This window comes from Neolamprologus brichardi, chromosome 3, assembly GCF_056152115.1.
Source record: "Neolamprologus brichardi isolate AB-2024 chromosome 3, ASM5615211v1, whole genome shotgun sequence".
Lineage (NCBI taxonomy): Eukaryota > Metazoa > Chordata > Actinopteri > Cichliformes > Cichlidae > Neolamprologus > Neolamprologus brichardi.
This window is the reverse complement of record NC_142106.1, coordinates 42,331,933-42,403,675: the sequence shown is the minus strand read 5'-3', so window position 1 is coordinate 42,403,675 and position 71,743 is coordinate 42,331,933. Positions and strand designations below refer to the sequence as shown.

At 39.3% G+C, this 71,743-nt stretch overlaps 4 protein-coding genes across 9 annotated transcripts; 3 read left to right on the top strand and 1 right to left on the bottom strand.

Moving 5' to 3' along the window:
- Nucleotides 1-14,155: 14,155 nt before the first annotated feature.
- On the bottom strand, nucleotides 14,156-21,928 carry syt4 (synaptotagmin IV). The gene is made up of 5 exons (XM_006802431.3): nucleotides 21,602-21,928; nucleotides 19,044-19,660; nucleotides 18,623-18,946; nucleotides 15,863-15,983; nucleotides 14,156-15,443 (listed from the first exon to the last, which is right to left on the bottom strand). Exons 1-5 carry the CDS (start codon nucleotides 21,633-21,635, stop codon nucleotides 15,124-15,126), a joined length of 1,416 nt encoding a protein of 471 aa, XP_006802494.2. The 5' UTR covers nucleotides 21,636-21,928; the 3' UTR covers nucleotides 14,156-15,123.
- A 17,159-nt stretch (nucleotides 21,929-39,087) lies between these two features.
- On the top strand, nucleotides 39,088-40,660 carry LOC148104331 (uncharacterized). The gene is made up of 6 exons (XM_087839369.1): nucleotides 39,088-39,147; nucleotides 39,441-39,571; nucleotides 39,707-39,748; nucleotides 39,847-39,924; nucleotides 40,030-40,083; nucleotides 40,304-40,660. Exons 1-6 carry the CDS (start codon nucleotides 39,114-39,116, stop codon nucleotides 40,496-40,498), a joined length of 534 nt encoding a protein of 177 aa, XP_087695495.1. The 5' UTR covers nucleotides 39,088-39,113; the 3' UTR covers nucleotides 40,499-40,660.
- Nucleotides 40,661-41,642: 982 nt separating this feature from the next.
- Nucleotides 41,643-42,626, top strand: LOC148104330 (uncharacterized). Of its 2 annotated transcripts, XM_087839371.1 has the most exons (4): nucleotides 41,643-41,677; nucleotides 41,780-41,915; nucleotides 42,068-42,121; nucleotides 42,304-42,626. In XM_087839371.1, the coding sequence occupies exons 1-4, from the start codon at nucleotides 41,643-41,645 to the stop codon at nucleotides 42,586-42,588; spliced, it is 510 nt and encodes a 169-aa protein (XP_087695497.1). In that variant the 3' UTR covers nucleotides 42,589-42,626. The 2 variants fall into 2 exon arrangements, with proteins under 2 accessions (XP_087695497.1, XP_087695496.1); XM_087839370.1 differs by lacking the exon at nucleotides 41,643-41,677 and having other exon boundaries at nucleotides 41,715-41,915.
- A 7,345-nt stretch (nucleotides 42,627-49,971) lies between these two features.
- On the top strand, nucleotides 49,972-53,889 carry LOC148104329 (uncharacterized). Of its 5 annotated transcripts, XM_087839372.1 has the most exons (6): nucleotides 49,972-50,067; nucleotides 50,169-50,208; nucleotides 50,456-50,509; nucleotides 53,125-53,255; nucleotides 53,406-53,465; nucleotides 53,611-53,889. In XM_087839372.1, the coding sequence occupies exons 4-6, from the start codon at nucleotides 53,127-53,129 to the stop codon at nucleotides 53,887-53,889; spliced, it is 468 nt and encodes a 155-aa protein (XP_087695498.1). In that variant the 5' UTR covers nucleotides 49,972-50,067; nucleotides 50,169-50,208; nucleotides 50,456-50,509; nucleotides 53,125-53,126. The 5 variants fall into 5 exon arrangements, with proteins under 5 accessions (XP_087695498.1, XP_087695501.1, XP_087695502.1 ...); XM_087839375.1 differs by lacking the exons at nucleotides 53,125-53,255; nucleotides 53,406-53,465; nucleotides 53,611-53,889 and adding an exon at nucleotides 50,707-51,016 and having other exon boundaries at nucleotides 49,980-50,067; nucleotides 50,169-50,304; XM_087839376.1 differs by lacking the exons at nucleotides 53,125-53,255; nucleotides 53,406-53,465; nucleotides 53,611-53,889 and adding an exon at nucleotides 50,707-51,016 and having other exon boundaries at nucleotides 50,000-50,067; nucleotides 50,174-50,304.
- The last annotated feature ends 17,854 nt before the right edge of the window (nucleotides 53,890-71,743 follow it).

Genomic DNA, 71,743 nt, shown 5'->3' with positions numbered 1-71,743 from the left:
AGTACCAAAGAAACACATTTTCTTTCTCCACAAGCACGATTCCACACAATTAAAAAGGCATTTAGATTAATGGAGGCCAGCTGTCACTAGACTTTTACTCAGCAGGCTTCTGTTTGAGTCAGTGGATTTGTATTTTATTTTTTGTATTGTTTGACTTTTTTGCTAGATTTAGGCACCAAATCTACTTGGTTTGTGTTATAGACAGTGTTATTGTTAATGTATGTTTGGGGGCGTTGCACCCCGGAACCTTCAAAGGTTTTTCAGGGTTCTCCCTGCCGGAATGTTATGTGTGGGACAGTTTCCTGTATGTGTGCGACTAGCTGTGGTTGTTTCTAAAAGTGGTCAGTAAACGTCCTAAAACTGGCACTTGAGTTTCCGAGCATTTTTATCCTGAGGTTATAACACCTTTTTGGCGACGAGGATAAAAGCAGAACGCGGACAGTTTTGAGTTTTTGCTACGGATTTTGCAGTCGGACTACCGCTTCGCATCTATGGCTACGATCGGATCGCTCACGGAGTTCGCCGAGGGAGACGGCGACTGGATTGAATATATCGAGAGGCTGGAACACTTTTTCTTGGCAAACGACATTTCGGACGAAGGAAAAAAAAGGTCAGTTCTTCTTAGTGCGTGTGGAGCAAGGACCTACAAGTTGATACGTAACCTGACGACGCCTCGGAAACCAGGGGACTTCAGTTTCAAAGAACTGGTGACGTTGGTGCAAAATCATCACTGCCCGAAACCCTCCGTGATTGTTCAGCGGTTCAAATTCCACACTCATTCACGCAAGCCGGGAGTTTCGGTGGCTGCGTATGTGACCGAGCTGAGACAGCTATCGGAGCACTGTGAGTTTGGAGGCGTGCTGGATGACATGCTCCGCGACAGGTTGGTGTGTGGTATAAATGATGATGGCATGCAGCGTCGGTTGTTAGGGGAGCCCACACTGGACTTTAAGAAAGCTTTGGAAATTGCTCAGGCAATAGAAATGGCAGCTAATAACACTAAAGACATTCGGAAAGCTAACAACAATATGCACTCAACCAAGGTGCATCATGTATCTCGGAGTGTGAGGGGCAAACCGAGGGAGCTTTTGGAGTGTTACCGGTGTGGGGGAGCACACTTTGCCAAGGACTGTGTGTTCAAAGACAGTACCTGCCATAACTGCAAGAAAAAGGGGCACTTAGCCAAGAAATGCAGGGGCACTAAGGAGAAATCAAAGAAGGAATGGAAGACAAAACACAAGCTAAACACGCATCACCTGCAGGGCATGAGGAGGATGAGTGTGTTTTCAACATGTTTAATCTGGTTGGCTTTAATAAGTGCTGTGCGGAGCCCATCTATGCCACTATCCAGGTAAATGGGAAGGAGCTACAAATGGAGGTGGATACAGGGGCATCAGCTTCGGTGATCAGCCAAGCCACCTACCACAGCTTGTGGCACTCGGGTGGGGCACCAGCTCTCCAAGCGACTGAGATAAGCCTTAGACAGTACACGGGTGAATGCATTCCCCTGCTTGGTGCTATAGAGGTGCATGCAGCATATCAGGGTCAAGAAGCTGCAGCAACACTACTGGTGGTGAAAGGGGAGGGGCCTAGTCTGCTGGGTCGTGACCTTCTGCAGAAAATCCGCCTGAACTGGAGGGAAATCAGGTATGTAACGGTAATTGCAGAGTTACTGGGAAAGTATGCAGATGTGTTCAAGAATGAATTGGGCACTCTCCGGGGCACCACTGTGAAGCTGTGTGTGGACCCTTTTGCCCGGCCACGCTTTTTCAAACCACGCACTGTACCATACGCCATGAAGGCCAAGGTGGAAGCAGAGTTGGAGAGACTACAACAGATAGGGGTCATTGAGCCAATAGAGTTCTCGGACTGGGCAGCCCCGATTGTACCAGTGTTGAAAGAGGACGGAGGGGTGCGTATATGCGGTGATTACAAACTGACAGTAAACCAAGCCTCTCAGCTCGACGCCTACCCTCTGCCTCGAGTGGATGACCTGTTTGCCACACTGGCAGGTGGTCGGACATTCACAAAGTTGGATATGAGTCATGCTTACCAGCAGTTGCTGCTGGATGAGGAATCAAAAGAATATGTGACAATAAACACACACAAGGGGCTGTTCAAGTACAACCGCCTTGTGTTTGGCGTTGCATCCAGTCCGGCTATCTTTCAGCGCACCATGGACAATCTTCTGAAAAACATTCCTGGTGTTGCTGTTTACTTGGATGACATTTTAGTTACAGGTAAAACAGAAGAGGAGCATCTGCGTAACCGTGAACAGGTGTTGAAGAAGCTCTCAGGAGCTGGGTTGTGTTTGAAGCGCAGTAAGTGTGTTTTCCAAGCCCCTAGCGTTACATACCTGGGTCATCGCATCTCTGCACAGGGCCTGTCCCCACTGGAAGAGAAAGTGAGGGCGGTAAAAGAAGCCCAGAGTCCAAAGAATGTAGCTGAACTAAGATCATTCTTGGGCTTAGTGAACTATTATGGGAAGTTTTTGCCTGACCTCTCCAGCATGCTTGCTCCCCTGTATGGGCTACTGCACAAAGACAGTCAGAGAAGGTGTTCCCAAGCACAGGAGAAGGCCTTCAGACAGGTAAAAGAACTGTTACAATCGGCACCGCTCCTGGTGCATTTTGATCCGGAGAAGGAGGTGGTCCTGTCCTGTGATGCCTCCCCGTATGGCATAGGAGCTGTTCTTTCCCATCGCATGGAAGAGGGGGACGAGAAACCGGTCGGATATGCGTCACGCACGCTCACAGCAGCAGAAAAGGGCTATTCACAGCTTGAGAAGGAAGGCTTAGCAATAGTTTTTGCTGTGAAACGATTTCATCAGTACCTGTATGGCCGCCCATTTACTGTTGTTACAGACCATAAGCCCCTCCTGAGTCTCTTTAGTGAAACAAAAGGCATCCCACCCATGGCTTCAGCCCGGGTTCAGCGCTGGGCATTAACACTGTCAGCATACCAGTATCGCATTGTTTATAAGGCGGGACCTGAAAATGCGAATGCAGATGCTTTCAGCCGCCTCCCCCTCCCGGAGGTCCCCGACCAGTCGAACTTGCCCCCAGAAACTGTGTTTTTGCTGGACATGTTGGTGAACTCTCCGGTCCGTGCTAAAAACATCAAAGCATGGACTGAACGGGATCCAGAGTTATCTCAGGTTAAACAGTGGCTGTTGCAGGGCTGGCCAGCAACAGTGGAGCAGGATCAGCTCAAACCGTATGCCAAGCGTCAGCAGGAGCTCAGTGTTCGAGATGGCTGCATCCTGTGGGGTTCCCGAGTCATTGTTCCGCCTCCAGGTCGGTCACAAATCATTGAAGTGTTGCATGAGGCTCATCCAGGGATTTCTCGAATGAAAAGTCTGGCAAGGTCATTCGTGTGGTGGCCGGGAATGGACAGTGCCTTGGAAGACAAGGTAAAAACCTGTTCTCAATGTCAGTCAAACCAAAAAATGCCACCACCTGCCCCACTCCACCCATGGGAGTGGCCTGGCCGTCCATGGTCCAGGCTTCATCTAGATTTTGCCGGCCCCTTTTTGGGCCACATGTTCCTGGTGTTGGTGGATGCGCATTCAAAATGGCTGGATGCCCACATAATGCCGACCATCAGAGCCCCAGTCGTCACAGACACACTCCGGAGAATCTTTGCAACACATGGATTACCTGAGGCAGTGGTCACGGACAATGGGCCCACGTTCCCAAGTGGGGTTTTCCAAGAATTTATGGAGAGAAATGGGATCCGACATATCTGCACAGCACCCTACCACCACCGTCATTCACCACAGTTCAGGACCAGTATCTTTTGTGGTGGAGTTGTTGGATGGCAGACAAGTTCGCAGGCACAAGGATCATGTGAGAGCCCGCACGGATGGAGCTGAGAAGAGGGCTCAGAGTGGTTCGCACGCACATGGTGAAGACAGGGCTGTGGACATTCTGGGGCCTCAGAGTGGTTCACCCGAAGGGGAAGTCATGTCAGCAGCCCCTGAGATCGGGATTGGTTCTTCAGTATCACCAGAAGGGCTGGTGGAGCAATCTAAGTCACCTGAGCCGAACCCGGCCACAGGAGCTCAGCAGGCTCCTAGCCTGGAGAACCCAGCAGCAGGACTGAGAAGGTCAAAGAGGCAGCACAAGCCCCCTGATAGACTGAATTGTTAAAATAATGTGGTTATGAATTCTCCCTCTCTTTTTGTACTTATGCATAATTGCTATGTTGTGGGTTTTTGTTTAAGGGGGGGGAAGTGTTATAGACAGTGTTATTGTTAATGTATGTTTGGGGGCGTTGCACCCCGGAACCTTCAAAGGTTTTTCAGGGTTCTCCCTGTTGTGTGTGGGACAGTTTCCTGTATGTGTGCGACTAGCTGTGGTTGTTTCTAAAAGTGGTCAGTAAACGTCCTAAAACTGGCACTTGAGTTTCCGAGCATTTTTATCCTGAGGTTATAACAGTTTGATTTAGCAAATGATTGTTTTACAACATTTGAAAATTCTCCTCTGCATCCTAGTTTATGAACGAGCTTCTTCAAATACATGAGTCACTGTCTCAAAGTAAATGATAGTAAGAACACCAGAAAATAAATTCCACAAATGCCGAACAGAAGTTACATATATTTGCGATATGACACATGCATAATGCATCTGCATCAATATGTATCTGAGAATACAGTTTATTAATAATAATAATAATAATAATAATACATTTTATTTGAGGGCGCCTTTCAGAAACCCAAGGTCACCTTACAAAAAAAAACAATTAATAAAAGGAGCAGTAGTCATAAAATACATAAAATAAGTTAAAATTACAAAACAGAGCGTGACAACAGATAACAATCAGCATTAAAGCGAATAAGCCAGTTTAAGCACTGGGTGGGGTGGCTGTAGCTCAGGTGGCAGAGTGGATCAGCCATTAACCAGAAGGTTGGTGGTTCAATCCCAGGCTGCTCCAGTCTGCATGCCAAATATCCTTGGGCAAGATACTAACCCCATGTTGCTCTCCGATGCATCGGAGTGTGAATGTGTATGAATGTTAGATACTTAGCACTTAAGCTTAGAAGTGCTTGTGTGAATGGGTGTGATTGGGTGAATGAATTAGCTGTATAAAGTGCTTTGAGTGCTCGGACAGAGTAGAAAAGCGCTATATAAGAACCAGTCCATTTAAGCAGATGTGTTTTGAGCTGTGTCTTAAATACGGAGAGGGAGTCAATATTTCTTAGTGCAGAAGGAAGAGAGTTCCAGAGCCGGGGAGCAGAGCGACTGAAAGCTCTGTTCCCCATAGTGATAAGGTGTGAGGACGGAACAGTAAGATGAATAGTAGATGATGATCTGAGAGGGCAGGAAACAGTAGTGATATGGAGCAGGTCACACAAATATGAAGGAGCAGATTTATGGATACACTTGTATGTAAGAAGTAAGATTTTAAAATTTATCCTGGCTTCTATGGGCAACCAGTGAAGCTGCTGAAGAACTGGAGTAATATGAGCACTTAATGGAGTACGGGTTATGATCCAAGCTGCAGAATTTTGAAGAGTTTAGCTGTTGATCCCTGTTAGGAGACATATTGGTGAAGTCCAGGTTAGCAACACATGAAATTCCCATCACTCCAGCACTCTCACTGTCTGGTTGCTCTTGTAATCTTCCTCTGCCCGCTTCTCTGCAGACCATTAGCCGCACCTTTCCTCTGTCTCTGTCAGCGGCTGTGGAAATACAAGGTGATAAAAATGATGGAGTGGCAGACTATAGATTTAATCCACAAAACAAATTTGGCTTTTCATTTTTGCTCAGAGATGAATGTCTACAGTAGCTTATTCTGAATAATTCAACAGCTACTACTGAGTGCATTCACACATTTCTTCACACATCATCAGGCATTGTATGGATTTTCTACAATCCATGCTAACTGAGCAGTGCTATGATCCTACATAGCAGGATTTACTGTTATAATGTTGAATGTATCATATGCAGTAGGTTAGAGTAGACAAATGATTATCCCCAAAATTAAATTTCATCTTTATTACTTGTCTCAAACTCCCTGATAGTACAGTAAAATCAGACCAGACTCGGGGAGTGCTGTGAGATCTAAGCATGAAGATCCTAACTCCCAAAATGAAACAAGAATGTAACCTGAGGCAAGAAGTCTAGAAAAAAACATCAGCTGTGCAGTGCAGTGTAGAAAGTACACTATTTGTTTTAAAGAAGCATTCACACTTGATGCACAGAATTGATCATTATTTCTGAAACAAATCTAGAGTTTGCTCATCCACAAGCTAAAATTCTGTGTTTTGCACCTTTTTAGACTACTTGTAGAATACTGTGGAGCTGCATAACTATAGAAAGTCATACATGTTAAACTGCCATGTGTTGCAGCTATTGCATCTTGCACTTATAGCATTCGGTCCATCAGAATTCCCTCGCCACAAAGACCTTCTTGCTACCCGAGCTTTTGTTTTGTGAACAGTAGAAGACGCGGTTGTGACTACTCATCTTCTCTTGCTTTCTCTCTGTCTCTGTCTCCTGGGTCTCTGCAGTCATAGATCAGCAGGGTCATAAATTGAACCCAGGGGAATGCTGGAATGTTGTTGTGTAATCCTTTCATTTGTATTTCTCATTATATTATATTTTCCTTCAATAAACCTCCCACATACTCTGCCTGCAGTTCCATTGGACATACATATTTGACTTTCTTTCACACCTCAACATATATTCTCCGTTCTTCTGTAAAAACAAGGAATAGACTTTATGAACTGTGAACCTTCACTGAAAGCAAAAGCTTATCAGTGCAGTCATGCCAGCCTTTTCTTTTCATGCCCATTATCTCACTCTGGCTCTTTTCCATTTCCTCTCCTTTCTCGCCAGGATGACTGAGCAAAGCTGTAATGTTTCAGCCTTTCCTTCCCACCTTTGTTTAACCCTTAGTACTGTTCATATATCACACCTTCACAGTGTGAGCTGCATCAATTTTGACCGATACTTCCGTCTTAGGTATCTGTTCCTTATTTTGAACTATTTTGAACTATTTTGGTGCCTAAATAGGTTCTCTGAAAAATGGATGATTAATATTTAATAAATGTTTCTGAGAGCAGGGGCAGTGTTTTATTTTGTAGGTTTTACAGTCATTTTCAGAGACAAATGTCTAATGTCCTGTTTTCCCTAAGACATAAAAACATAACAGCCATATTGATTTTAATTGCATTTTATTGAAACTTAAAATGGAAAGAACATTTTAGGATTTGGGACTTTATATATCCAACAACCATCAAACATTATCTTTTATGTCTTAAAAAGTCATCATAGCAAAGAAATTATCACAATAATTTTATTGTACATTTACTAATTATATAACACCTGAAACATAAAACATGAAAATGCAAATGAAACTTTTACTAATTCAGCGACTAGCTAGTGCCTGTCTTTGCATGAATATAGGCAAAGGTGGTCATGGCACTGTCAGTCTCCCTCTTGAACTCTATCACGACTGTCCTACAAAAATAAACACATGACATGTACCATTTCAAAGTTTCAAGATTATTTAAATCCCTAATTTTCCTTGACTTGACCCACACCAATTGATTTAAAATCAGTATTAAGAGATAAGGTTTAAAAGTGATCAGGATCAGTCTCACTGTACAAAAATCCATTACACCTCAACAACAATTACTTATAATATTTTAATAGTTGTGTATTTTGGGTCATTTGAAAAGAAAGTCTTCCAACTTCAGCAAAAAGGATGACATTTGGGGCTTTTTTTGTTTGTTTGTTTTTTCCACTGTTGTAAAATGTCAAAATGGGTCAAATTTGAATTGCAAGTAACTGTCAACAGTTTCACTAATCTCCTGCCTCCTGCTAAAAATTCCTCCTCCGTCTCTTCCAAAATATCATCCCCCATTTGTTATCCTCTCCATGGTCTCCGCCTTGGAAGCACTACACGCTCTGTTGCCATGACAGCAAAGGTAATGTCAAGGCAAGAGATCAGCCTGTTTTTAACCTCTTGTTTGTGTCTGTGAATCATACAGAGACACGGTGACACATTCTCCAGCCCCCAGGTGGTCTTAGCTTTACAGGCTGGGTCTCTCAGACCTAACAGGAGCTGGTTGTTTTTCTCAAAGAGAGAACCTGTGGCCTTCATTCTGTTGCCATGGTAACCCGCATGGATCCTTTATTTGATAATTCTTTGGTTGTAATGCCCCTGGCGTAGTTTTGATTGGTTCAAATGGTGAAGGCTACAGTTAATAAACTCTAACCTTCACCACTCTGTGTTTTGTTTGGATTGTTTTTTTATTGAGGGAGAGCAATAGGTCAAGCACATTACTGCACTGTATTCCCTGCCAGTTCTGTTTAAAAATAAAGCTATAAAAACACGCCACACTTTGGTAAAGCTTGAGTTTGACCTTTTGGTCTTTTGAAAATACACGTGGTCATTATTGGAAGAAAGGACAGAAATGATGAGCTAATGCTAACCTGAATTTATCATATACTGAGACACTAACTAAATGTTGATTTAGGAAATTTAAAACAATATAACATAAAGATCATTCATTCCGCCTTAAATTATGACTTTTCCTATAGTGACCTACGATACTTAAAAAATGAAATACTTTTACACAGTGCTACAAATGTATGTGAATTGAGGCTGTTGACTATTTTGTACTGTAATCTATTTTAGGCCCACATTGTGGGCCTGATTTTAGGGAGTCTTGAAATTGTACGTGCCATGTCTGTGTATTTTTATGGGAAAGTGATGACAGAGTTCACGGTATGCTTTGGCACTGTTCATGTTCCCACAGAGAAAGGTACCTGCTGGCTTGTCTTTGCATCATTTACATGAAGTCTTACCAGGCTATTTCCCTCAGATTGTTCAACATTTTGTATTGATTTATATGGACTTGCATAATTAGTGCATGCTAACAAATAAATGTCTAAAAGACTGACAGCAGCCATACGTTTGATCCATTGGTCACAGTAGTTATGGCTCAGGTGACGCTTGTTTACTAATTCCTGGGTTGTCAGTTTGTTCCCCAGCACCTTCTCGTGTAAAAATGTCCCTGGGTAAGACAATGGACCTGAAGTTACCAGCATGCATTCTAACCAAACACAAAATCAGCTGATTAATTCTTGCTTCCATAGTAGTTAATCAGTGAGACTGCCTGCTGCTTGAAATTAAAGCCTGCAGCCTTTCAGCCTTCCAAAGAATAGTGCTGCCCATCACAGATTAATTGGTATATTCAAATGAAGCACTTTCATTCATGGGTCATCAAACTAACTAATTAAATGTTACTAGCAACAACAAAAATTTCTAAAGAGTCTAAAACTGACCTTTAATTAGGAAGGCACTGTTCTACTTCCAGAAAGTTATTGTTTATTCCCATTAACCAATGACAAGCCTTTTCTCTCTAATGGCATCATTCCTTTTAGCTCTCACAGCCTGACTTATAGCCAATCTCTATTCCCCATTTTAATGAGGTAATTAGTGTCTGTTTGTTTATATGTGTTGTGACACAAATATCAGGACTGATGTGGATGATCAGCTTTCTTTTTTATCACTCTATAGTTGATGATTCGGTTGTCTGGAATATGCACTAAAATTGTCTGGAATAAATTCTGGTATGCAAGCAGCACCTGCAGGACAAACCTAAGAGTCTCAGTGAAACATGTTTAATTGTTGATGTCTGCATGACTGAAAGTCGTTTGCACAATGACTCATCCCCTCCATCCCACGGTGCACCAGGGACAGATTTCTCCCCACAGACAGGTAATTTGAAAGAGGAACATGCTGAAAGATTAGAAAGGCTCTGGAGTATAGTATAAACACGGTCATGACTCAGACTGCGTGAACCTTAACACAAGCGGAGCACAGAGATAAACAGTAAAAGTTCATCCTTATTACAAAAGTAAACACAGCTGAACTTTTATCCTATAGTACCACAACTAAATAGTATGTAGTTTATATAGACTGGGATCAATCAGAGCTAATAGGATTAGCAAAGAAAAAAGCTATGCCTAAGCCCAAACCAAACCACGCATTAAGCAAAGGCCCATAAGGAGAAAGACCTAAACATAAATCTGTAGGTAACTGTGGTGAAGGGGATGTGGTGCAACTGACCTTTGTTAGCCTTTATGCTACAGTCACACTAGAGAAAACAACGTTTGGAGAAAGCAACGAAAACTCATGCAATGGTGGGAAGTGAGCTTGCATTTGCTTTTCTATCAGTTGCTATCTTCGAAATACTTTGATGTATCAAGACTGTAATAGAAATAAGATGTAGTCTGTTTGCGTTCAGACTGCCACCAGTTTGCAGTTGAAAGACAATTGACAATTAGATGCAATCTATTTGTAAAAATACAGCAACTGACTATGATAAATCAGTTAAAATTGTGAATCTGCTGCCTTGGATATAAACAGAAATTCACATTCACTATGATATTGAGACATAGTTGCTGCAAGATGGCGATTCAACTGCAAAATTACATAGGCACTTGGCAACCTTGCTTTTGTATAGGAATGTAACTAGAACACAAACACCTGGTAATCATTTGACTCCAGTCTACAACTGCAAAGAGGTGCATCACAGGCAAGTTGTGTTCAGGCTTCGATTAAATGGAACTGCCTGCATTTGAATTAGATCACAGTTATTTGCAGATATTTACCAATCTGTCTTAAAGGATTGCAGTCGGTTTGATTTGGACCGTGATTGCTTGGAGACAGGATTACCTCCCCCAAGAGTAACTGGGGAAGGATGTCTGGATTATCCTATTTAGCCTGCTGCCAGCAAGAACCTGGCTTTGGATGAACAGACGATCATGGATGAGTGGATGGAGATTGCCTCTCTCCAGGCAACCTGTCTAGTCACCTTTTGAAAAAGGTCATTGATCAGACACAATGATATCACAATTAGGAACACAACAACAAGTGTGATATTTATAAACATACTCCTTCTAATATGTCTAATACTGAATATCATTACCACTGTCTAGTCTAGCATCAATGTTAGCACCACAAAATATAATGTGCTATTATTATACACATGAAAAGATGACAACAAAGTTACTTTTGCGCTGAATTGTTCCTGTTCAGAATCCCTGCTCCTAATCTAATGGATGGGTTTCATCTTAGCTCTGCGGGGAACACATGAAGCAATGCATTTTGAGGATTAGACAGGTTATTGACTGTTAGGTCAATTTTAATGCACCTTTGAAACTTTTCTGCATCAGTTTATGCTGAAAATCTCAAACATCAGTTGATATCACAATATGTAATACAGTACGCGTTGCGCTTATGCTGACTCCCTACGCATTAAGACGTGATTTATTATTCTGTCCTCTTATGAAACTTGAGCCCTTTATGAAGCTTGAGACACAGTGTAGGGAGATGATAACTCATCCATCTTTTGGATATCATCTACACCTTAACTACATTATGTAGTAGTGACTGACGAAATGGAAAGATGAACAAAGTTTCCTTTTGATCACTTAACAAAAAAGCAACAAACTTTCTGAAGCTGAAAAAAAAAGACTCGGGATGAAGTAATGATTCATAATCATATTTTTGAGGGAAAAAGCCGTGGCTGATGAAAAAAGATTCACCTCTGTCAGAGGTACCTGAGTGTTGGGTTTTTGTTCCTCTGCTTGTTTTTATTATGGGGTGGTAGAGATGACACAGTGGCTCTGGGGTTATTTATTTCTGCCACACAGAAATATTGTATCTCATAACAGAATGATGGATAGAGACCAATAAGAACAATGAGGTGTAAACCACAGTGGTCTCTACAGCAACCTAGCTGGAATATTTAAAAAGTATCAAATCCTACCTTTTTAAGTGCAGTAGTGATAATTCTGCTATCTTGTATCTACATTTTTTCTCTTGCAGTTTATCCTTGATAACAGCTCCTTCCTCTCTGGGTGTGAGAATGAATGTCTCAACAGCAATTATTAGTGTTATGCTAGTTCAAGAAATACTTTGACTAGGATGTTATGTAAGACTGTAGTCTCTGCTTTGAAGTTTCACCATCACATGCTTTGTACTCTCTCGTCTCTCTCTACCTCAGGTAAAGCTACCTCACTGATAACAGGTTATATAAATAAGCCCCTTCTCTACAGTGTCAGCCACGTCTGCCATCTCTCCTCTGCTGTCATCACAATAGAGCAACCTTGAAGTGAAATGTTGCATGAGATTAAATGTCTGATCTGATGCAGACTATCTGGATAGTTTGGGACATAAACAAACAAATCACAACAGTTAAAATGTCTTATATGAGCTGTTTTGTTGACATAATGAAAGAGTATTTTGAAGATGGTACTTTTTTATTGGAGGAGCAAAACAAGGGTGGGAAAGGTATATTTGTTACAATGCTTAATATGGATTACTGCATGTAGAATAATAACTTGTTGGCAATGTTTTTGCAACTTATAATGTAATTGCTTGTCTGTAATTATGATTTTAAAAAAAAAAAGAAAGATTGACTTCAGAAATACAATGGAAATTAAACAAAAATGAAGAACGAATGGAATGAGACATGTGTTATTGGTGTTTTTGTTTAAGCTGAAAATTCAGTTAATTACAAGATTATTTTTTTCTTATCACTTCACAGTATTTTATAAAAATGCTACAATTTAAACTTTATAATTTATAGTCAACTAATCTGGTTGGAATTTCTTCCTTTCTTCAGTGGATCATAAAAAGTTTTTTTTTTCTGAGAACCGCTCTTTGTGTTCTTCACAAGTTCAAGTCATTGTTCAAGTTCTCTTGTCTATTCTCCTGCAGACATCACATCTCAGTCATTCAATGTTTCCGCCTCTTCACTGCACTACTTTGTCTTCTTGACACTCAAATATACACACCCAGGCAGCTGTCTGCAAACCCACACACGTCAGCTATTCATAAACTCATCTCACACACTCCTAAACTAACTTTAGCCGTATACTCATCTCTTTCCCCGATCACTTCTTTTAGTCATATGTCAGAATGGCCTTATGTGATCACTTTCCACACATCACTCTGCAGCAGTCAGGTGGCCTGACTCCTGTCTCAACCTCCTGTGGCCATCTATCTGCTAATTCCTTTGGTTGAAGTCAAAGTTATGAAGCCACGGTTGCTACTGGATTATGCATTTTGAATCTTCAGTCTCCATGTGTTGCTACCACCATGTTTGTTTGTTTTTGGACCCAAAAGTTACCTTATTTATATGAAGTTACTGAAGTTAGCAACTAATGTGGGCAATCTTGGCTAACTACCTGCATTGACAAACTATGCAATGCATAGATAAACATACTAGCTGAGATACTAAAATACTAGCTAGTAGCTGATTAGTCCTAAGTAAAACTAAAAAACCGGAAAGTGAGGCAAGACTTCTTGGATGAGTTGTACCATGTAGCAAGGTATTATTAATCAGATTATTAATACACACACACACACACACACACACACACACACACACACACATATATATATATATATAGCATCAGCCAATCACCTTAATTGTAACTGTATAGCTAGAAAAGCTGAAAATACGAGGATAGCATGGATTCGGTATCTTGCACAAAATAACCTTGAGCTCTTAAATAATGACAGACAGGTGTTTACAATAGAAACCAGCTACAGTGTTAGAAGCACTGAAGAAGAAGTGCAAGGGGACAGACCAACAGACACTGATGTAACTCAGTGCAAGACTACAGACTAGAGGGTGGGAGGAGAAATGGAGGAATAGCAGTTTTAAAGACTTAGATTTGCAGTTGAATTTATAATTTTATGAAAGGAAGGGAAAAAGAGGGGAGTAGCATGCTGAGGCAGCTGTCCTCTTGTTGAACCACTTAGCTGATATTAAATTCAGACATGATGACTTCATCCCCAAGCACTTAGCCACTCAGCAGTTATTACATCATCAGATTTGGAATTGAGCCGAATGATGTCATCCCTAGAGGTGGGGCAGGTGATGCGTACATCTGTGCACAGACTGTGTAATGTAGTAGAATAATTTTAAAGAAGCTTTTAGCTTATGCAGATTTTCTGTGGAGATGGTGGCTGTTGCCATAGGAAAATAATCAGAATATTTAACCTTAGTTACCTTAGTTTCTTGCATCAGACTCAACCCTTGAAATCCTTTATAGAAGTGGTGTTAATGTATTTTTAATAACACACTGACAGTGAAATAAAAAAGAAAGAAAAATCAAACTCATTTTCTTTCTCAGAACTTGCCATATTTTATAAGTACATACATTTACATTTCAGCCGTCTTTGTGCTCACAGTAAAGGGGACAAAACACAACGTAAATATTATGCGGCTCCCATCTCTTTAGCGCTAACACACACACACAAACACACACAAACTCACACAGTGGTGTCAGGACACTTTATTCGAAAGACGCGCACCCTCTCACACGTGTGTAAATGCATCCACATTACTGTCCCCAATGCAGTCAGTCAGTTCCAATCTATTCTCCAAACACCTAATTTAGGCTTTCTTGCACTTAAGAAAATGATATATGAAATACCACTTATACTTACAAAACATGTTCAACAAACCAAGAGTACAAATAAAAAAAAGATAAATAAAAACAGTCTACATCTTTATGATGAAAACATTGTCATTATAAAATAAACTTTAATAATAATCCACTTTTTTACAGCTGTGTCAGATGTGGTTCATTCTGGTTTTCATATGATGGAATATAGGTTACTATTTATAGGAGGAAGAGCTGAAGGAAGAGAAGAAGAAGAAGAAGAAGAGGAAAAGAAGAAGAGTAATAGCAACATTAAAGACATTCTGCACTGCACACGGCTACAGTGACAATTGGTTGCTTGCATGTAGATGATGCTGCATGTTTCCAGGTGATTTTCAGTGACAGTCTTTGGAATCGTTTAAAGCTTTGGGGTTCCTTTTGTCATGCCCCTGCCCTCCCACTGAACCCCAAATACTTCAAAGATAGGTGATTGAATGAATGAACGATTGAATGATGACATCACTTGAAATGAACCCCTCCTACACACATCAAAGTCCACTCCCCCCTTATTCAACCCGCCCTCATTTTAAGTCCATTGGTTACTGGCAAGCAGGATGTTGGATCCCACCCATCCTCATTCCGTCCCTCTCGTGGTTGAACCAGATCAGATATGGATGACAGGAGCCACCAACACCCCAACTTTCTAATCCTCTGACATGGCATGCCACTTGGCGATCTGGCGACGCGGGTGGTCACAGATCTCCCTCCAGTGCTCCCCGGGAGTACCTGCCGCCGATGTGCCCAGCACAAGGCGCCCAATGACGGTGTTGGGGCAGCGTGAGTTGCCCATGTCTGAGTCCATCAGCAGTAGCTCCACGCTGGTGTCCCTCAGGCCCTCTTCGGAGGGTAGATCGAAGACAAAGAGCTCATTAAACACCGGGTTAGGCGAGCTTTTCTTCACATGGGTTTTCTTCTTGCACACGCGTTTCTTTCCATGATACATGTTCACCTTGACATATGGATCTGGAGGAGAAGAACGACAAGAGTTGAGCAAGAAAAGCCACAGCGACTATCCATGCCTGCGGCAACTGCAGAGTGGCACATTATTCCTAAACCAGATCAATACAGCAATCAATAGCGCGGAAATGATGGATGTTAGTGATGAGGACAAAAGAGGCTGGCTGTGTAAACACTGTGTGTGTACGTGTGTGTGTGCTTGTCACTAAAGTGCTCTATCACATCCTGATCAGATTACTTTGGTGCGGTGGCGGTGCCATTAGTGCAACTATCACAGCATCTAAAGCAGTCTGGGATGCACAGCAGGAAGAGCAAAATGATTTTGGTTTCATCCCTTTTCCGTTATGAAGAAGAAATACATTCAAGCCTGCAGTTATATGGACATGGTTTGCATATTAAACTGGTTCAGTTGAAAGCCTGTGTACCTGTAGGTCCGTTGTTTTCAGTCTTGGGGAGGTGGCGAGCTTTGAGAACAACTACAGTCAGAGTGTTGGTGGTGGACTGGTAACACAGGGACAGCAATAACTCACCACGACCTGACGATTTCTGTGGAGAAGTGAAGAATGGATAAAGGTTAAAAAAGAAGCAAAAATTGGAAGAGCAAACAGAGCAAACATTTGTAAGTGAAACTTACACTAAAGAAACCCTAAATCCAGCCTGTCCTTTCATGTTTTCCAATTCTACTTAATAAGCAGTCATTTGTAAAGTTGTTATTCGGTTGTCAAGTTAATACATTTAAGTAGGTTAAATTAATCAGAAGAATGGATCCACTTAGTATGTATTAAAAGAATTAACACAATAGGGCGTGGTAGTTATTAAATAATGAATAAACTACAAAATTACGAGCTACAAAACGGTGTGTGGTGCTGCTGCAGCTTCCCATGCAGCAAATGGTGCCAGTCCTGACAGCTTGAGACACTGCCGGCTAAATAATCATCACCTGCTTATGTGGTAGATTTTCATATTTAACACACACAAAATGTGTCACTGAGAAGCTCCCAATCTTCTCTACAATTTGTTGCTGCTGTCACAGTTTGCTCATGCACATACACATCCACGCCCGCACCCCGTGAGAGTCGGCACCTCAGATGGTTGCGATCGCACCTTAGAGGCTCGCAGTCTCATGGTTGCCACAGCAACGAGAAGTAGCACACAGACAACTTCTGGCAATGACCTGATGTTCAGGTCTAAATCCAAAAGGATTGCCTGTTATTTTTAGTCTAATTAGTTTGTTTATTTGTGTATTAATGTATTTATTGTTTCTGTACTTCCAGAGCGAAAGCATGTTGGTGATGGCTGTGTCTCTTATTTTCTGGTGTATTGATTCTTTAAACTAACTACACACATATTACACAAAGCAGTGAGACAAAATCTATGTCACACAGACAAAGAGAGCCAGCACCCTGTAAGGCACGGGCTGCAACTTTTAAGAAACAACTGAGTGCGTCTCTCATGCTGATGTGGAGAAAATGGTTCTGTTTAATTATTGTCCCTTTGTACACTGTAAATCCATGACACAAGGCCAAAAAGCTGCGTTCTCCACCCTTTTATTTGCATATGAAATGTTTCTCATTCTGACAAGTTCAGCTGCGGCATAGCAGATAAATGAAAGAGATTAAAGATTTTCTTCAGCAAAAGAATCCAGAAATAACCTGCAAAGCAATTTCATAAATTCTAAAACTAATTTTTAGCTGATTTCACAGGTTCTTATCCCCCCTTACTATAAAGCTTTGCGAGATTTCTCTCCTCTGGGACCCAGATGAGAAATGGAATTGATGAAATACAGTTTGTCTCAGCATGGGGTGAAGAGATGAGAGATAAGAAATCTTATCCTCTTGAAGAGAGACGAGTGGAGATGGAATAAACCCTTTATACTTCACAGACTTCCATTTCCTAGCACTTCCCTAGAGTACGATATGGTACCAGAGACCATTAAAGACATTACACGTAGCTCATATTCCTTTTGAGAAACTACAAATATGCATGAACATATTCACAACTACCACACAGGGAAAGAGCTTCCATTTTAGAAGAGCACAATATCACCTCACACGTCTATAATTACACAATGAGAGATGCTCATGCATGGCCATACCATTTAATAGCAGTCTATAGAGTGGTGCTCTATACTATACCACAGACCAATGATAAGCACAAGGATATCCTTTTACTTTTATTTAATTTAGCCAAACCAGGAATCATTTAGGCTAATGCATTTAGAGGAAATGAAGACATATTGTACTCATGGGTGTCAAAATACTCAATACATTAAATGACACTTATAAACATTACTGCTGCATGTTTGTGGTCCTCACAGATGCCAGGAACAGCAAGCCTGGAGTAGAAACCTACTGACCGCCTGCCCACAGATCTATAATGATGTAGTGTTGTTATCGTCTGACCTTCGTGGAATGGGAAATGTCGCCATGATAGCCTGGTTCACAGGTTGCCATTAAAGGAAAGGTATGTAGGGAGGATGTCATGTAAAGCAGTTCCAGCTGTTAAATGCAATGAGCAGATGAAATGACTTTTTCATATTTGGCTAAAGCAGTGAAAGAAAATAACGAACCCTAAAAAAGCTGATGAAAAACGTAAATAATAAATACCAAAAGCATCCTTGTATCCAAGGCAGCTCAGTGTCAACTTGCAAATCCATATTCCTGTAACAGATCTCATCTCTCTCTCCACAGAGAGATATATACCCTCTCTGCTTTCTCCTCTGGTTTCATATAATATTAAAATCATTTCTAAACCAACTAGAGGCTGTTATGATAGTTATTCCTCTGGTATATACCAATTAAATGTTAATTTAAAACTTCTATCGAACATCGAGATCACACACACGGAATGAGATTAATCATTTTTATTAAGAGAATTTGGAATCGATAAAATGGTGGGCTTGCATTTGAATGATTTACATATTATTATATTTTAGTATTTAAATGACTTTTAAGATTATTTATTGATTAATATGGTAACAGTGGAAGTAATCAGCTTACTTTGCTGAATTTGACTAAGCTGCTCTGCTGTAATGCTTTTAGGGAGTGGTGGTGTAGACAGAGATGGTGTGATGAAAAAAAGCTGAGTCACTATCAGAGAAGTTGTAGAATTAAAACTGATCTCACTGAATGACTTTATACATGAAATACAAGACTAAGGGTTCAAACATTTGTTCCAAATCTTACCTTGACATTTCTCTTGATTATCTCTCGGCTCATGAGGACACGCCCCTCGGACAAGTCGATCCCAGACAGGGGAACAAGGGTCTCGCCGATGACTTCATCACGAGAGAACCGGTCAAAGCTCAGCACCATGAAGTGAAGGGCCAACTCTGACACACGAGCAAGTGAGATGCCGTAGAAGCTGAAGGTCTCATCAAAAGTGGGGTCTAGAGTTTTTCGCAAGACTCTGGTCTTCACCCTGTGCTTTTTTTCCGGCAGTAGGGTCAGCTTGATGTAAGGGTCAGAGGTCAGCGACTGCTCGTCAGTTGGAGTCAGACCATGGGCTTCCTAGAAAAGTGAAAACAATCAAGTATTTAAGATTGTATGTATTACAAATAAGTATTATTTTAAATGTTTTAAAAACAATCTTAAACATATACAGTACCTTGATATGAACAATGAATGCCTTCCTCTCTGGCTGGTATTCAAGGGAAAAGTGGAGGGTCCCTAGTCCAGCCTCCTTGTCTTCCCCCTGGGGCCTGTCCACAGCCGGGGTGGGTGCTTGGCTGGAGAGAGTACTGGATGGTGAAGGCAGGTCACGGCGGTCCATCACACCAGGCTGGGTGAACCCTGCATGGGGAGAAGGCAGCTCCAGATCTGGGGAGCTCCGCAGCTTCTGGTGGTGATGAAATGGTTTAGTGGTAAAGTTGCCATTCAGATCCCGTTTCTCCAGGTCCAGATGGAGAGTTGGCCTGGAGCCATTTGGGCTTGATGCCAGTTTGTCTGTGCCAGCTGCGTTCACTGGTGGCGCGGTGTGGCAGTTTCCATTGACATCTGTTTTACTGGTGTCGTTAGCTGCTGTGGTGGGAGGCGCAGCAAACTTTTTCTTGCCACTGAGGCTCTCTGGGTAAATGTCGACTCCTTTGAGCATGTGCACAAACTTGTACGGAGGTGTCTTCTGCGACTTGGTGTTTTTACGCTGGCAACAGATCCACGCAAAGGCTGACACAGTGAATACGAGGCCGAAGACACTCACCACAGCAACACCTACTGGCACTGCCACTGTGGAGGAGGAAAGAATGAAGGGAAGGACAGCGGGGGTGTGGGTGGACAGATGGAGAAAAATAATTCAGCTAAGTAAAATTAAAAATAAAAACTTAACAAACTAAGCAGCAACTGTAAAACAATTTCTATCTCACAGATTTTATTGTTCCACCGAGGCAAGTGAGTCCATTTTGTGATTCTGACTAATGCAGCTGCAGCCTTGACTCAGAGGGAGAACAACGCAATCTGTTCAACTCTGATCAAATCTCGGCATCACTGTTTTCAGATTCCAAACATGGTTACTCTTTATGAACAGGAAACAGGTGGAAAAATAATGAACTTATGGGAAAACTACACAACGTCTTTTGTGACAAAGTGATCTCTCCATAGTAGCTTTATAAAAACAGCTAAACTCAGATCCAATCATTGTCACAAAAGCATTATAAAGATCAGTGTACACTATTACAAGGAAACAGGCAGAAATGTTGATATTCAAATATTTGCAGTAAGAATTTAATACATGTGGTTTGGGCAAATCCTTATTTCAACCGTGGTTGTTTCGGCTGGGTGGTCCTTATCTTAGAAACAGTACTTAATAACGCAGATATCTTTAGTCATACTCATCAAGGGTGATGGTCACTACTATTGGGATTACTAAGGCATATTTAGGGACCTATTTCCTGTCAGTTTTCCTTTTATGGTATTGCTGGAGACAGAGATATTTACAAGTGAATGCTTCAGTTCTTTGTTTTGCAGTGCTGAGCTGTGACTCACCATCAATCAAGCTGCCTTGTCATGCTACCAGATTTAAAAGGGTTGCCTCGCAGAAGAAAATGCATACCATTTCCTGCAATTAAGCAGGCGACATAGTGGAAAAGCACTCAGATCAGCCCATAAAAAGAAGGAAGAGGTGGAAGTGGCAAGGTGGTGGTTGTGGTAATCAATCACTCTGATACTTATCTTTAAAATCTGCCTTTTCATATTGTCAACACAATCACGGCTCTGCTTTTGATAATTTGAGAATTAGTACAGTATCACTTATTCACACTTTCCTAAGACAGCCTTTGTGCTGGGGTTATTGTATAGCAAATGTGTTCTGTTAACACACAGCAAGCAATAAGAATATATAGTTCCCTTCTCACTTAACCCTAAATAATTAATATGTAATCTTCTTCTATGGGATTGGGGTGATCTAATAATATTGCAGAGATTTCCATTCATATAGTTTCTTAATATTGTAGGCTGATTTTGCTCTGTGTAATCTCTCTGTAACTGTGTAATAATCTGAAAATACAACGAAATTCGTTTTATCCACGAGTAAGCAGCATGTTCACTTCACTTTTAGATCACAGCACTTATACATATTGTTTTCTCTGCTTTTTTCATGAATATTTCAGCCCAGAAGCTCCCTGGGTGGGATGGCTTTCAAGGCAGCAACAACAGACAGATGGATGAGGCAACGGGAGGGCGGTGAGGTAGCAGCTGAACCGAGAGGAAAATAAAGAAAACAAACAGGTGCTTTCCTGGCTTTACCTGCGGTTGTAGTAACACCTAGAATACGAAAATAGTAACTTCATTATTGCACCGATTAATATCGCACTGAATAATGAGCTCCACCCTTTCCTGATAATTAGCTGTCGCCCTTTGGCCAGCTGCAAAATGGAGGAATGAAGTCCACCCAAACACGTTGTTTTTACGACACACTGCGCGAGCCATTCACTTTACACTAGTTACACGCCCTACAAAACTAGCAAACAACGAAGAAGAAAAAGAAAAAAAAGATGAAGCCGACATTTAGAAAGTCAGCTAAATTTGAAATCCTTAAATTAGCTTCTGGCCACTTCCAGCCAGTGCTAGCTAACAATTTTAGGATGAGTCACGCGGCAGCTTAGACATCCACGGTGGGGTTTTCTCGATGAAAACGATATCCGTGAAGTTTTGAGCAGGATTTGGACTCACCGAGCTGAGCTCCCTCCTCCACCATTGGAGCCATGGTCGCTATCCAAGGTGCTGAACAATGTCCGTCTGCTTCAACGCTTCAGTTTCGGCGCTGCTTTCCGTAGTAGCCGCTCCTCTGATGATATGCTCGTGCGGTTTTTCTCAGATTTTATTAATAATACAAAAGTCTTTGTAATGCTTCAATAATTAAAAAACAAACAGGATTTCCCAGAGAGAAGTATGGGGGGATGCTCTGTTCTCAGCCTGCTGCTGTTACTCCGTGATGCGTGAGTGTGTCTCTGAGGCGGCAACACCCCGTTTCTTCTCTCTCTCTCTCTCTCACTCACTCTCTCTCACTCTTCCCTTCTCTTCACTGTTCCCCAGCTCCCCCTCCCCCTCCCCCACGGTAAGGCTGAGCTCATCAGGGCTGACGCAGTAGTGACGGAGGCTGGCTGTGAAATCAGGACCCCCGGTGAAGCAGCACAACAGGGTTGCCAATTTTCCTGATTGATTGCAAGGAATTGAACACTCTCCTTGTGCGTCTTCTTCATCCGTGTGTATGTGATGTGGTTGTGTATTTGTGAGTGTGTGTGTGTATGTGTTTACATCCTTAGTCCATAAGACTGCTGTATTGTTATTGTGGTCATATCATTAATTAACATAACTGAGATGTATTTATGCAGTTATGCTTTACTCTGATGAAATCATAATTTTTAGGTAAAAGGTGATTATGTTACAGCCCTGTAGGGGCTATAGCAACCGGTATAGGAAACAACAATAATAATAGAAATAATAATAATAATAGAAACTACGAAAAACAATTGTTTTATAAAGTCTTGACCACAACAAAACTTATCCACTAGGATAATGTACGTGAAAAATACCAGACAGGTTATAGGAGCATGATGTAGGCCCTGCACTGAGGGTCACCTATGGTTGCTGAACAAATTCAGTTGCATGAGAGAAGACAGTTGACAGGAGTTGACTTCTTACAGATATGAGCAATTACTGAGCAATGGAAGTAACACTTTCATAACCTCTTAAACTAAAAAGAACAAAAGTACACAACTGCAGTACATGCACACAGCAAGTCTGCAAACTAGATGTGGTGCTTTAACAAGCAGGCATATTTAGTACAGAGGCCTATATCACAGCAGTTCATCTCAGGTGGGCTGGAATAGAATTTGCAGAGAGGCTGCCTATAGCCATCTATTATGGAGAATTGTCTTCTGTTGAAGGACCAAAGGGAAGACCAAAAGATATGATAAGATAGATAGAAAGATATTTTAACATTCTGAAACACACAGGGACCCTGAAACCTGGGAGGCACAAGAAATACAGAGATCAAATTGGTGCAATAGTTGATTGGCAAATCAACTATTGACGCTGTTGAGGACAGATGTCGACAACGCTATGTTGCTGCAAACATCATTCGGAACATAACTTCCAACTACTTGGCCAAACAATGCAACTGATGTGGAAAACTTGACTGAGTACAAGTGAGCAACTTACACTTCAGTCACGGTCTACATAAAAAAATATGGGCTCTCACTGATGATAATGATGATAATAATTCTGAATAGTGTTACTTTTACTATTTGCCATCTTCCAAACTATGTAAATTCTACAGTAACACTCAATAAAGGGTTTATAGTAATTCTACCATATATCCACATATATGTTAAAATAGGCTTACTGGCTTAATGTTTATACCTGTATCCACAAACAGGACTTGATGTGCATACACAAGATCATTTCTTCGGAAAAAGAAATATATGAACACATTTAACATTTTATACAGTCAAATTCTGACCTCTGGTGTTGATTGTAAAGAATGCATTTCTCTTAAAAATGACAGAAAAATCACTGGCAGTGTGACTTCAACTAACAGACTATCTGTGATATTAAAAGGGACACATGCTTGAGAAAACAAGATTAATCAACTTTCTGAAAAATTACAAAAATATTTTAAAGCAATAAAAATATTGCATATGTGCATTTTAAATTGTATTATATCAGTTTATTGCATAAAAATATATTGTGCAAATTTTGCCATTGCCAGTAAATTGTTATGCCATGTTGGTGGGCTTCCCTGCTGTCCCTGCAACCTGACCTCAGATAATCAGAAGAAACTGCCTTGATGATTTATTGTTTGCCTTTATTTAGATTTTAACTTTTATTGAAATGGTTGTCATACATTTTCAAACAATGTGCATCATTCATAATGCACGGCACAATGCGCCACCCCTGTTTAGTTGCATTGTATTCGTTTTTAAGAAAAAATTAGGTTATATTTAACATTGAATTTTCCTTCTTCACTGTCTGTTTGGAGTATAACCTGCATAGTTCATAATGCATGATGTGAGGTGCCGCACAGTTAAGTGGAATAATTTATTATTGAAGAATGTGATGCTTTTTGTCAGAGAGTTTTTGACATTGACTATTAAATCTCCAATTTAACTTGATACCTGAGTGGTTTTTTTACTTTTAGACTAGTTGATTGGCTAGTGCTTCTTCAGGTCAGAGAGTGAGGGCGTTTTCGCCCTTGTTCACAGAGATTTCTATACAATCAGGTCTCTCTGAAAGCACACAAGACGCCCACTGCTGGCCATGACAAGAATCCTGGTTCAAGGATCTTTAAATTGGTAAAACATTATTAGTGTTAAATGGCTCCCAAGTAAAGTCTACAAAGAAGTTTGCAGATAATACTGACCCTTTCTCTGTTTTAAAACGTTTTTCATTTTTTACACCCTCAAAAGGATTAGTCAACACTAATACACCTATTTCCTAATAAAATGAAGTTAAATGATTAACGTGAGACTTCAATAAAGCTTTTGTGGTGGGGTGTGGTCTGCAGACACACCTGCACGGCATCGGCAGATCACGCGCGCGGTGTTAAATCACGGGGAAGCAGGGTTGAGAGCAGGGACGGACTGGGACTAAAAAACAGCCCTGGACTTTGACTGGGCCCGGCCCAAAGTAATTGGCGTGTGGAAACTCGGCAACAATAATGCTTGGCATGAGTGTGACAAGACTTTAATTGTGGCTTATGCTCTCAAACCATCAAAATTATAGCAACAGTGCTGATGTTGACTAGATGTTGTATTAAAAGTATATTATGGTAGATTAACTTGAATACTCATATAGAAAGGGAGGTCTCAACATACTGCAGTCCCTCTGGCTGAACCAATACAAAACAGTTATCTGAAACACACAACACATAGTACTGTATGAGTTATGATAAATCACAAAGTAAAGAGGTTTTAGTATGCTGGTTAACTTGAATACTCACCTTACTCAATGTTGGGGGATAAGTATTTTCTTCAACAGGTCGCTTTTTTCTGCAACTCTGTCTATGACCAAGTCATTGTCAAGGGACACGAGGATGTCTTTCTCTGTAGTCATAAGCATGAATGCTTCCAGGTGTTCTCACGACTGTGTGCTTTGTCCTGATTCTTTTATATTGAGGATGAGAACAAATAAAAACTGGTCCAGATGAGTTCAGTCAAACAATGATTTTATTGAACATGTGCATGGGGAGATGTACACGGTGACATCATCAGCATAGATCTCCGCTAAAAAACGCACTTCAAATTGGTTTTGTATGTCAGGGTTCTGCCCCTTCTTGTGTCAGCAAATAATATAACATGCATTAGTTACAGTTAATGACAGTTAAACAAGTTCCCGTTATCAGCAACATTTTTGCCATACATGGCGTTTTCAACCATCTTACCCTCCAGATGTTTCCTGTTGATTTACACTTCTTATGCTTATCTTTAGCCCATCCTGTCCTAACTGTTGCTATGCAGGCACAAAATCCAGTTACAAGCAAAAATATATCTCACCTCTGGCCTAAAACTCATCTACTGTTATTTGTGTCTGTAAGCATGCTTGCATTGACCTTTGTGCACTCTGAGCCACCTTTACACAATATATCGTCTGGACATTCACGCCAGACGAAGCTTATGACCTTAAAAGGATTGAGCGCCAACTCTTCATGAGCACATTTGCAATGTGTGTATAAAAATAACTACAACTACACATTTATTAAAAGTTTTAATAAAACTTATTCTACTTTTTATGTGTTTGAGAACAGAGAAACTTCTCTCACATGCTACCTGTGTCACAGGCAGAGTAAGGAGGTACCTGTATTCCCAGCCAAGACTATGATAAGCATCTGTGAAGAGGTTGTATTGTTTCAGAATCTGATAACAACAGACTGGGCATTCCTTACAAGATTTGCACTGTTTGTTTAGTACATCTGTGATCTCTTCTTCGTCACCATCACAGCCAACCCCTACCATCCTGACCTTGTACTCTTCACAGCTGCGTTTTGCATCGTTTCTTTCCACCGTCTTTGCCTCCTACTCCACTTCTTCTTCTCCTTGCCTGGCGGCCACAGCCAATGCAGCTGGCGTCCAACTCAGAGGTGCAGTGCTCCCCCCTAGAGTACTGGAGTGTGAAAGAGATTAGTGGGGGAAAAAAACAGGTGTTGAAAGCATGCGTGGAGAGTGGTGGCCTGGATTCTGGATTCTGGAGAATCTGTGGATTCTCCAGAATCCACAGATGCCCAGTCCGCCCCTGGTTGAGATTGTTGTTGTGGTGGTGTGACAAATGTAGAAATAAAGATGGCTCAAAACACGTATCTGTGGTCCCACTGTGCCTTATTCACACCACAGCTTTATTTTCCAATTATTCTTGAACTGGTTCCTGTTATCAAACTCAACCCTGTCGACTGATCTTAATACTCAATGTGAAATAAAAATCAGTTTAAGTTATTGAGCTTTTCTTAATTACTGCAAGACTGCAAGGTCATTTCCAGCAGTGATGTTTTAAAACAATGCATCTGTTGGTGTATTGTCTCCTGCTGTTGTTTCTCTTTCAAATTTGTTTCTTTAGAGCACTTCATCTAACATTGTGTGCAAGCCTCGATTTTTCCACTCCATGTCTTGGAGCTAGCACTGCATCAGATGGTGTGTTGCCTCTTGCTGTTCTCTTTCAGTACTTCTGCATTGCATCATCCAACATGACTCGTATGCCTTCACTATTTTTCTCTGTGACTTTGCCCTGCATTGTATTTCTTGGCCTATAACTTCCATTTTATAACGTTTGCACTGCAGCAGTTGGTGAGTTGCCTCCTGCTGTTCTTTTTCTTTTAAGCATTTGTGTATTTCTTTGGAGCATTTTATTGAACATTGTGTGCAAGCCTTGATTTTTCCTCTCCATGTCTTGGATCATGATCTGCATTTCTTGGTGTACAGCTTCCAGCTGAGATTCCATATATTGAAGTTTGTACTGCGTATGTTACTGTATTACCTCCTGCTCCTTTTTCTCTTTTAGCTTCTCTGTATTCCTTCCCAGCACTTCATCAAACATTATTTTCCTTTGCATTTATTTTTTGCCTTTTTTCTTGGCTGTTTTTTTCAGAGACATTTTAGTAGCTCAATAAAATTTTTCAATTTTTTCTTAGTCGATGTTAATTGTTAGCTGTGAGCATGAAAGCTTAAAATGGTTAACCTTAAAGTTTCTCTTGCCTACTTATGAGTTATGACAAAAGGGATGTTTGATGTAAGATTCTAATGATGTCACTAAGCTGCTGTTAAGGTGAACAATTCACATGCAAAGTAGGTAGTCACAAGACATTTTTGAATAGGGGATTTTTGTGTTTATACAATCAAGACAATCACAAGGGGAAGGCAAAACTCCCTAAGACAAAATAGGCAGCCAACTACCAAAGGAAAACAGGAAATATCTTATATGATAACTACTGAAAAAAACAAAACAAAACAAAGCAACCAACCAAAGAAACAGAAAGGCATACAAAGGGAAAACAATTGAATCTTAACACATATAATAAAATCCATAAACACTCAAGAAAAAAACCAAAAAAAACCTAAACATCACAAGAGGTAAAGGGTCAAAATACCGGAAAGGAAGCAAAAGTAAAAACCACAGTTTAACAGTAATCAAACCTAAGAGTGTGGGCTGTAATTAAAGAATTTAATTAAATGGAAAGAACTATAGTACACTGTACTGTACTGTACTGTACTAAAATAGGTCAAAAACCTGACATAATTTTGCATTCCACTTTTTAAAAGGAAAAAGCCTTTAATAATGAAGTTTAATAATAACAATAATTTCCCACTTTTACCATTTACAAATAAAGTTTATCACTTTATGTAAAAAAAATATTTTTAATTTACAAAGTCAACTACACATTTGTAATTCCTCAACTTTTAAAAAATATTTTTCCTGATTTATTGTCCATTAGTTTATGCCTATCCTTATTTTCAAATAACCCCTGAACAAAGTTTGCAGGAAGATTCTTTTGAAGATTATATTTGTCAGACAGCAGGCTGGTACATTAAAACCCTGTGCTTTTACAATTCTTAAAGCTATATTCTGTAGGACATACGTTGGATTGGTGTTTGTTCTGCATAAAATGGTAAAATATATCGAAATTAAAAATGAAATAAAATCTGTTCTGATGGTTTCTGACAGCTTCTTATTTGTTTTCGTAATGTATTGTGGTTTATGTGTTTATTGTGTGTTTATGGCTCACAATAAATTAAGGTGGTAATTTCCTGTAAAATATAACAGCAGGCTTCTGGGAATTAAAATAGCTAGACACACCCACAGACCTGGATATCCGCCTACAGGTGAGTCGTGCCAGGGAGGACGTGACACTAGAACTAAATAAAGGATTCGTCGTGTGGCGTTCCATCGTATCATTCAGTTCAGTTTGCAAATCTTCCTTATATCTGTTTTTATACTGGTTGCTCTGTTAGAGTAGTGATGGCAGCAGCAGGTTTGACCGGAAGCAACGGAGGGAATGGTGTTGCAACTACCAAAGGCTTATTTGTCATTTTCAGTCTGCTGTGTCTGGTTTGCCTGTCAAGTTCACTGATTGATGAGGAACAACTGGTAGAATAACTTTTTTGTTTGAATTAAGTCATTTTAATAAATTAATCATAACTAAGTCATCACACTCAGATTTATGATCACGTTTTTCTAAATATGTATATTTTCTTTTTGTGAGGTCATAATCAAATGCTTTATTTTGATGTTTGTTGCCATTCTGTCTGGATTTGCAGGAAGAATTAAAAGAAAACCTCCAGAAACTACAACACGAAGCAGTGAGAAGGAAGGTGAGTCTGTCAGTGTTCATGCTATGGATGAGTAATTTGGAGAGTCTGTTAATGCTAATATAAACATTTCTATTAAATAAGCAAAGCAAAACAAAATTGCCAATCAAGTATATATATAAGTAGTATAGATATATATATATATATATACACACACACACACTTTTTGTTTTTACTTTTTCTCTTTCAGGCTAGTCATAAATTAGATAGAATCTACATTCCCGAAATCTTTAATGATGTTATACACATGATGGACACTTTAACTGAAATAGTGAAGGAACCAACGAAAGATTTTCCACCGCTGCTGGATTTAATGGATGACCTAAAGACATTCATGGAAGCAGGCAAGGACTACATAGATAAAATCCTTGACAATTCAGCTGCTGAAATCAGCGACTATGAAAAGAAACTAAGTGGTGTGATGGAGCAGATAGCACACCTAGAAGTGCAAAATGAACTGTAAGTTATCAGTCATTGACTTTCTCTCATATTTTACTCACTGTATCTCTAAAACCTGTCTCAGCCTGACTTTGAAGTTCTTTTAAAGTAGCCTTGGATGTTTTTGATTCAGTGAGCAAATCTGTTTGTGAATTTGAATTTTTTATTGAATTAAATTACAAAGACCTTTATCATAAATAGGAAATCGTTTTTTTTTTTTTTTTTTATCACATCCCATGCTTGAATTGCTCATTCTATAATCCTACATATATTTTTTATTTCACTGGTAAGATATTTTATGGATTAATAGAGAAAGATCACCACACTGAATAAAAATGATAAACTGACACTAAAATTATTAGCACCCTGGACTGCTCTGTTTTTAAAAAATAAAAATGTCTCTAATATTGATTACTCTCAGGAGCGTGGTCATAAACTCTGGAAATGTGCATCAATACAAAGAGGCCGAAAAATTAAGCTTGTTTAATGTTCAGCTGCTTTTTAAACAAAGAGACACCTTGACTACTTTCCAGATAACCAGTAAATTTTTTGTTGTAAGACTCTATGAGTTCATGAATTAATAATGTTAGGTAGAAAATGCATGAGTAACATAAGAATAAACTTTAGTATACACAATATATTGTATTAGAATTACGTGTTGTTCTTTAGTCGTATCATAAAAACTACACACATAGACACACATTTCTTCACTATGGCAACAGCAAGTCCCTTACATCACAGAGCCCAGTAATACAATGTACACTCATAGTAACCCACTAAATTATCCACTCATCTAAAGACCATTCTATAATCATTTGTTCACTAATTACTGGATTTTCATCTTCTCTTAACTTGATTATAAACATTTACGGAAAAAGTTTTATCTACTGAACAAGTCATTTAATACTCTATGTACTTGGTGAAACTAGCGCACTAAACAAACACCATTCATTTGTAAGTTTTGCTATTGTACTTGCTATGTGCTTTTGTACTTTGTGTATGTGCATATTTCTATTAAACACTATCTAATAGATATTTGTGGTGCAATCATTTATTAAAGTGACTGTCAATTTACCCAGTTTTATGTTCAGTGCTGCAAATAAAGGAAAAGGCGAGTTTAGTACGTTGCTATTCCCATTACAGAACACAAGAAACAGCACACACATTAATAGCCTTATCTTTTTTTATTTGCCTTGCAAATCATCAGTGGCACCCTTAAAAAGAGAACATGCATCAAAAGGACATAAAAACACAAAAGCATTCCTTGTGCAGCTCAAAATGTGCATTCACTGCAGAATTCTCTTTGCAAGAGCTCCAATATGTAGTGACCAGGAGCATCCATTATCTGCAACCCCAGGAACTTGGTGCTGCTGAACCCCTCCACTGCGGCATTGTTGAGGAGGAGGAGTGTATGACTGTGCAGCTTCTCCTGAAGTTAGTTTACACTTCATTAACCACTGTGCAAGAAGGCCTCTGAGGCCTCTTTTCTTTGTGATCCGAAGGATACACTTGAAAAAGGAACTTTTCTCATGACTCAGGATGAAAGTACAACCTTTCAGGGCCATTAAGAGGATATGTAGCAGCCAGGTGCTGCTTATCAGAAGCACTTAATTATTTGAGAAACTGTAAGAATCTCTTACTGATGTTCGGCCAGAATGTACATTGTCATGTTTGTTGAAATCCAAAAACAGCATATGACGACTGTGTAGCACAGTAGCAGAGAGGTGATACATTTTTGTTTTTGACTTTGCAGTCATTGAGTCGACTGTGAACTGCTCATACCAAGTAATACCAGAGTCAAATGTGAGAACATATGTCTGACAGCTACAGCTTGGCTGAAGTTGGCTCATGCAACAATACAATTATCCCAAGCACAACAGCAAATCTACATCAGAATGATGGATAAAGAAAACCAGTCAAAGTCCACAGATCAATCCGCTGTGCATAAACTAACACCCCCAAGCCTCAATGACGCATCACTGTGAAGAACGTGGGGCCAAAATTACTCGATAGTGATGTGAAAGACTGATAAAGTCATACAGAAGACATAGAAGCAAAAGAATCCTCTAATTTTTTTCTGCTGTAAGACTGAGTTGGAGCCGTTAACTACTTTCTCAAGCTTTTTCTGTCATCCACTACTATCATCTATCATTAAAAGTGGATTGCTGTTGGGCCGTCTCCATAGCAACTTTTTTAAATGTCATGTTAATAACTAATCTGCCTCTATTCCCGTAAAGTGGATCAAACATTACTTCAGTGAAAATGAAAGTAAAAGGGCAGCTCACACAAGTATATAAAACATTTATAGCATGTCACCTCATTATGTTTTCAGCCCTCACTTGTACAGTACAGCAGTTCTTCCTCCATTAATCAGGTAGGCAAGATCAGTAACACTCTACAGTAAGATGGTTAATATTTAGTAGATTTTATATATTATATCAATAATTTAACAATAGGAAAAATCCATTTGATTCTTCCTTCATCAATAATCCTCTGTCATTTTTTTCTCCAGTTGATACATCTCTTTTTCCAGCAATGGCACCATCAACTTTGTCCAGAAACAGAGGAGTGACTGGCGTCAGAAACACCAACAGATTGATTTTATTCATCTTCTCTCTGCTGTCCCTGGCTTATGTTGCAAACTCACTGCAACATAAGGAACTGTTGGTAAAGGAATTCTTGCTAAAGCTGCTTTTACACTACAGCAGTTACACCTTTATGTGTCACTGCAAGTCACCATGAGCTCATTGAGGTAGGCATTTTTTTTATGTAGGGCTGAAGCAACTGAAACACTTACAACTGTTTTCTGGAAATTTCAGAAATTCAAAGAAAAACTTCGGAAAGCAGAAGAAAATGCAGCCAAAATGAAGGTAAGTCAGTGAGTTTCATGTTGATCACATGTCAGTGAAATTTGAAACAAGAAATGCATATTAGTCATATCTTTGTTGATGTTGACGTACCGCACAGTGAGCGAGCACACAATACATATACCAGTAAATTTGATCTGTGTCAGAAATGTTTCTTCATCAGGCATACAGAAAAGCAACATCCTCACAAGAACTGGATGAAAAAATGAAGCAGATTCATTCTTTTGTGGAACTAATGAAGACGTCGTCATGGTCAGAGGATTTTCCACCACTGGTGGATTTGGCAAACAGTTTGAGTCGCTTCATTGACAAAACCAAGGTTTGGTTAAAAAAGCAAGACGACAGCTTCGCTGCGACAGTAATTGAAAATGAAAAGGAACTGGAAAATCTGAAGAACGTCCTACGATTCCTAGAGGAGCAAAATGATGAACTGTAACAGTTTCTGTGTAACTTCTTTAAAAAAAAAAACAATTTAAAATATTGTGTTTACACATTGTTTTAGAATTTGGAGTAATTTTTTTATTGTTATTATTATTATTATATTTCTGGTTAATAAGGTGGTCAGAACTTGTATTTTAAACATTTTGTAACTTTATTTTGCTTTTACCGTTCCTGACCTATGGTTTGTTTTCTGTTAAGTAATAAAACCTTTACTTATTTATACACTTAAATTTCACAAGTATGAAATGTATGTACTTCACAAAAGTAGATCAAACTTAAATTAATATGTCCATTACATGAAATAACCATGTATGCAGCCTCAACACATGACGGGTGTATTCTCTGCAAAACTGGTGCCAGAGCTCATTGAGCTGATACAGCTTGATTTTTACATCTAGTCATTGATATTATAGTTATTCATTAATGGCACTGTCTTGTTTTAAAGTAATTGCTCTGTTGGTGATTCATTGTGGTACTTTAACGTTAATTCTACTTAACTTGTCAATGAAACCCTGTAAAATTACTTTAATCATCTCCAAGTTACTACCAAATGGTAATAAAACCCAGTCAAATTTGCAGCACTAGCTTTCACATGTTTTATCTGAATTTGTACTGAATTGTAGAGATGTGATTTATGCATGCATCAGCCTCTTTTAAGCTGCTTTTAACTCCTCATCGTTATTACTGGACATCCATCCATCCATTCGCTTATCCTTCTCAGGGTCGCGGGGGGCGCTGGAGCCTATCCCAGCTGTCATAGGGCGAGGTACACCCTGGACAGGTCGCCAGTCTGTCGCAGGGCCAACACACAGGGACAGACAAACATACACACTCACATTCACACCTAGGGGAGAACATGCAAACTCCACACAGAAAGACCCCGGCCTGATGGTGGAATTGAACTCAGGACCTTCTTGCTGTGTGGCAACAGCGCTAACCACCGTGCTGCCCTGTCCAGTATTACTGGACAGTCTTATATATTTTATGATGGTAATATCACTATAGTTTTTTCTGGAAAGCTGGTGGTACAGTGGTACTTTAAGTCATACCAAACTCAAGCATAGAATACTTACTTGTAGTTACTATAATTCATCCACCTAGAATTTTTGCACTGCAGCCTGAAAGATGAATGATTAACCTAAACTGATGATTACAAAACATTTAGCATGGGTCGATGCTTGATTTAACTGATTTTCCTTCTCTATCTGAAAATACTAAATATATATAGTATGTGTTTCCATAGTGTAGTGGTTTACACATTTGTTTTACATATGAAAGGTTGCTTGTTTATTTCCAACTGGAGACACAAAATCCCCTTTATTTATTTTATTTTTACTGCATTGTCAAAGTCTGCTGAACGTCACTTTATCTGAATCTTAATCTCTCAATTACTTGTGCTTCCACACTGTGGTCTTACTCTTCCATCTTGTCTTTGTATCTTCTATTCATTGCATCATTTTGAATAGTGAAAAACAGTGCAAATGATTTTCGAATTCAACTACAACTACTGTCTGCCAATCATTGACAAATATAGTCTGCCCTATTGTACTCAGAATATAATCATCAACGCGCTTTCAGCTTTGATACAAGACACATTATCATTTATGATTCATTCAAAATTTTAAGACTGTTCATTCTTTTGGACAAGTGGACCCTGCTGAATGGAAAGCTCCAGCGTGCTGTGTATACCATATAGATAGAAAATGTAATAGGAGGGCAGAAAGTGCATGAAGCAGGAAGTTAAAGGAGTGTTTTTATAGTGTTTTATGGTAACTCATAACCACATATTCCAGTAAAGTGTTCAGACAAATACTACTCCTTTGAAAACAAAGGTGAAAGGGCAGCTCACACACACCCTGTAATATGATTGAGGTGATATCAAGAGTATATAAAAGCATTTACAGCATGTCCTCTCGTTATGTTTTCATTCTTCACCCGCACGGCAGCTCTTGCTCAGTTGATCTAACAGGTAATGTCATTAACATTGTTCAGTAAGACTGAATTAACCTTATGTACCCACAGTTTTCTATTTCCTTTTTGTCTCAAGCTCTTGTCATTTTCAGAGCAATGGCAGCAGCAGACTTATCAAGAACCAGAGAACCAGCCAGAACTACCAAAGGCTTGTTTCTCATCTTCTCTCTGCTGTGTCTTTCTTATGTCACAAGTTCGCTGAAGACCGAGGATCAACTGGTGAATAATTCTTGAATACTTTCCTTTTTTATATATAGATCGAATTATAGACTTATTTTTACAGATTTACCCCACATAATGATGGGCTCATTAATTTTTCTTTATCTGCAAAAGGTTATATAGATCCTTCAGCTGCTGTTATTTTCTCAAATTTCAGGAAAAAATGAAAACTGCATTAGAAGAGGCTGAAAGACAGAAGGTGGGTCAATCAGTCTCCGAGTTGCTCACAAGTTGGCTTTGAAAGTCTTCCATATGTGTAGGAAGAAAAGTTATGTTTAAAAATATAAATTAACAATTGCATTTTGCATCATACTGCCTTAGTGACATTTAATATATGTTTTTATAGGCAGAAGAGAAGTACAGAAATGCAACCATCACAAAACTATTTGATCTTGCAAGTTCACTAACTAACAAGGACCAGATGGTAATTTCATATTTTCTTAACCTTTTATTTTCATGTGAAACAATTACAAATGTATTTCTATCATAAACTCCAGTATTTTTATATCATGACAACCTCATTCACTACTGGAACTTCCTACATTTGCAGTCATTTTCACTGAGCTCATAATCCTTATGGTTTGTTCTCTGCTGGGAAATTTCAGGAAATGTTCAAGGAAACACTTCGCAAAGCTCTAAAACAAGAAGAGAGACTGAAGGTGGGTCAGTCTCCAGGTTATTCACATGTTGACTAAGACAGTTTGTCATTTGCAAACCCTTTAGTATACCTTTAGTGATGTTACACACAGCATACTGACAGAACTGCAACTCAAGGATGTGTAGGTAATAGGAGTGTACACAACACAATGTAACAATAACAGTTGTATTTTTCTCCATCAGGCAGAATACGAGCACAAAATTCGAACTGCCTCAAAACAATTTGATGAAATATGGAGGCAAGTTCTTCCTCAGCTGGAATTAGTGAAGACATATGATTCTCCACCACTACGGGAAATGCTAAAAATTGGGATGCGTTCACTGAAGAATAGCAGAACCTATTTAGACAAGAAGATGGCTTTGCTGCAAGAACAGTAAGAAGCCAGAAAAAACTGAGTGAAACGTAGACCTCCATAAAATAATAGGAGGAAAAAACTAATTGAACTGCAACAATTTATATTTTCATCCATGTCTCTGCTGATCTGTGTTGTAGATATATATGTATCTGTGAAATAAACGTTACTCTCAAATGTTAAAAAGTTAAATGTTCTCCAATTTTTTTTGTTTGCTTTAAAGTCCAGATATACAACAAGAGAGTGAATTAGGGGAACCAAGGACACACACACACACACACACGCGTGCGCTGAGGAGAACTACATACGAGCGGGCGAGTGAAACACAGGTGTATACAATCAAGAAAATCATGAGGAGGAGCCAAAACTCAAAGCAGAACACAATAAACAACTAAAACAAAAAGCTACTAAACAGAAAGACAAAAAAAATACACTGAACATGATAAAAAAAAGGAAAACTGAGGAAATCAAATACAAAACATAAACACTCAACAAAAATTTGAACCTCAATAACTAAGATAAACACAAAAACTAAAAATTCAAGATACTAGAGTGTAACTAAAACATTACTCAAAGAGCAAAATGAAACTTCAGAGTTAACGCTGGGTGTTTGCTGCTATCAAGGTTGTTCATTTCTTACAGGGTGTATTTTAACTTTTGCTGTGAACCTGGGATGCTCTGAAGCAGGTTGGGTTCCAGATTAGAGATCAAAAGCTTTCAAATCGCAGTCTAACGATCAATCAGGAGTGCTAAGTTTATTCTACAGTTTAGTCACATTGTACACTAAAAACAATGAACTGTCAATCATGATGAATGATACTATTCATGATGTGTTTATTTGTCATCAGCTAAACTAAATAAAGGACTTCTGGTCTATATATACATGCACATACATGCCTACTGATGTGACTGAATTGCTGTACTAAGAAGCGCACACAGCTTCTTCTGAAAAACAACACATTTGACACAGTTGAATACTGCCCCCTGGTGTTGATTGTAAAGAAATAATTTATCCTAAAAACAAAGGATGTTACAAAAAATAGGAAAGAAAAAAACTTTAAAATTATGTATAATAGATATGTGTATAATGCTTGTACACACAGATCACATCTGTGTGTATCAGATGTGATCTGTGTGTGGGATCTCTTGCACATTGGGCTTTAAGACTCACATAGTTCCGCAAACTCACATAGTTCCTCAAACGTAAGCTAGATTCAAGTGCTAGTGGAAACATGGGACATCTGGACTTCCTGTTGATTCCTGTGTCATTATTTACTCTTTACCTTTCCTTTGTTCTAAGTGCTTAATGTGTTAATCACATTTTATGCCTTTTGTTAATGAGTGCTTCTGTCTGTGCTTTTTCTTTTCTTTCCTTTTTTAATGTCCGAACAATAAGTGATGAGTATCAGTGATTCTGTGGTTTATGCTTCAAATTCCCCTTTTGGGGATCAGTATGAGCAGAAATTCTTTTTATCTCCTGCACTGCCCTTCTCTGTTACACATTTCATTGTTTTTCTTTTTTGCTACCTAGCTGACCTGTCTCCCCAATGTGATGTTTGTGTATTGTCTGTACGGTCTGCAAGGTCTTTAATCTCAGTTGCAGGCATCTGCAACCGACAAATAAAGGCATTTATCCAATCCAATCCAAGTTCACTAACTAACAACACTTGGTGAATCCTTGCTTAAGCTCCATTTACAAAATGACAAATACACATTTTCATTTGCTGAACATGCATACTTGAATCAGTGCACCGTCATTTGTAATGTCTTTTACAGTTAATAACTGTCTGAAATCTAGACCCCATGCACATCACCAAACACCGTGTTTCCTACCTTGAGATGCTCTTGTGGGTCTTTCTTCACTCACTTTTGTCTTCACTAACTGCAAAAAATGGTCTGTTGAGTTGAGATCACGTGACGGACTTGGCCATTGAAGAATATCTCATTTTCAACAACTCATGGATTCCTTTTGCAGTATGATTTGGGTCATTGTCCATTTGCACTGTTAAGCACTCTCTGCTCAGTTATGCAGTATTTGGCTGAACTTCTACACTTCAGAATTCATTTTAACACTTCTACGAATACTCCATGTCACTGCTGGGCCATCTTAAATCAGTCATGTGAATTGGTGAATCCCTGGACTCTAAAAGGTTAAATCAAGCATACAAGTCTGTCACGTGTATTTTTTTTTTAAGATACACCGTTGTGGTGTACAGAGGCAAAATTACAAAAAAATATATCATTGCCCAAAAACTTGGACGTAACTGTGTAAGAGGCATGTTTTATTAAAAGAAAGAAAGAAAGAAAGAAAGAAAGAAAGAAAGAAAGAAAGAAAGAAAATCCATTGCATGTGTTATTTCCTTAATTTCCATGTTCAATAACATTTAGGTCAGATGTGCATGATAAAGCCTACCACATTATGTAGATCACTGAATGATGCACTAGTAAATGTACTCAATCAACAAGTTGAATACTGTGTTTCCAGTCTTGCAAAATGTAGAGACAAAAATCCCTAAAAACAAAAGAGGCATCTATTGTTTTTAGGAACATGTAGAAACTCCAGACCCCGAGAGCTGTAACCAAAAGAGATTTGAAAGCAATGTCAAAGTGGCACAAACTTTGACATTGCCACACAGTTCCTCCTAACTGCTTTCAGAAACATGATACCAAACACATGGTAACACCACTGACATAATCCAAAAGTTGTCAGGGCTGCTTTTTGCAGCCAAGCTTGGACTGGACAACAAGGACTATGTTTCTCCATATAAAGGTGTAAATTTCAATCAAAACCAATCTCTAAATGTTAAACAGTATGCTGTTATAGCTTGTTATAGTTTCTGTTGACTCTAAAGAAATTATAACAAGCTCTGTTTTGCTCCAGAAACCTCTTCCTTCAACTGTAACAGTTTGGAAATGAACTGTTTTAACTGCTTTAAAATAAATCCATGCACAATATTTTCCTGACTGAATGACTGGGAAACAGCCTTACTGATCAAATATATCTTTTCTATTAAATGAAAATAATATTTACTCATATTTAACAAATACTAATATGTTATTATTAGTATATTTTTATCAGCTTAGTTACAATACATTATTACTACAGAGAATTCATTTCAAAATAGGTTTGTGCAAAAGCTATTTGTCATAGGTGGATATGACTAATTTTACTAAAAGTTAGTAAACATTGCTAATTACCTACCCTACCCTAAAATCTTATAAAATGGTTCCTAGTCACTTTTTATAAAAGGAAGGAAGAGCTTAAAGTGGAAAACTATCGGAGGGTTTTTATAGTATAATAACTGGCAGCTGTCTATTTCCAAAAAGTGTAAAACACTGAAACTGAAACTGAAAGGGTAGCTCACACATGATGATAAGTGAAGTGACAAAAAAGAACATAAAGCATTTGCAGTGAGTCATCTCACCGTGTTGTCTTACCCCTATGGTACAGTACTTCTTCTTCAAGTCACAAATGGGTAAGACCGATAGCATTGTACAGCATGTCAGTGTATGTGTGTGTGTGTGTGTGTGTGTGTGTGTCTGATTGAGTGAGTAAAAGATTGCATTCTGGTTGTGTGTTTATGTTCAGCACAGCACGTACCACTTACTGTACCTCATGTTTACTTGATTTTATGTTCATGAAAGGTGAAGCCGGTCTCGACATCCTACATTTAGCTCTGTCTGATCAAAATATTTAAAAATATCAGCATATCTATTCAACTACAATTCTCCATTTTCCATTATTTTTGATATCCTGTTTTAACTTCAGGGCCGATGGCAGCAGCCTTATCCGAAACCAGAGGACAAGCTTGTATCAGAGAACACAAGTGCCTGTTTTTCATCTTTTCTCTACTGTGTCTCGTTAGCGTCATAAATTCACTGAAAACCAAGGACTATGTGGTGAATTCATCCTTGCTTAACATCCTTGCAATTTATTTGTTAACTTGTTAACATACACTGCAAGTTATCAGCATTTTTCTTTAAATGAAATGGGCTTTATACTTGGCTGAGCAGTTTCCATTGTCTCAATTTCAGGAACAAATGAAGATAGCTATAGCAGAAACAAACAGAATGAAGGTTGGTCAGTCTCCAAGTTTTATATATCATGCATCTCTAATAACTGTAACTAATATCAGTAAACTAACATGTAACTGTGATTTTTTTTTTCTCATCAGGCAGAACACAAGCATAGAAATGCAACAATCACAAAATTATTCGAGCTTTCAAATTCACTGGCTAACAGTGAAAAACTGGTAAATGAATAATTTTATAATAAAATTAAGAATTTACTTGTTTTTATGTGTTTTTCATTATATTAGCCCACACACTGTGCTCTGCTTCTTTCTGGGAAATTGTAGGAACTATTCAAGGAAACACTCCGCAAAGCTGTAAAAGAAGAAGAGAGACTGAAGGTGGGTCAGTCAGTCTGCAGATTACATTTGTTTAGAAATATACAACATGAATTCATAAAATTAGGAAGTAAAATAAAATCGATATGATATCAGTATACCTTCAGTGATGCACAGCACACTGAAGTCTAATACATGGATGTGTAGGAAACAGGAGTCTGTGTGGCACAAAGTAACACTGAACAATGAATTTAAATGCTAAAAGTTGTATTTTCTTCATCAGGCACAATACAAGTACAGCATGCTGACTGCCTCAAAGGAATTTGAAGAAAAAAAGAAGCAATTTCTTCCTCAGTTGGAACTAGTGAAGACATTGCCATATTCTCCAGACCTGATGGAAATGGCTAACATCGCAAGGAAAGCCTTAAAGATTGCTAGAATTTACTTAGATGAGAGACTGGCTTTGCTGCAAGACTAGAGAACAAGAGAAACAAGATACTGAGTTGTAACAGTTTATGTTCTGTCTGCGTCTCAGTGGAAAAATATTGTTTTTATATAATTTTCCAGATTAAACCAAACATATTCTTATGAAATTATCTGCAATTTTTTAAAGTAAATGTTTGATGCAATAAAAGTTATCTTTATTCCCAGAGAACTTCTTTTAGTTTTGCCGCTCTTGTCCAATGATTTGACATCATAATACAATTTTAATAAATATGTTATGTAAAAAAATTAATAAATCATGTTACGCGTCCTTTTTTGAAGCTCTGATATAATTGTCATAATGTGAAATCTTTTGTTTCTGAAGTCTGATTTTCAAGTCTTGATATGAGGCTGAAAGAGTGGGTCTGAAGGAAAACCAGAAATTCATTGTCTAATATGTTGTCACAAAGTCATTAGGTTATAAGCCAAAAGAAGATCATCCAGGGTTTCATATCATAATTCATTCCTCCCTTTTGAAACATAGTATTAACAAGACTTACTTTTTCTTCACTGTTCCATCCTCTGTAACACACATATAATGAAGATTTACAGCAACAGTCTTTTCCTAATTTCCAAGTTCCTCTAAGTGTGAACTTTAAACCCTTCAGGCTCAACATATGATATAAATCCATTTTTATACAGTCAGTGCCAAAGGTGAAAGTCTGTCATTAAACATGCCTGTTAAAAGCTGCCTGTCCAAGACTCTGGTTCAAAAGAGGTTTCTAACCTCAAAAGTTACACTTCCTTATTAGATAAAGTGTTGTTAAAATCGAACCACAGTGCACAGTCTTTGAGCTAAAACTTCACCAAAGACAAAGGAAAAAAAAAACAAATCAACAAAAGACAGTTCAAAGAAATGTTAACCCTCTTATTGAATTCAGTTTCTGACAGTTTCTGCTCCATTTATTTTGTATTTACTGCAGGAGTTGTTCATATCTCTTAGTACTTACAGTAAATGAAATGGGTATTTTCCTGTAAAACAAAACATCCAAATATGACTTAAGAATTTAAGATTAAAGAGACAGTTAGCAACAACCCTCCAACCCACCCACCTAAACACCCACCCACCTACCCGCCCACAGGCTAGCCTTTTCAAGGAGTCTATAAAGCATTTTGTGTTGTGTTGTCATTCAACATTCATGCTCTTATTCATGACTCCTCCTTCTAGTAGCAGGTAAGAAGAGCAACACTGTACTGTGAGAAGATAGTGTATGCAGATTTTTAATACATCATGTCCAGTGAAATTTAAAGAGTTTACTTTGTTGTGTTGTTTTAGAACTGTGATGGCAGCAGTAGATTTGTCCAGAAGCAAAGGACTGAGTGGTGTCATAACAACAAAAGGCTTATACATCATTTTAACTCTTCTGTGTCTGATCCACCTTTCAAGTTCACTAATAGACCAGGACCAACTGGTAAAGCGATTGTTGACTTTCCAAACGAACAGCTAAATTGAGCACTTCTACAACTAAGTCATTACATTCAAATGTACAGTGTTTTGGGGGGTTTTCTGGCATAATCACATGCTTCACGTGCATGTTTGTTGATGTTTCCTCTTTATTTGCAGGAGGAACTGAAAGAAAATGTTCAGAAACTGCAACGAGAAGCATTGAGATGGAAGGTAAGTCAGTCAGTATCCATGTTGTGGAAATGGAGGAGCAATCTGGAGGGTCTATAACTATAAACCACCAAAGCAAATCAAATTTTTCCATCATGCAAAGCTTTTTTGTAACATAATACACTTAATTATTTTCTTTCTTGTTTTTTTTTTTTTTATTCCTCTGGCTTTATTTTTTCCTTCAGGCTGAAAACAAGATTGACAGAACCTACATACCAGAATTGTTAGATGATGTGCCACACATAATGAAGTCTTTGTCTGAAGTGCTAAGGAAAGATTTTGCACCAGTGTTGAATTTTCCACCACTGCTGGAAATAATTGATGATCTAAAGACGTTCCTTGAGGCATTCAGTAAGTACATAGGTAAATACCTTGAAACTACATCTGCAGAAATCAAGGACTATGAAGAGAAACTAAGTGTTGTGATGGAGCGGATAACACACCTAGAGAAGCACAAAGGCGAACTGTAACATATTAATCATTACAGACACAACGCATTGGTCTGTTTCTGCTATTGTATGTACTGCCTGTGTAAAACTTCTTCTATACTAAGCAGCTTTAGTTTGAAATTTTTGGAAAGTGGCTTTGAAATGTTTTCACTGAGGAAGACTTTGTGTACAAGTGTGCTACAAAGTTTGATGACTTGATCAGCTTGTAAACATTTTAGAGATCTAATATAAACAAAAACCACTGAACACATAGACTGTGTGTTGAACTGCATCAGTAAATCTGGCAGTAGTCAATGACTTACAATGTTGTGCAACATGTCATAAAGAAATGTGTTTATATGGATGGTTAAATGATTTATTACATTCCCATGCTTATATTGCTCATTTGAAAACTGTTAAGATATCCATCTGAATAATAGAGAATGTTTCCAAAGCTATATAATAAATGTCAAACTGAAAATTGAAGATACTGGAAACCTGGACTATTCCCTTGTTTCACAAAAATGTCTCTAATGTTCATTTGGACCCATTATCATTTATGTGCATTATATTTTGTATTGCTTTAAATATATGCAGGGATTTTTTTCCTTTCTCCCCTTTCAATCTGTAGTGGTTCGGTCCAGAACCTCTTTCGGCTTTGGCTTAACTAATTAACCAATCAGCCAAAGCCACCTTGTTAAATCTTAATTTGGTCAGCTGGTTTATTTGTGAAGGTGTGATTGGTCCACTTGGATTTTTTTTCTGTTTCCTGTTTTTATTTAAACACAAAATGTTTAAACAAAAAAGGTTTGGTCACTTAATAAAGTTGTTCCCTAATACTATAAGTGTGGCTGGAGTCTTCCACGTCATCAGATCTTTGTCTTCTCCATGCACCTTGGAAGTAGGGAAAGTTGTGTCAGAAAAACGTTTTTGCTTTAAATGTACAGCAACATTGTAAGTGAGTGCTAGCCTTAATGGATTTTTCAAATTTAAATAAATGAAACCTCTGTCCCTGTTTACTTTTGTGTGTTTGTGCAATTTTATTCCATAGTATTAACTGGATTATACTGATATTGTTAATAATTATTTATTTAAAGTACCTTATTGTGTGATTCTTACTCTGAATCTGAATAAGTACGCGGGACCACTGTGTGCGGTAAGACCAACTCTTTACTCACTGTATTACCATCTCCCGGCATGCATTGCCAGTGCGTAACATGTAATTACACAATCAAACAATGAACACATACTGCCCATACAACAAATGTACCAGAGACAATTATGAACACACCACAATATCTATCTACTAGATATTGTATTCAGTTATATAAATAAAGTAACAGCGAGGTTTATGTTATACTCCCGTTGCATGAAAGATAGAAGCAACAATACACAGCATAATATTTGATGCTTCAGTAAAGCTTTGTGTAAAATATTTTTTTATTTCAAATGATTTGAAATGATCAGTGACAATCAGATTGATGTGCATGTTAAAATAACTGTGGATCCTGGTATTTGTAGAAGGCATGGCTGCTCTAAGAAAAAACTGTATTTTGATAACCAACTATTTAAATTTATTATATGTTATTACTAACTTCCTGTGTTGATTGTAGCGAGTAACAAAAGTGGCACAAAATTAGTGACACATGAATACGTAGTACAATAGTAGTAACACAGTAGTAACACAATATACAAACCTAACATCACCTTACATCATATTTGGTTCACTGATATTATTGGAAAAACTGAGACTCTGCTATTGTCTTGTCTAACAAAAATGACAGTTCTACCATTGTATCATGACTGGTTTCATTTGTGTTGAGTTTTTTGTCTGTGTGGTTAAAATGTGTTAACCACATTCTCGTGCCTTTGCTGTCGGTGGCTTCTGTCAGTTTTTTCTTTAAATGTCACAAGAGTAACTGATGACCCTTAATTCCTGTAAAGTGGGTCTGACCGACACTATTTCTGTGGAAAGAAAAGCAAAAGAGCAGCTCACACACATGAGATGTAACATTAGTGAAGTAACACCAGAGAATATAAGCCATTTGCAGCTTGTCGTCTCACTGTGTTTTCAGCCCTGACTTGTACAGTAAAGCAACTCCTACTCCATTCACCAGGCAGGTAAGATCAGTAACACTCTACAGTGAGATGGTTTACATTTAATGTATTTTATACGATATATCAATAAATTAACAACAGGGCACATCCATTGAATTATTTTTTCAATAATATTTAGTTATTTTCTTTCAAACTGATACCAGTTTTTTTCAAACAGGGATGGCAGGATCAGCCTTATCCAGAAACAGAGGACTGTTTTTTTTCATCTTCTCTCTGCTGTCATTGGTTTATGTTGCAAATTCACTGAGCAATAAGGAACTTTTGGTAAATCTTTTAGCTTCTTTTGTCATATGACCAATACATGTTTATCTGTCACTTCAAGTCACCACAAGCTCATTAATGGTTGGATTTTTTTTATTCAGTTCGAGACGTTTGTATGTGGTGCTGTGAAGCAACTGACACACTTACAACCTCTTTCTGCAAATTTCAGAAACTCAACGAACAACTTCGGAAACTAGAAGAAAGAACAGCCAAAATGAAGGTGAGTCTGTCAGTTTCATGTTGATCACATGTTGTCAGCCAAATGTGGACATGAAACTACATTCCACAACAGAATATAAACTAAACATCTTTATTTTCTTCATTAGGCAGACTACGAGTACAGTAAAGCAACCAATTTAAGAGAATATGATGAAAAAATAGAGCAGTTTTATTCTATTTATGAACTAATAAAGACATCATCAATCGCAGAGGATTTTCCACCATTGCTGGAACTGATGAATAAATTTAGTCGATTCATTGACAAATCCAGGGTTTGGTTTAATGGGGCGGAAGATCACATTAAAGCAAGAATGAAGGACAATGAAAAGAAACTGGAAGAACTAAAGAACATCATCAAATTTCTAGAGGAGAAACGAGATGAACTCTAACGGTTTCTATTTAATATCTTCAAAATAAATACATGTTAGAACGTGTTGTTTAGATATACTATGTTTTCATGAAAGAGGTGGACATCATTTATTTCCTGAACTGTGATTCATTTTCATTCATTTATACACTTTAAATAAAATCTGAAATATGATGGATGTATTACCTGTGGAAATCTTGATTCTAGGCCAACTCATTTTTACTTCATTTTAACAATTTATATTGATAGCACTGTGTTTTTTGTTAACTAATTCTTATTTACAATTATATATGAGTGACACAATATATAATAATACTTTATTCCTGATTCTCTTCTACTTAACATGTAAAACCTGCAGCATTACTTTAATTTTGTCCAAGCTGTGCTTAATGACCAAAACTGGCATTGAATTCAGGTCAGACTTATTAAAGTTTACATTATTCTCCTGTCACTGTTATCGCCTGCCATTCAACTGTCACATTTCCGCTTTTCTCAAATCTAGTCAGAAGGTTTCTGATTATAAATAACTTGGCATTTGGATAAATGACATATTTAAATTCAAATATCATTACATATCAAGGCAACAAAACAAAACATAAAATTACAAGAGAAAGTTCAAAGGAATGTGAACCAACTTATTATGAAGTCAATTCTAGTTAAATTATTACACTACATATACTATATTTGAAAAAAAAAAAAAAAAGCTGTGAAGATTTTGTTAAAATATGAAGTGGCTTTAAAGCAGTTATCATAACAGTTTATTAGACAAAAGTATAATTCATTGATTGTTGTATTGTGTAAAATCTCACCACTAGATGTCATCAAATTGCAGACTGTACTCTCCAATCAGTCAGCTGAATTCTCTTTTCTTAACCCCTGCATAATCTTAGCTATAATAACCACATAAGACAAACTTTTAGTTGTTTTTTTTTTCAAAATCCATGTGTCAGTATGACATCCAGCTCATTTTCTATTGCTTCAAGTAATTAGATTAGCCTAGAATTACATTGAGTTGTCCCCATGGCTCACAAATGCTTATGAGTTCTTTTCTCCTTCGCCTTCTGGGCTGGCCCTAGGATTTCAGTGGCCCTAACTGAGATTTTATATGAAGCCCTAAAACACTTCCAGCACAGCCACCACATTGCTAGGCGAAGAAAGAAAGCAACTTGTATAAAAGGTATATCAGTAAAGAAAATGAAAAATAACATTGAAAAGAACAAATAAATAGCAATGAAAAATCAATATGAATAAAAAATGAATAGCAAGTATATCTTGTTCTAATGAAAAAGACATTAGCAAAAATTAATGTTAAATTTATTACTTGCTAGTTGCTGTTTGTCAGGTGAAAAGATTTGCCTCATATACAAGAAAACACTACGAGGTTATTTGGTCATTGGTTTTGTCTACAATTTGCAACAGTTGCTGTTGTAATGCAGTGTATCGCCACATGGTGGCGCCTCCTGTCTCATGACTGGTGTGTCACCCCCATTTTTAAGATAAGATAAGATAAGATAAGATAAGATAAGACTTTATTGATCCCACGACGGGGAAATTTTTGTGTTACCTCAGCTCAGGTACAGATATCACAAGGAAATACAAAAATACAAATAAGTACAATCAATGAAAAAAAGTAAGATAATACACTATATACATTGGTAGCATACACAGTATGTGATTAAGGATATGGTTGGAAATATGCAAGACATAAACTATATAGCTTGACAAAACTATTGTACCACTACTATTACTATGTATAGACATGTACACACACACACACATGTACACACTAAATATACATATGTATACATATGCATACATATATACCTGCACATGTCCGTACACATGGAAGGTCCATTATGCATGAAGTGGTGACCGTGGATGTTCACAGTGTCCAGTGACTTATGACATCGTGATTGAGGAGTTATAGAGTCTAACTGCTGTTGGGATGAATGATCTGCGAAAGCGCTCCTTCCTGCAGCGAGGGTGTTTCAGTCTCTGACTAAAGGAGCTGCTCAGCCCACTCACATACTCATGCGGTGGGTGATGTGGGTTGTTCATGATGGATGTCAGCTTTACTAACATCCTCCTCTCGCCAACCACCTCCACAGACTCCAGGGGACATCCCAGCACGGAGCTAGACCTCCGCACCAGTTTGTCAATCCTGCTCCTGTCCCTGTCCGTGCATCCACTCCCCCAGCAGGCCACTGCATAGAAAAGGGCAGATGCTACCACAGTGTCATAGAATGTCCTTAACAGAGTCCTGCAGACTCCGAAGGACCTCAGTCTACTCAGCAGGTGGAGTCGACTCTGGCCCTTTTATACAGGATGTCTGTATTTGTAGTCCAGTCCAGTTTATTGTTGAGGTGAACACCCAGGTACTTATAAGAGTCCACTATCTCAATGTCTTTCCCTTGGATGTTCACCGGTGTTGTAGGGGGTGACTTCCTCCTGAAGTCTATGATCATCTCCTTTGTCTTGCCGGCGTTGATTTGGAGTACGTTGGTCTCACACCAGCCAACAAAGTCACTGATGACCCCCCTGTATTCCTGATCATTCCCATCTGATACGCATCCAATGATGGCTGTATCATCTGAGAACTTCTGTAGATGGCAATCGTCCGAATTATAACAGAAGTCTGAAGTGTAAAGGCTGAACAGGAAAGGTGAGAGATCCGTGCCCTGTGGTGCCCCCTTGCTGCAGATTACCACCTAGGACACACAGTCATCGAGCCTCACATACTGTGGTCTGTTGGTAAGGTAGTCGATGGTCCAAGCAGTCAGCTGTTTGCCTACACTGGCTCCCTCCAGCTTCGTTCTCAGTACTGCAGGTTGGATGGTGTTGAAAGCACTGGAGAAGTCAAAAAACATGATCCTCACAGTGCTCCCCACCTGCTCTAGGTGAGAGAGGGATCGGTGTACCAGGTAGATGACAGCGTCATCCATCCCAATTACAGAATGGTAGGCGAACTGCAGGGGGTCCATCACTGAGCCCACCAGTGGCTGAAGATGGTGCAGGATGAGCCTTTCCATGGTCTTCATCAGATGAGAAGTCAAGGCAACAGGCCTGAAGTGGTTGGGCTCCCTGGGGTGTGCGATTTTTGGCACCGGAACCACACAGGAAGTCTTCCACAGTTCAGGAACCGTCTCTAGGCTCAGGCTTGGGTTGAAGATGTACAGGGCCACCTGACAGAGCTGGTCTGCACAGTCCCTGAGCAGTCTGGAGCAGATTCCATCCGGACCTGCTGTCTTCCTTGCCTTCGTCTTCTTGAGCTGATTTTTTGCTCTTCTTCGTACCATCTCTCTGTAATGGATTCTTCCGTGTGTACACGGACTAGTGTGCTCTAAAGTAATGTGTAGTAGAGGTAGCACTGTTATTTTTGATATTTTAAATAAATGAGTACTTTTGGAAAGTTAGAAGCTTTTGCTCATTTGCCATCCACCTGCACACCTCCGCAGCTGGCTTCATCTCCACCGCACGTTACAAATCCACTTGGGTTGGCGAACGAACTGTCATAAAATAATTTACTGTGGCTATTTACTGTTACATATGTTCAAACAAAACTTTGATATAAGAATTTGAACATTTGAAATAAGAATCGTCAAATTCACTCCGGTAGAGTCAATAAATAATACTTACCTTTATCCTGTTTTGTTTTTTCCATCTCCGATTTTCTTTTTATTTCTTTTTCTTTTGAGCACCTAGATATTCTTTTAGGAGCCATTTATTCAGTGTTAGGATAATCAAAAGTCCATATTGAGATGTAGCATTATGATGCAGTTGTTCCAATTTTGCCCAGCCACTACTGGGGCTAACTTCTGGTTAGCAATGCTGGGGCTAACGTAAACAACCACAAAGGTACTTTATGCCAGGGGCCAGCCCTGTGTTGTCATTCTCTAGCCACGTGGATAAAATATGATTAGATGGATGTCCATGTCAGCCAGTATATTTAAGATGACAGGGCACATTAACGGCTTCCACACCCCGATGTCTGCTCCTCTGTACTTTTAATTGATTAATTTTAAGTTTATAAGGATCCACCAGTTTGGGTTTTTTTTGAAAACTTAATTAGACACTTTGTTTTCATAACTTACGAAAAAAAACTGACTGTACCTTTAAATTGTGTAGGTGTCTGTGGCCCTTACGCAGCTACACTGTTTGTCTGTTTGATCATTTAAACTCTGTTCAAACGGAAAAAAAACCCATTATGTATGACAGTGTCAATATTTGTTGTTACAATGTGACAGTTTAAGTATGTGAACATAAAGGATACCCACCTGCTGCAGGTTTTTGCCAGTTTCTCTTTTACTTTTACAACTTATTGTAGTATTTTGTTTGTGTTTCACTGGCTCACTGTACTCATATTGAATTAATAATATTACAAGAACAAATAATTATGCACAAAAAAAGTAAATACAAATATAGCTGGATACACCCACAGACCTTCCCACCCATAAGTGAGCCGTGTCATAGAAGAGGTAACACCAGGTCTTATATAACGTACGTGTGGTGTATCATCCAATTATTTTGTCATTCATCACTTCTCCTTCCAATACCAGGTATGATCTGTAACGCTGTATTAAGAGAAGATTTTGTTGTCAAATTGTAATTGTAATTGAAAAAGTTTACTTTGTAAGTTTGCTCTTTGTTGTTGTTTCAGAACAGTGATGGCAGCAGCAGGTTTGCCTAGAAGCAAAGAAGTGAGTGGGATCACAGTCACCAAAGGCTTATTCATCATTTTCATTCTGCTGTATCCAGCTAACCTTTCAAATTCACTGATAGATGAGGATCAACTGGTAAAATTATTGATTAGTTTTTTTTTTTTTTTTAAATTACATTGTTTTTGTATTGGGTCAAGGACCACCCAAGCAAAATGACTGTTTTTGTTTCGCTTTTGGCGTAATCACATGCTTCACATGTTTGTTGACATTCCCTCTGAATATACAGGAGGAACTGAGAGAAAATGTTGAGAAACTACAGGAAGAAGTACTGAGAAAGAAGGTGAGTGTCAATGTTCATGTTATGGATGAGAGTCTGTCACTGCTAATATAAATCTTTCTAATGTTATGAAATTAGCAAAGCCAAAAAAACAAATAACTATAAATAAAATTCATCAATGTATCTTTTTATATCTTTGATATATAAATAATATAAAAACGATATATGTATTGATTTTGCTTTGGGTTTTTTTTTGTCAGGCTGAAAACAAGCTAGATAGAATTTATACTCCACTAATCTATGATGATGCTACGCGCTTAATAGACCATATATTTAAAATGAGAAATACAGTGGAAGAGGTTAAACTGCTCACGCCATTGCTGCATTTCATGGATGACCTAAAGAAGCTCATGGATGCTACCAAGAAGTACAAAGGCAAATACCTTGAGTTAAAAGCTGCAGAACTCAAAGACAGTGAAGAGAAACTAAGTGGAATTATGGAGTGGTTAATATTACTAGAGGGGCATAAAGATGAACTGTAGCATATTAGTCATTGTCTGTCTCTGGCGCTGATTCATAAAGCTTCTCTTCCATAATGTGCAGACTCAGTGTGAAGTTTTTCACTCTCATTATTATAACATTGTTATAATTTGTTTTATTAAGTAGTATCAGTAAAGCTGACAGTTAATAATAATGTATAGGAAAAATAAACCCTGTCTGCAAATAAAGCTCATGTTTAATAATCAACAATTTGTCCAATGCTTACTCACTGATAAAATATATCACAACCCACAAAATGTAGCACACCAATCAATTAGTCACATGATGAAGGCTAACCAATTTATACACTTATATCATTAATTTAATATATACTCATTCCTCACCACTCTGAAACATAAGGCTCAGGCTTTTAAAATATGTCTGTTTATGCCTCACTGCCAGGTGATAAGGCTACTGGATTATCATATAAAGGTATCGTCTGCTGCTGGATTAAAGCAATATTCACTCACATTCACAATATTTGTGCCTCAGTCTGAATCACAAAATTGGTCATGTGTAAACCTTAATCTACATGATGATAAGAAAAAAAAACATTCTGCTCTTCAGGCACTGATAGGTATAAAACTACTATATATTTCTATCCTAGGTCTACTAAAAACAGCATTAACAGTAATGTTCTCTAAATTGTCAAGTTACAGAAAATACATTATTAGGTCTGAAAAAGTCTGACTTGCTCTTTTTATATATACTCTTAACTTCATCTCTTTTTTAAAGGCACCTATATACATAGATAGTTAATAGGTTTATTATTACTGTTAGAGAAAGTGAAGATATGCGTAGCCTATTTTAGAGTTTAGAAATGTGTTAGAATGTAGAATTATTGTAGAGACACTGACCTCGATGTAATAAAGGCCTGAGTGTGTCAGGAATTTAGGAGTAGATTTCTAGGAGGCCCTCCCCCAGTTTGAACTGTGAAAGTGAGACAAAGAAAGGTTAATGTTGAGTGGAAATTCCCCAGGGGATACCTGGGAGGGGGTCTCAGTGTTTGCAGTTTTGTATGTGCTCTAAAGGAATTTGGTGTAGCTTGGGTGAGGAGATTACTTTTATGACCCCCAGAAAGTCACAGACATAGACACACACAGAGTGCTTTAACTGTTACGCACCCACACCCACATGCACACTCACTCACGTGCACACACATACACACAGGTACGCGCATACATTCACTCACGTGCACTCACATAGACATACGGGTACGCGCACACACAGACACTCACGTGCTCGTGCACATAGACATGGACACAGAGTTTGCAGCACACCGTGGGGGTTTTATGATAGGGTTGCTCCTACAAAACTGTGTTTCACAGACAAAAGACTGAAGATTTTGCAGAGGGACACTGGCCTGACAAGTCTTCCCTTCTAGAAGAATGCATGCTTAAATGAGGATGAATAAAGATGAATAAAGTTTTTGTGAAAATGACTACTGAGTCCGGTGCATCTCTGGAGGCCCGAGGAATAAAAAAGAACCGGGGTAAAACTGATTTCCCAACAAAAGTTTGAAATGACCATATTTTAAATTACTGACTGAAAACTGTACTTATTGGAAACTCAGACTGTGTATTGGTGGTATTGTACATTTTTCAGTTAGAATATATATTCCCTGGAATTTTCAAACGTTGTTTCTTTTTTGTTAGGGTTAGTAAAATGAATATGTGTAATATCCCCAATTCCATGCTTTCCTCTTCAGACACTTGTAATCAAACACAATGATGCAATTAGTTTAATATGTCATGAAGATTTCTGTGAAAGTGAAACAACAGAAAGTGCACAATGTAAACATATATCAGAGGTGCGCCATCAGGGAGGTGGCTGCAGGTCTGCATAAAAGCCCTGTGCAAAGTCCCATCTCTTCATTTCATTTATCAGCTTGTATTTGCATCACAGGTAAGCTGAAAACTAATATTTACAACATCATAGTTTATTCTAGAACTTGTCACTAATCAGACGGTTGCAGATTCGACTGAGTATTTCTATTACCATTGTTTGTGTATTGCTAACATTGTACATTTTTCAATTAGAATATATATTCCCTGGAATTTTCTAATGTTGGGTTTTTTTTGTAAATATCTATTTGTTTTCTTACAGTGTAAAAAATTCATGTTGTTGACTCCAAACAGTGATGGCAGTAACAGTTTTGGCCAGAAGCAGAGGGGTGGCTGTTTCCAGTATCACCAAAGGCCTGTTCCTCATGTCCATCCTGCTGTGTCTGATTTGCCTTTCAGCTTCACTGACAAACAAGAACCAACTGGTAAACTCATGTTTGCTTTAAGTCCAATCTTTTATTTTTATCTAATGCATGCGATTGTGAGTCACCACAATCACATCTGTTGCTGAAACTATATGAACGTTTTTGTCAGCCATTATAAACCGTAACCACATGTCACTGCTCCCTGTTAAGTTCCAGGAAGTGCTCAAGGAAAGTTACAAGGAAGCACAACAGGAAATGGATGATCTGATGGTCAGTAAAAGTTTCTCACTGCATATAAAATATACTGAGTTTGTCCCTTGTGTGCATGAAGAATAACATCATGCATGACTTTGAAGCATGACTTTGTTGTGTATTTATTGATCTTGTGCCATGAAGATTTTCTTTTTCCTATTAGGAGTACAAGTCAGACATGTTGAAAGCTTCAGAGCTGGTAGATGAATGTCTGGCTCTCATGGACCCAATGATAGCAGTGATCAAGAAATTTGACGCACTGCTTGGTGAAACAGATCCTGACACAGATATGGAGGACCTTAAGGTTTCCATGGAAGAAACCAAAGCTGAACTAGACAGCACAAATGAGGAGCTTGATGAGGAAATTGCATCCATGGAAAAGAAACTGAGAACAATGAAGACACTGATTGAAAACGTTGGGGAGCAGCACACTGAACTGTAAATACATAAGTATTTATTTACAAGTGCTGCATCCCTTTAATTTGCACTAAAATAGCCTCTGAAAATACTTGTTTTACCTGTTTGAAAACAATGTCAATGCAAAATAATACAGAATAAAAACATTTACATTCTCTTCATGCTCTGGTAGTTATGTCAACAACAGACAGAACTAATGACACACATTTTGACTTGGCATAATTTCAGGTGTCCTGGTAAGCAATGAAAGTGAACATCTGCTAAATAGCACCTGGAACCCTGAAGGATCTCACAAGGCTCAGAGTGCTCATTTTGAGCTTTTTATATTATTTTATTCACAATGACTGTGTTGTCAGTTTCACAGATCTTGCTGACACTTTGCAGTGCTCGCACCTCTCTGCTGCAACCTGATCTGATTATTCAAAACCTTGTATGTGAGGAGCATATGATCACACAGTTTTACACCTTGGTGCAGACATGGATACTCTATTGTTCTTTCTTTATGATTTCTTATGTTCAAGTTGTTGTTTTTTTGCCAATTTGTAGTTTGTTTTTTACCTGTTTGAGAGCAGGCACAGTCTCTAAGGGGATGGGGGTTTGGGGGAATAACAGGAGAAGAGAAGCTGCAGAGAGTAAGACTGTATATTAGGCTTTTTAATTTGGGGGTTATTACAGCCACCAGCCTTTGGTACATAGCCTGTTATCAGAGATGCATTTAAAATTGTAGAAGTGATTAATGTTAAGTCATCTTTGAACATATTTGTAGGAAGGTTAAGGTGAAGATAAGCTTTTTTCTTCCCAAGGGTAACTTGGCAACTACAGCCAAGCACAAACAAGCACACAATGCCTAACATCAAACAGGCACAAGAAAAACAAAAATAACACATCTATACAGTCTCTCATTTACATCATTCAGTAGCGAAGGAATTCTTAAAGCCTTTAGTCACACATTATTCCATTTTGTATCTCCAGCCAGGTGGAAGCAGCTCAAACTGAGAGGATAAGCTGACTGAGACTTGTTTAAAACCTTCAGATTATGAAGTGCTAAATCTTCATTTAAAGTGGTGCCTGTCACATTGCTCCACACCTGCATAATAACATGAAATTCGTTTTTTTCTTTTTGATTTTAAGAAAACTATATCAGCTGACAAAAAGTTCCTGAATATAAAAAACCTTGGCATTTGGATAAATGACAATATGGCTTCATGCCAAGGAAGTGCACAGCAGATACAATGTTTGCTTTTGGAGTGTTGATGGAGAAGTACAGAGAATGCCAGAAAGACTTGAACTCTGTCTTTGTTGATTATAGAGAAAGCTTATGATCGGGAGGAACTGTAATATTGCACAAGGAAGTCAGAAATGGCAGAGAAGAATGTGAGAGTGACGCTGGGCATGTGAGGACACTGACAGTGATCAGGTGGGCAGTTCGCCTGTTTGCATTCATTCACAAAACTATTTATAACACTCACGTCATTAAAAGACAGGACACTTTTTATATATATATATATATATATATATATATATATAGTTACATTTATATCATCTATTTTTATAGTCATTGATAATTACTTTCATTTTATTTTGGTTTAAACTTTTTTTCCATTCTTTTTCATCACAACTACTGAAATTTACGGCCTTGTCAGACATACATATTTTATTAGTATTCGTCCTGACACTCACTTTTGATAAGCATGCCTTTTCCCACAGTTTGTACTTTGTCTCTCTACCTTCAAACAACTTCTGAAAGCAGCTTAAAAGTAGATTATTTAGTGCTTTGTGCATTTTCATTGCAGTGCTGAGATCATCTAAATGGTAACATTTTAAGGCAGAAAGTTTAATGAATAGTGCAACCCTATCCATTTAAAATTCTTACCCCATTTTTGTAGCACATAAATTGGATTAGTGTTTGTTTCGTATGTGCCCCCATACTTTACCTCCCCACAGTCTACATAATACAGTATGGTCACTAACTATTGTCGAAGAACATACAAACACACAGTTGTATTTGTTGGCAGCAGTGGTTAACCCACAGCAAGAGGGTCTTGGGTTCTAACCTGTGTGGAGTCTCCACATGGCCTTGGGGATTTGCTTCAGTGTCTCTCACCATTAAAAACATGTTAGATTAATACTTCCTGATCATATCATGCATTCCACTTTCTGACTCAAAAAAGCATAATTACAGCACAATATTTTTTCATTTTGGTTTCAGACAGAGATGGTAATGTACATATTGTATCACTTTATACAGACAGTATCTGATCTAATCTAAACAATATTGGTATCACTATGAGAGCTGCATAAAGCCTTGGCTTGTGATCAAAACTTGACAGACCGGCTGTTCAACAAGGCAATACTGTGACTGTTCAAATATGTCAACCCAAGAGTAAAGCATTGCATGTTGTTCTAAACGTGTCTGTCAATTTCTCTTTCGTTTTTGGAATGTACTGTAGTATTTGTACTTACAGTAAATGAAGAGTTGTTGTTGAAATTCTTCTGTTAGTACATAGGATTTTTCCCAAGGCTGCTGTTTATCACTAAGGTTAAGGAATAAACACAAAAACAAGTATTCCTTAAATCATATATTTCTGTCCTCATTGCAGGCACTAACCATCACTCTTTGGTTGTGTGGTTCAGTGGCAGATGTTCAATAAATAAGATAGAAAGACACCATTAGAGTCTCTCAGTCCTTATTTGTTGTAGATTTCCACAACATTTGGCTTTGTTGGCAGGATCACTCATGTGACTGCTTCTGGGCGAGGTGTCAGACAGTGATCTAATATGAAGTCCAGTGCTGGCGATCAGTTTGAAGTCACTGCATATCCAGTGGTGCGGCCTCAACTGACAGGACACAAGCCGATAGTTTCCATGTCCCCTGTGCTGACAGAGCCTGAACTTGGGGATTCTCTTCCCTTGTGAATAGAACGAAACGAACAAAATGAAACGAAACAAGCTTTATTGGTCACATACACAATCATACAGAGTACAACATAATGTGAAATGTGTCTTGCCCGAGCTGCGCAAAGGCTGCAGACGTAGCCGCTCCATTCCAGGGCTTGGTGTTTTTTTGGCATGAGGGGCCTAGCCAGGACCCTTACTGGATACTGAGAGGAAATTGAACTTGCGACTTCCATTCCAAAGGTGTGTGGTCTTACCACTACACTATCCATCAGAGTAGATTCTGAGGGTTCAACACTGTTTGTGAAATCCAAGCCAACACTACTGTCACCTATGGATTTCCACCCCCCTCTGTCATTGTTTATCACCTGCCAAATCATCTCACCTCGACCACCGGTGGGTCTACTTTGTCACCAGTCTCCAACGTGTCTCTGTTGGTACTCCCTGAGGGGCTTCACCTTCACTGCTCCTGGTGTCCTGAAGGGCTCTGTATTCTCAATATTCCCAGGGACTGTCAGCCAAGCCCCCTAAGGTGTTCTGTTACCTTTGCCTACATCATCCTGCTGCCCAGCCCCTGCAGGGTCTCCACCATTTGCTTCAGCAGGTTTACGCTGTCGCGGGTAACTCTCTGCTCTCAAAGTTGAATGCTTCTGAATCAACTGACTTTTGACTTTTGGAGTGTTTCTCACTTTGATGGACAGTTCAGGATACTGTGTTAAACCTAGCTGAACTGTGGCAACAACATATGTGTCATTTACACTGCATTTGTTTACATTTTGGAAAATTAAATATGAAGAATTACCTATCCACATTTACTGTTTATTGCATAGTAGCAGAACTACTGAGTTTAAATCTAAACACATTTTTAAAACCAAAGGAGTCTAAGGTAAGTTCTGAAAACAAAAGTGAAAGGGCAGCTCATAACCAGAGTACATAAAGCATTTGCAACGTGTCATCTCATCGTTTTCATTCGTCACCTGTACAGTGCAGCAGGTCTTCCTTCATTCACAACGGCAGGTAAGCTCAGCATTGCACCTTTGGATGTTTTTTACTGAATACAATCAAGGATTACATTACAATTATTGACTTGCTTCAAAAATATGGTGCAAATATGAGAGTCAGTTGCAATCTTCCTTTGGTGACTGCGATGAAACAGGGATGAGAGGGAATTAGTCTGCTATGAGTTTTCAGCTAAACAAGGTTAATTTAGCACATAACGCAGATTTAATTGCAATATTTGTGAGACACGTCGTGGTGTACATGAACCAGAGATAGACTCACTCGTGGTGGAACAGACTGGGCCAGATCTAACCAGCGCAACTTTATAATTTGTCTGCCACAGTATTTAGTGATATTGTGTTAATTCTCACAGTGATGGCAGAAGCAGCTACCAGAACAAGAGAGCGAGTCTGTGTCATCACGTGCTTGTTTCTTTACGTGTTACTGGTGATCTACTCGATGCTGTGTTTCAATTACATTGCAAGCTGGGCCAAGAACAAACAGGTAAATTTAATGATTATTTGCACATAAACACTACAAATAATTCTTAACTGCTGAACTGTTTCTGTACTTAAAAGGGGTTTTCATAGAAGCTTAAGCAGCTGTTATTTTATTTATTCCAATATAAATGTTGAGTGCAAAAGAAGAAACAGACACAAAGTGGGTCCAAGTTGCTCACAAGCTAACTTTGAAAGTTTGTCATGTGTAGGCAGTTAGAAAAAATATATATATAAAGTATCAATAACTACATTTCAGATTAAAATATCTATCTGTGATACACTGACAGTAATTGATAGCAAATATTTAATAATTGACAGCAAATATTATGACTACAGTCGTTTCAACACAATATACTGTAATAAATTTAATTATTATTATTTAATTTCATTTTTATTGTTTTTCATTAGGCAGAAGAAAACTATAAAAATGCAGCCATCACAAAGCTATTTGAATTCACAAATTCACTACCCAACAAGAACCAGCTGGTAAATTAATATTTTCTTTCATTATTATTTGTTGTTTCCTTTAATTTCATTGTGTTCTTGAGCAGCTGGCATTCTCACTATGCTCTGCTTCTTTCTGCTAAACCTCAGAAAATATTCAAGAAAATCCTCCAGACAGCAGTAGAAGAAGAAGAGAGACTGAAGGTAAGTCAGTCAGTCTCCATGTTACTCACATGTTGGCTGAGAAAATATGCATTTTGTGTAGATTATAAATTATAAATTAAAAACAGCACTTCATTTGACATCAGCATACCTTTAATGTGTTACACCACACACTGAACTGTAATTCTTGTAACTATTGAAAACAGCAGCATCTAAAGGAGAATGTAACACGTTTTAATTCGTGCTAAATGTTTTGTTGTTGTTTTTTTGCAGGCAGAAGACTACTTGTACATGGTAACTCTCTCAGGAGTTTTTGATGAAAAAGTTTATCTCCTTACTCCTAAATTGAAACTACTGGAAACATTATCAGCTGATTTTCCAGAACTGCGGGAAATAATTGCAATTGGGACGCAATTATTAAAAAATCTCAGAGCTCACTTAGACATGAAACAGGCTCTGCTGGAGGAATAGAGGGTGCAGAGAAATGAATGATGAGCTTCATAAAACTGTCAAACAACAATCTGAATTTTTTTTGTTTCCATCTGTATCCCTGTACATCTGTGTTGTGCATATTCCGTTTTTGTGAAATTACATTTCATGAAATGCAATTTTCTTAATTTTTTGTTTTTCTTTTTGTTTCCAAGTAAAATCAAACATATTCCTTCAAATAATACATATTTAAGTCAAAGGAGCTTGCAAAGAAAAGCGTCTGGACTTCTTTAAGTTACTTGAAGACGTTTCACCTCTCATCCGAGAAGCTTCTTCAGTTCTAAGGTCAAATGGTGGAGAGTCCCAGATTTAAACCTAGTGGGAGTATCCCCCCACAGAGGGACAAAAGGACCCCCTGATGATCCTCTAATCGCCTGAGCCAAGGTGTGGAACTGGGTGTGGGTCCCAATCATTAATGTTTGGCATATTTTTTACATTATGACATCCTTGACCAATGATTCTTCTCCTGTAAATCAAGTGTATGCAGTAACAAAGTACAAATACTTTGTTACTGTGCTTAAGTAGAATTTTCATGTGTCTGTACTTTTGGTTATTTTTCTGGCAACTTTTACCTTTACTCCCCAAATTTTTGTACTCCTTACATTTACAAAACAAAAACTTTGACTTAGCTTTGACAGAAATTTGACTACCATGAGTCAAATAAATTTCATGTGAATTTCTCATCGTGAACAATAAAATCATTCTTTAGATGATGTTGCAGCAATAAATGGGGGGAGGGGGGGTTCAACATCAAGGCTGCAATTTTTTGCATTTCACATAGAATTCCTGTAAAGTAAAACAGGCAAATATCTAAAAGCAAAAGTGAAAGCCAGAGGCATAAACGCAAGTGAAAATAAAAGTCTCATCGCTTCAGTTCACATAATATGATCAACACTGGAACACACTTTAACACACGGCAGACATGAGCAGGCATGAGGTGGAACACCAGCATATATATATATAATAGGACACTGTGATCTCTGATCATTTTTCATTCACCAGCTTCTTTTCATATTAAAGGTAAGTTTGAAAATTAAAACTCACCATATCATAGTTTATTCTAAGACTTTTAGAAAATGATTTGAAAATTGTACAAAATGTGTTGCATTTCAGTAGTTTTAGCATTTCTTTGCAAGTTGCGTGTTCTTCACACATCTTGGTGTTATAAATCTTTTGATTTAAAATAATAATGGAACTAGAATTAAAAATCTCCAGTCTGGAAAATTATAACTTAACTCTTTATGCATGTTTTATGTACAGAACAGCGATGGCAGCAGCAGCTTTAGCCTCAAGCAGTGGAGTGACTGTTTCCAGTGCCACCAAAAGCCTGTTCCTCATGTTCACCCTGCTGTGTCTGGTTTGCCTTTCAACTTCACTGACAAACAAGAACCAACTGGTACATTCAACATTGCTTACTCAGCAATTTTAGACTTAGAGACCATTAATTGAAATAATTTGCAAGGCAAGAGACTTTCCATGTGACCACAAATACATTTTCTGATCAAATGTCTTCTTTTAAATTATGTATTTATTTATATACATTATTCAGGCTTTTTTGAATGTATGTATGTATTTTACAAAGTTTAACTGCTACCAAAGCATTAACTTCAAACAAATCAACTATCTATGTATTTCTTAAATAGCATACTTTTAACTTGACATAAGTGCCACAGGTGCCATTTGTTAAATTATGGACTATATTACAATTTCAGCCATATATAATTCCCAAACTATAACCATGTCAATGTTCAATTTGGATTTTCAGGAACAACTCAGAGAAACCTATTGGGAAACACGACAACAAATAGAAATACTAAAGGTCAGAACATGTTTCTCACATACTTGCCAAACACTGTCTAAGAGTAGTGGTGTATTAGAGAGCTATAAAAGTGACAAAATTTAATAAGGCTATAGTAAATAGCATTTGTGGAATGTTATGAAATTGATTAAATGTTATCCTATTAGGTTGAGCAGAAGGAAGAAGTGGCCTCCATTAAAGAGCTGATGAAAAGCTTCATGTACTTTATGGACAAAACTATCGGACCGGTGAAGAATATGATGCAATCATCAGGTGATGATGATTTTCCTCCACTAGATAAATTTATGGAGAGCATTAAGAATTACGTGAAGAAAACTCAAGCTTACATTGACATGAAGCACGAGGAGTTTGGTGGAAAAATTGAGGAAAGTGAAAGGAAACTGGAAAAAACTAAGAAATTAATTGAATTTCTTGAGGAACAGGAAGCTTATTTATAACTTCCAAGTCAGGTATTTCCTTTTTCTCTCCTTTTCTCTAACAGCATCTGTTGTACCTGTTTAGTTCCCCTGTCATACACTACTTTGTAAAACTTTGGTTTAACTTTTTGTGTTATCCTTCATTACAGTTTAGCATAAAATACCTAGGATTTTACTATTAGCTACAACTCTCCAGAGGATATTATGGGTTGATTATAACTTTTAATTGTGGTACTTACATCTTTTTCTGACATGATGTATCTTCAGAAGTGGAAACAATGTTTATATAAACTGACACATAATAAAGACATATATGCCTACTGATATTGTTTGTTGTAAGAAATATCTCCAATTCCTAAATGTCACTACTTATACTAGTAGAATTTCTGATACAGTTTTTTCTATCTCATGATAACATTGTCTCAAAGTGACACTGTTTATATTCCCGTCACATTCTCAGAGGCCAGAATGAGGGAAAAGGACCCAAAAGCAGACACAGTAAACTCAGCAATGACTACACATGTAATTTTTTTCAGTGACAGCAGTAAATTACAAACATTTAAACCTTCAACAACCTAATATGACTATGCACAACAACTATTTACATTAATATATACAAAAGGGAATGTGCAGAACGTCAGTGAGATGTCGGGGATTTGACACACCTAGTTTCTCAGGGAACACTGGGAATGCGGGCAGGGCGTGGATGACTGGTTTATCCAGGGCGGGGGGCACAGGAAGAACAGAGTTAGTGAAGTGAACCAAGGCAGGCAGACCGAGGAGTTAAATAGTAGGTGCAGCTTCTTACTTGTAACTGAGTGGATGTTCAGTTGTAGGGAGGTATTGCTGATCTGAGTGAGTGGTTTCGTGGCAGGGAAAATTCAGACTAGAAAGTGGTAAATGGACTGGTTCTTATATAGCACTTTTCTACTCTGAGCACTCACAGCGCTTTACACAACTAATTCATTCACCCACTCACACAAGCACTTTTTCTAAGCTGTTAGTGCCTCTCTAACATTCATACACATTCACACTCGGAGAGCAACATAGGGTTACCATCTTGCCCAAGGATATTTGGCATGCAGACTGGAGCAGACTGGGATCAAACCACCAACTTTTCCAGTTAGTAGCTGACCTGCTCTACCACCCGAGCTACAGCCACCTGAAGTGCAGTACTTCGAGGCATATGGCGGGCAAGGGGCAGGCAAAGAGAGTGGAGGAAATCCGAAACTTGTCTGAGCAGTGTGCTGCGAATAGTTAGTATACTGTAAGTACAAGAAAACAATTATTAGAATATAATGTGTTAAATTTGCTTAGATGAGAGGGTCCAGCAGTAGATCAGAGGAATAGGAAAGGATTTGTCTGTGTGTTTCAGTTGGTTTAGCTGTAGGTCTGAGAGTGTGTGCAGGAATTTATGGACACTGGGGGTCTTCCTGTTATAAAAGGAGACAGGAAGCTACAGTGGGGGATGGGGATGCTGATGCTTTAACCTGAATCTAATAAACGGTCATAATTGTTATAAATTAGAAGCAGGTTTGCAGGAGACTCTCCACCTTATCTCTAAATGTAAGACAACAAGAGGCCAATGGCCCAGTGGATGCAGAGTGGGGGTCTCAGTGTTTGTAATATGTTAACTCTGTTTTGTGGCTTGTGTAGAAGAATTTGGTGTAGCTTGGGAGAGAGGAGATTACTTTTATGACTGGCAGGAAGTCACAGATACAGAGACACACACACACAGTGCTTTAACTGTTACGACGCACACACACCCACGGGCACAGTCACTCACGTGCACTCAGACATACACACAGGTACATGCACACACAGGCACTCACATGTTTGCATATACATACACAAACACAGAGTTTGCAACACACCATGGGGGTTTTATGATGGAGTCGCTTCTATAAAACTGGTTGTAACAAACAAAGAAGTGGAGATCTGCAGAGGGACACCAGCCTTGCACGTCTTCCCTTCTAGAAGATGCATGCTTAACTGAAGAGGAATAAAGGTTTTTGTGAAAATGACTACTGAGTCCGGTGCCGTCTCTGGATGCTCGAGGAATAAAAAGAACCGGGGTGAAACTGCTATACATAACAATACCCAGCTGGAGGCTGCCAATGAAGGGAGTGAGAGGTGAGGCAAGCTGCAAGCTTAGCTTGTGTGTGGCTGATTGTTGCCTTAAATTGGAGAATAAACTGAGTAAATCTGCCTTGAAAGGGGATGGAATACATTGCAAAGTATTCACTGGGCAGCACGTAGTGTTGTCCATTGAAGAAAGAAATGAATTTGTGAACAAAGCAGATGGAACAGTAAGTGTGAATGTGTCGGACGTCAAGATAAAAACATTGTTAGATAATACCTCCCACCGACTCTATGACATGAGATGCTGGCTAGTCACAGGAGCATGCTCAGGGAGTGACTGAGTTGACCAAAAAGCACCACTGACCTGTGGCCATCTCCCTGTACAACTCCTCCATCTAACACACTGTAAACACTGCAATAGTTACATCCTTTTTACACACGCTCTTTTCTACTCCATAATATTCTTGTCAATTTTCTTAATATTTATTTATAATCTCCTCTGTTAATCCTTGATATTTGGAACTGAGTGATCTGTATATATTAGTGCTATTTCTTAAATGTGTAAAATCTGTAACATAATGTTTGGAGTTTATTCTGTTACTGTTATTATTTTTACCTTTTTTAATGGATTGGATTTTATATAGCGCTTTTCAAGGCACCCAAAGCGCTTTACAATGCCACTATTCATTCACTCTCGCAGTCACACACTGGTGGAAGCAAGCTACAGTTGTAGCCACAGCTGCCCTGGGGCAGACTGACAGAAGCGAGGCTGCCATATCGCGCCATCGGCCCCTCTGGCCAACACCAGTAGGCGGTAGGGTAAAGTGTCTTGCCCAAGGACACAACAACCAGGACAGAGAGCCCAGGGATCGAACCGGCGACCTTCCGGTTACAGATACACTTCCCAACCCCCTGAGCCACGGTCGCCCGTGGCTCAGCTTTTTACCATTTCTTCTTGGAGCAACTGTAACCCACATCATTTCCTTAGGGATTAATAAAGTATTCTGATTCTGATTGTTTCAGGATGACCTGCCATTATCCAATGACGCATCTGCTTACCTGTATCTTTTGCTCATTTCTCCTCCTCTTCTTCTCTCTTTTGTCTAAACTGAGCACCTGGTAACTTTGAACTTTTCTTGTCCATCTTCCATTGGTTTTCATTTTGCACTCCAGTATGAACACCCATTCCCCAACCCAAGGATCACCACAACATAACCTAATAGACTAATAGACCTACACGTTAGTTCACAGATTCGCTTTGTTTAGGGCACAGGTGTCAAACTCCAGGCCTTGATGGCCGGTGTCCTGCAGGTTTTAGATGTGTCCTTGATCCAACACAGCTGATTTAAATGGCTAAATAACCTCCTCAGCATGTCCTGAAATTCTCCGGAGGCCTGGTAATGAACTAATCATTTGATTCAGGTGTGAGAACTAAAACCTGCAGGACACCGGCCCTCGAGACCTGGAGTTTGACACCCCTGGTCTAGGGTTTATTTCTGGGATTTCACACAACCCAGGATTCAAATCATGAATACATAATGGGCTTGGACATTATGAATGAAATGTGCTCTATTTGGAAGCAGCAGGCCCCCCCTCCCCTTTCGACAGGTTGTGTGTGAGACTTTAAATCGTCAAACTGTAAATTATAAATTTTAAATTGTTATTGATCCCTTTACCCCTAGTCCTAAAGTAAATATTTATTTTCTTACCATATTGTTTGTTTACTTGCACTGCTGTAACTGGAGCCTCGTCGTCTCGTCTCTCTATATACTGGACTGTAGCAGAGATGACAATAAAGTTTACTTTGACTTCAGCAGCGAGCAGGCGCACCGAGGGCTCTCATGCTCACTTTTCGCGTAGAGAATTTTGAAAAAATATTGGTGCAAATTATAAGTCTGTATCATTATGTCTGGTATTTTCGTGTTTGTTGGTTTGTTTATATTTTCTTTTATTTTGCGAGTTGGTTATTAGATGCTGCTCCAGCCAGAGCCGCCCTCTTCTCCCTGTGCCACAAGCAGCAGGCGCACCTTGCAAACGAAGGGCGCCCTTACTCCCAGCAAATGGGCGATAGAAAACCGATCGGTGCCTACAACATTCCCAAAATGTGCTGGCATGATGTCGGGGCAGCATGAGTACGAGCAATTTTTTTTTTTTTTTGCCCGGCACACAGACGTGCTGCCCCGGGCAACCACCCGTGTCGCCCGTATCTAAAACCACTACAGCTGCAGGTCACCAACTACACCAGTGGACACAAAAGAAATAAAATTTGTGTTGATGAAAAAAAGCAACAATAATATGAAGGGTGTTTGGTGTTTCTCAGCCTGAAACAACTACAATCTCCCTTTCTGTTTTTAAGAAAGGAGAGTTCAAAAACCAAAGAGAGAGATGTGTGTTGTTTAAGCAGTGATGAGAATAATGAAAATGTCTCAGTGTGTCACTTTCAGGTGAAGAGCAGACCTGGATCAATTTTCCACATGCAGCAGTTGGGGGAAAATTATAATTTAACATCATAGGAAATGTTGGCATAAGAAATGCACAGGCCGAGTTTTTGGCTGAATTGTGCTTACAGCTCCATTCCTGTGTTTCTCACCCTGAAAAAGCAAGCTCCGCGGAAGCTAACCTCTGCCTGAAGACAAGGAGTGCAGTTCCAGAAGCACAGGCATGAACATCAACAGTTGACAGCAGGCCAAAGCCAAGAGACAACAGCAGTGTCCTGAGCAGAAAAGACCCAGCAAGCAGCTGCAGTGTGTGCAAACGGCATCAGAGAAAAAGAAAACCCATCACTTTGACAGCATGGAGATGCGTTTCCAGTAAGCTGCAACTTCACTGTGTGAAGATGACTTTTGAGGAGACTGAGTGACATTTGCCATGTTTGGAGTGGAATGGATGATGAGATAGTGGAAAACACAGGGCAAAGCTGAAGAGAACTGACTGCCATTGGACTGCAAAGTGGGAGAGAAGAACGGAGTGAGAGGAGCAGGTGAGGACACAGAGGAAGGCTGTTATTTAGTGTGGGAAATCAAAATTTGGGTTAGCAATCCTGGGGAAAAGGAAACTGACTGCTTTAAGTGGGGAAAATTGTGAAGGAGTCTGGACCACAAAATGAGAAAGGTACACAAAAAACACACACAAACAGAAAATGTATTAACCATGCTAACCCTACATACACATGAAACTCATGAAGACCAGACAGCATCTAAAGCATGCAATTCTGTTTGTCATCTTGTCCAAGTCACTTAGTAGGTTGAGAAGTGATACATAGACTAGTGAACTAATATTAGTAGGAAAGATGATTGCATCATAGCTCGGGGGAAACAGAATGCTGATGAGGGGTCTTTAATAGCTGAGCGAGCTAACAGAGTGTTGAGTTTCTGAGGTGTGTGAAGAAGTTTTAACATGGCACACATCTGGTTACATGGGAAGAAATTCATTATGTGATAAGACAAAAGGGTTATGGTGTGTGGTGTGTGCCTGATGGATGAATGTTTGAGATTAATCTGGCTGATGATCTTTCTTTTGTTACAAAGTTAAGCCTGCCAATTAGGTTTAGTATGATTTACCCTCCTGGGATGAAGAGCTTGCTTCACGACTTAACAAGGCCTTTTTTTCCTTTTTATTTTGTTACTTTCCCAGTGCACTGAACGTTTTGTTTGATAATCTCAGTCAGTTAAGCAGATCTGAACGTTTGAACAGGATGTTATGTTGCGGCAGGGATTTGTCCACCAGGGGGCAACAGTTGTTGGAGAGTTTTCAGTCTGTGGGGCGCATGCCCCGGTTCTCTTAATAAAGAAGTAACTGTGAGTTAAACATGGTCTCCGTGGTTCCTTAGTCCTAGGATATTACATATGGCGACGAGGATAAAAGCCAGGTGTTGCTGTGAAGTTACACCGTGATAAGTGACTTATGAAGTGAGGTTGGCAAGGGGTACAGCGCTAGCATCTGTTGGAAGCGGAGCGTAACCCTCGGTGTGGAATGATGGCTACCACTTTGGGCTCGGTGGCACCGTTCGACAGCGAGCTGCAATCCTGGGAGGAATATTGTGAGATTTTGGATTACTTCTTTGTGGCGAATGATATTAAGGAGGAGGAGAAGAAGCGAGCGGTACTGTTGAGTTGCGTGGGCGCACAGACCTATGCCCTGATTAGGAACCTACTCAGTCCGGTCAAGCCAGGGGATCGGTCTTATGCTGAGTTGGTGGGATTGTTGAACAATCATTTTCACCCTAAGCCGAGTGAAATTGTGCAGCGGTGGAAGTTTAACACACGAAATAGAAGGCCGGAGGAAAGTGTGGGCGATTATGTAGCGGAGCTGAGGAAGCTTGCACAGGACTGCAACTTTGGAGACTCCCTGACGGTGATGCTGCGGGATCGTTTAGTATGTGGAATAAGCGACGACAGGATACAGCGCAGATTGTTAGCAGAGGATTCGCTAACATTTGAAAAGGCGCTGAAGTTTGCTCAAGCAATGGAGGCTGCTAACAGAGACATTGTGGATTTGAAAAGCATGACGGAACAGTCGCGATTCACTAAAGGATTAGGAGCGGTGAACAAGATGGAGGACGGCGGCTCGACGTCACAACAGGTTGTCAGGAAGTGCTACAGATGTGGAGGGCTAAATCATGTGGCCAAGGACTGCAGGTTTGTTTCAGAAAAATGCCACAACTGTGGAAAGGTGGGACACATAAAAAGGGTCTGCCGAATGAAAATGGAACAAAAAGGAGGGCGTGGCAGACAAGGTAAACAAGCCCATTTCTTGGAAGAGGAGAATGTGGAGAGTGAGGAAGAAGGAGCTGAAATGCACCACATAAAGGCAAGTGTGACTATGTATAATGTGCAGGAGGAGATTAGCATCCCAAGGGAGGAACCAATCAGACAGAAGCTAAAAGTAAATGGACAGAATGTGACATTTGAAGTAGACACAGGCTGTGGCTACACTATCATGTCGAAGGAGTCATTTAAAAAACTTTTTGAAGGCAGTAATGCGCCCAAAGTAAGCAAGTGTGGAATCAAACTGAGAACGTATGGAGGCCACAAGGTACCCGTGTGGGGAGCAGCCCAAGTGCAGGTGGAATTCAGAGACAGTAAAAAAAAACTGGATGTGGTGGTGGTTGAAGGGGCTGGAACTAGTTTGATGGGTCGGGGATGGATTAAGGCCCTCCAATTAGATTGGCAACCTGTACATAAGATAGAAGGCAGAGATGATGCCTTACAGCGGATACTGGCCAGACATGAAACAGTGTTTAAGGACGAGTTGGGAACGCTGAAGGGGTTTGCAGCAAAGATACATGTCGCCAGTGATGCCAAACCGTGCTTCTATAAGCCCCGATCAGTTCCGTTTGCTATGAAAAAGAAAGTGGAGCAGGAACTGGAGAGACTGTTGGAGGAGAAGATCATCCAACCAGTGAAATTCTCAGAGTGGGCCGCACCCATCGTACCCGTACTAAAGCCAGACTCCAGCGCCAGAATTTGTGGTGACTACAAACTGACTGTTAACAAGGTGTCGCCTGTAGAACAATACCCCATTCCACGAATGGAGGACATGATAGCGGGGCTGGCGGGAGGAGAAAAATACACCAAGTTAGATATGAGTCACGCATATCAACAGGTTGTACTGGATGAGGAATCTAGAAAGTATGTCACAGTGAACACACACAGGGGTTTGTTTACATACACCAGGTTGCCATTTGGTGTGAGTTCAAGTCCTGCCATTTTTCAGCGCACCATGGAGAGTGTGTTGCAAGGTCTGACCAATGTTGCAGTGTATCTGGATGACATCATCCTGACGGGAAAGAATGACAAAGAACATCTTCAAACACTGGATGGAGTGCTGCAGCGCTTGGAGGAGGCGGGCCTGCGCTTAAAAAGGAGCAAATGTCAATTCATGGAGAAGGAAGTGACATTTTTAGGACATCGGGTGGATAAGACCGGTTTACATCCAGTGCCAGCAAAAGTGAAAGCAGTGCAGGAGGCGCCACCCCCAAAATCAGTGACAGAGCTCAAAGCTTATTTGGGGTTGTTGAACTTCTATAATAAGTTCTTGCCAAACTTATCCACACTGTTGGCCCCACTGCACAAGCTTCTGAGAAAGGGGGAACCATGGTGTTGGGGACCAGCACAGGAGAAGGTTTTCTGCAAATCAAAGGAACTGTCGCAGTCAAGCAGTGTATTGGTACACTATGATGAGCAAAAAGATTTAATTCTTTCTTGCGATGCGTCCCCCTATGGAGTGGGAGCAGTACTAGCTCACCGCATGCCAGATGGTCAGGAAAAACCCATTGGGTTTGCATCACGTACCCTGAATGCAGCAGAAAAGAACTACTCACAGCTGGATAAAGAAGGATTGGCTGTAATATTTGGTGTACAGTATTTTCATAAGTACCTGTATGGCAGGAAGTTCATGATTATCACAGATCATAAGCCATTGATAAGTTTGTTCCATGAGTTGAAGGCCGTCCCTCAGATGGCGTCACAGAGGATCATGCGATGGGCGGTGTTATTAAGAGCCTATGAGTATGTCATTAAATACAGAGAAGGCAAAAATAACAGTAATGCTGATGGTCTGAGTCGTCTCCCTCTTCCAGAGAACCTCCCTAAAGAGGTAGCAGCTGAGGACCAAGTGTTGATGGTAGATCAGGACCAGGAGGGCGTGATGACATCTGAGCAGCTGCAAAGATGGACAACCAAAGATCCCATACTCTCCAGAGTGCGTGAGTATGCTTTGAGAGGATGGCCCACTACGCAGCATCCTAATTTTCAGCCCTACAGACAGAGACAACAGGAGCTGAGTGTGCAGGATGGGTGTGTGCTGTGGGGGGCGAGGGTGGTGATACCAGAACGAGGTCGACGCCCCCTTTTGGAACAGCTACATCAGTCACACCCAGGAATGAGCCGCATGAAGGGCCTGGCCAGAAGCTACATGTGGTGGCCGCATATGGAGAATGACATTGAAGACAAGGTGAGGTTCTGCAGTACATGTCAAGAACATAGACACAGGCCGCAAGAGGCACCGCTACACCCCTGGGAGTGGCCAGAAAAGCCCTGGAGAAGGATACATATCGATTATGCTGGCCCGTTTTTGGGTAAAATGTTCTTAGTAATAGTGGACGCCCACTCCAAATGGTTAGATGTGTATCCAGTTCCATCCGCCACAGCAGCTGCAACCATAGACTGCCTGAGAAACTGTTTCAGCACGCACGGCCTTCCTGAGATGGTGGTCTCAGACAATGCCCAGTGTTTTGTAAGTGCACAAACTAAAGAGTTCATGGCAAAGAACGGAATCACTCACGTCACCTCCGCTCCATATCACCCAGCATCCAATGGGTTGGCAGAAAGAGCAGTGCAAACGTTCAAAGAACTCATGAAAAAGAGTACTGGAGACACACTGGCAACCAAGTTAAACAGGGCTCTGTTTAGTTACAGAATCACACCGCAGTCCACAACAGGGAAGTCTCCCGCTGAGTTGATGATGGGCCGGAAGTTGAGGTGTACTCTTGATCTCATACACCCTGATTTGAAACAGAAAGTGACAGCAAAACAAGACACCCAAAGACTGTATCATGATAGACATGCCAAGGAGCGCATGTTTGTTATTGGAGACACAGTATATACCAGAAACTATGGCAGAGGACCCAAATGGATACCAGGACTTATACAGGAGATGACGGGGCCTGTTTCCTACTTGGTGATGCTGGGCAATGGGACAGTGGTGAGGCGTCACGTAGATCAGCTGTTTGCCCGCCTGGAGCCGTGCCTGGCAGCAGGAATGCCTGAAGGCCACCCAGGTGAGCCTCCAAAGGCAGCCCCAAACATCGGCGCTGAGACAGGAGACGAGGATGAGAGACACATGGAGGTGCAAGTTACACCAGTGGTGAAGCCACATATGGAGAGTAGTGATTCACAGGAATCACCTGCCACTGGGTTACGGCGGTCGCAAAGAACCAAGAGACCGCCGGAGCACCTGAGAGACTTTGTGCCGTGATTACAATAATAAGAAGGAGATTACGGTGAACTGTTATAGGTTAACCTAAGACTGTTGGACTAAAGGTTCATTATTACAGAGGGAAATTTCAATAAA

Bases quoted from the DNA above. Each gene is read 5' to 3' on its own strand.
- syt4 (XM_006802431.3), bottom strand. From the start codon at position 21,635: ATGGCTCCAATGGTGGAGGAGGGAGCTCAGCTCG. The intron at 19,661-21,601 runs GTGAGTCCAAAT...CCTCCTCCACAG, and splicing joins GGAGGAGGGAGCTCAGCTCG to TGGCAGTGCCAGTAGGTGTT. The intron at 15,444-15,862 runs GTACACAGGCTT...CTTCTCCTCCAG, and splicing joins TGAAAACAACGGACCTACAG to ATCCATATGTCAAGGTGAAC.
- LOC148104331 (XM_087839369.1), top strand. From the start codon at position 39,114: ATGGTACAGTACTTCTTCTTCAAGTCACAAATGG. The intron at 39,148-39,440 runs GTAAGACCGATA...TTTTAACTTCAG, and splicing joins CTTCTTCAAGTCACAAATGG to GGCCGATGGCAGCAGCCTTA. The intron at 39,749-39,846 runs GTTGGTCAGTCT...TTTTCTCATCAG, and splicing joins CAGAAACAAACAGAATGAAG to GCAGAACACAAGCATAGAAA.
- LOC148104330 (XM_087839370.1), top strand. From the start codon at position 41,715: ATGCAGATTTTTAATACATCATGTCCAGTGAAATTTAAAGAGTTTACT. The intron at 41,916-42,067 runs GTAAAGCGATTG...CTTTATTTGCAG, and splicing joins TAATAGACCAGGACCAACTG to GAGGAACTGAAAGAAAATGT. The intron at 42,122-42,303 runs GTAAGTCAGTCA...TTTTTCCTTCAG, and splicing joins GAGAAGCATTGAGATGGAAG to GCTGAAAACAAGATTGACAG.
- LOC148104329 (XM_087839372.1), top strand. From the start codon at position 53,127: ATGGCAGTAACAGTTTTGGCCAGAAGCAGAGGGGTGGCTGTTTCCAGT. The intron at 53,256-53,405 runs GTAAACTCATGT...CTCCCTGTTAAG, and splicing joins TGACAAACAAGAACCAACTG to TTCCAGGAAGTGCTCAAGGA. The intron at 53,466-53,610 runs GTCAGTAAAAGT...TTTTCCTATTAG, and splicing joins AGGAAATGGATGATCTGATG to GAGTACAAGTCAGACATGTT.